Here is a 72,089-nt window from a genome sequence, read left to right as displayed (position 1 = left end):
TTAGGGTGGATAAATCCCACGATGGTGTTCCCTTGGACCCTGTGGGAGGCAAGTGCAGAAATTTCAGGGACCCTAGCAGAGATATTTAAATCATCCTTAGTGACAGGTGAGGCACAGGAGCATTGGAGGACAGCTAATATTGTTCTTCTGTTTAAGACAGGTTCCAAATATAAACCAGGAAATTATAGGCCAGTGAGCCTGACATCAGTAGGCTCACTGGAAAGTTATTGGAAACATAGAAACATAGAAAACCTACAGCACAATTCAGGCCCTTTGGCCTACAAAGCTGTGCCAAACATATCCGTAGCTTGGAAATTACCTAGGTTACCCATAGGCCTCTATTGTTCTGAGCTCCATGTATTTTGATAGAAATGGACTGATTAGGGATAGTCAGACATGATCACGTCTAACAAATCTTATAGAGTTTTTTGAGGATGTTACCATGAAAGCTGATGAAGGCAAGGTAGTGGATGTTGTCTATGTAGACATTAGCAAGGCATTTGACAAGGTCCCTCATGGGAGGTAGGTGAAGGAGGTTTAGTTGCTTGGCATTCAAGATGAGGTAGCAAATTGGATCAGACATTGGCTTTGCGAGAGAAGCCAGACAGTGGTAGTAGAGGGTTGCCTCTTTGATTGGAGGCTTGTGACTAGTGGTATGCCGTAGTGACCGGTGCCGGACCTGTTGTTATTTGTCATGTATGTCAACAATCTGATGATAATGTGGGTAACTGGATCAGCAAATTTGGGGGTGTAGTGGACAGTGAGGAAAGTTATCATGGCTTACAGCAGGATCTGCATCAGCTGGAAAAATGGGCTGAAAAATGGCTGGTGGAATTTAATGCTGACAAGTGCAATGTGTTGCACTTCAGTAGGATCAAACAGCGTCGGTCTTACACAGTGAATGGTAGGGCACTGAGGAGAGTGACAGAACAAAGGAAATACAGGTCCCTAATTCATTGCAAGTGGTGACACAGGTAGGGAGGGTCGTAAAGAAAGCTATTGGCCTTCATAAATCAATGTATTTAATACGGGAGATGGGACGTTATGCTGAAGTTGTATGAGACGTTGGTGAGGCCTAATTTGGAGTATTGTGTGCAGTTCTGGTCACCTATCAACGGGAAAGATGTCAATAAGATTGAAAGAGTACAGAGGAAGTTTACAAGGATGTTGCTGGGACTGGACCTGAGTTATAAGGAACAATTGAATAGTTACTACTTTATTCCCCAGAACATAGAAGAGTGAGGGGAGATTTGATAGAGGTATACAGAATTATGAGGGGTATAGACAGGGTAAATGCCAGCAGGCTTTTGTCACAGAGATTGGGTGGGACTACAACTAGAGGTATTGGGTTAAGGGTTGACAGGTGACACGTTTAAGGGGACTGTAAGTAGAAGCTTCTTCTCTCGGAGGGTTGTGAGAGTGTGGAATGAGCTGCCAGCGCAAGTGGTGCATAAGAGCTCAATCTCAACATTTAAGAGGAGTTTGGATAGATACATGGATGGTAAGGGCATGGAGGGCTATGGTCCCAGTGCAGATCAATGGGACTAGCCAGTTTAAATGGTTTAGCATGGGCTAGATGGGTAGTAGGACCTGTTTCTGTGCTGTACTTTTCTATGGCTCCTTGACCAATAACTTAAATTCTCCGTCTCTCTCCTACTCTGACCTCTCTCTTTGCCTCCTATATTTCACCAGTGTAAGCTCTGCGAAGACCACTTCATCTTTTAGGTATGTTACTGCCCTTGAATCTCTTTGAATTTAAAGTATCATTGTGCACTACTGCACAGAACAGGCCTTTGTCCCATCTAGTTTGCACCAGCCTGATTTTCTGCTTAGACCTGTCCACCAGCACCTGGACCATAGTTCTCCATACCATCCCATCTATATATTTATCCAAACTTATCTTAAGTACAAGAAATATAATGATAAGGAGCTATCTGAGATGGCTGCTCATTTTAAATGAAGGTCTGGGGAATCTCTGACTGAATGGTTCCTCTGCTTGTGGGATGATGGAGGTGCTAGTATAACCTTTTATCCTGAAGAACTAGCAAGGCTAGTCTTAAACCTTGAATTCTCGTATTAATATTGATATTCTCATATTTGGATTATTGTGTTAAGTTTTGGTCACCAAATTACAGGAAGGATATAAATAAGGTTGAAAGAGTGCAGAGAAGGTTTACAGGGATGTTGCAGGGACTTGAGAAACTGAGTTACAGAGAAAGCTTGAATAGGTTAGGACTTTATTCCCTGGAGCGTAGAAGAATGAGGGGAGATTTGATAGAGGTATATAAAATAATGATGGGTATAGATAGAGTGAATGCAAGCAGGCTTTTTCCACTGAGGCAAGGGGAGAAAAAAACCAGAGGACATGGGTTAAGGGTGAGGGGGAAAAAATTTAAAGGGAACATTAGTGGGGGCTTCTTCACACAGAGAGTGGTGGGAGTATGGAATGAGCTGCCAGACGAGGTGGTAAATGCAGGTTCTTTTTTAACATTTAAGAAAAACTTGGACAGGTACGTGGATGAGAGGTGTATGGAAGGACATAGTCCAGGTGCAGGTCAGTGGGACGAGGCAGAAAAATGATTCAGCAAAGCCTGTTTCTGTGCTGTGATGTTCTATGGTTCTAAGCATTACAACTGAACCTTCCACTGGCAGCTTTATGTGCACTTGCTCCACCCTCTGAGCTAGGAAGTTCCCTCTCAGGTTCTTCTTAAATATTTTATTTTTCACCTTAAAGCGATGACCTCTAGTTCTACCCTCACCCAACCTCAGGAGAAAAAGCTCTGTATGAATTCACCCTATATACCCCTCATAACTGTGTATACTTTTATAAGATCTTCCCTCATTCCCCTGCACTCTAGGGAATAAGATCCACACCTATTCAACCTATCCTCAAGTCTCAGCAACATCCATGTAATTTTTTCTGCACTCTCAAGTTTATTACTCTCCTTTCTGTTGGCATGTAAATAGAACTGTGCACAATACTCCAAATTCGGCCTCACCAATGTCTTGTACAAATTCAACATAACTTCTCAACTCCTGTGCTCAGTGCCCTGATTTATGAAGGCAATTGTGCCAAAAGCTTTCTTTGTGACCCTGTCTACCTGTGATGCTGTTTTCAAGGAATTACGGATCTGTAACCCCAGATCCCTTGTTGCACCCACTTTGCCACACTTCTATACACAGCTCAGGACATTTGTTGCACCATGCTCAACCTTGTGATTACTGACTTTGTCTGAGGTCTTACCAATATCTGCCTCCACAATCTCTCCACGAACTGTTCTGGCGATCTGGTTCCCATCCCCCTGCAACTCTAGTCTAAACCCCACCAAGCAAATAAATGCTGCACATGTGTACACACACACACACGAACAGTGACCATGCCAGAGTCAGAAGGGTGGTAATTAGGTAATTATCCTATCAAACAGACTTGAGGAGCTCAGCAAGTCAGGCAGTATCTGTGGAGGGAAATGGACAGTCAAAGTTTCCAGCTGAGACCTTTCATCAGGACTGTAAAGAAAGAGGGGAACACTCACAACACGCTGGAAGAACTCAGCAGGTCGGGCAGCATCCGTGGAAATGATCAGTCAACGTTTTGGGGCCAGAACCCTTGACCTGACAGGGTGTTCCCTCGGACCTTGAAGGAGACTAGTGTTGAAATTGCAGGGGCCCTGGCAGAAATATTTAAAATGTCACTGCCTACAGGTGAGGTGCCGGAGGATTGGAGAGTGGCTCATGTTTTCTCGTTGTTTAAAAAAGGATCAAAAAGTAATCCAGGAAATTATAGGCCAGTAAGTTTAACGTCGGTAGTAGGTAAGTTATTGGAGGGAGTACTAAGAGACAGAATCTACAAGCATTTGGATACACAGGGACTTATTAGGGAGAGTCAACATAGCTTTGTGCGTGGTAGGTCATGTTTGACCAATGTATTGGAGTTTTTCGAGGAGGTTACCAGGAAAGTGGATGAAGGGAAGGCAGTGGATATTGTCTACATGGACTTCAGTAAGGCCTTTGACAAGGTCCCGCATGGGAGGTTAGTTAGGAAAATTCAGTCACTAGGTGTACATGGAGAGGTGGTAAATTGGATTAGACATTGGCTCAATGGAAGAAGCCAAAGAGTGGTAGTAGAGAATTGCTTCTCAGAGTGGAGGCCTGTGACTAGTGGTGTGCCACAGGGATCAGTGCTGGGTCCATTGTTATTTGTCATCTATATCAATGATCTGGATGATAATGTGGTAAATTGGATCAGCAAATTTGCTGATAATATAAAGAGTGGAGGTGTAGTAGACAGTGAGGAAGGTTTTCAGAGCCTGCAGAGGGACTTGGACCAGTTGGAAAAATGGGCTGAAAGATGGCAGATGGAGTTTAATACTGACAAGTGTGAGGTATTGCACGTTGGAAGGACAAACCAAGGTAGAACATACAGGGTTAATGGTAAGGCACTGAGGAGTGCAGTGGAACAGAGGGATCTGGGAATACAGATACAAAATTCCCTAAAAGTAGCATCACAGGTAGATAGGGTCGTAAAGAGAGCTTTTGGTACATTGGCCTTTATTAATCAAAGTATTGAGTATAAGAGCTGGAATGTTATGATGAGGTTGTATAAGGCATTGGTGAGGCTGAATCTGGAGTATTGTGTTCAGTTTTGGTCACCAAATTACAGGAAGGATATTAATAAGGTTGAAAGAGTGCAGAGAAGGTTTACAAGGATGTTGCCGGGTCTTGAGAAACTCAGTTACAGAGAAAGGTTGAATAGGGTAGGACTTTATTCCCTGGAGCGCAGAAGAATGAGGGGAGATTTGATAGAGGTATATAAAATTATGATGGGTATAGATAGAGTGAATGCAAGCAGGCTTTTTCCACTGAGGCAAGGGGAGAAAAAAACCAGAGGACATGGGTTAAGGGTGCGGGGGGAAAAGTTTAAAGGGAACATTAGGGGGAGCTTCTTCTCACAGACAGTGGTGGGAGTATGGAATGAGCTGCCAGATGAGGTGGTAAATGCGGGTTCTTTTTTAACATTTAAGAATAAATTGGACAGATACATGGATGGGAGGTGTATGGAGGGATATGGTCCGTGAGCAGGTCAGTGGGACTAGGCAGAAAATAGTTCGGCACAGCCAAGAAGGGCCAAAGGGCCTGTTTCTGTGCTGTAGTTTCTATGGTTCTATGGTTTTATGTGAGTCTAACCCTCGTTTATCCACCCAAAGTACAACACCTCATTGCAACCTGAGTGCGCATGATGTGGATTCTGTGGCACCGTTTTGATATAGTGACTGAGTCTCTACATCTGGTAAAGATCTCCCATCCTCGGCACATTTGGCCTCTGTTTGAGATTGAGCTAAAGACCACATTAGTGAGAATCATCACAAAAGGAAGTCTGTGGTTACCAACTAGATGACCACCATCTCCTTATGTTATTTCTTCATGATTTAAAAGAAAGCTGATCATTTATATTAGACCAGTTCCAAGATTGCAGTGTGATTCACAGCCAGTGGAGGACTTCTCCAGTGTGGTCAGTGGGTTTTGTAAGAAATGCATTGAACATAGAACCCTTCGGCCCACAATGTTGTGCTGACCATGCAACCTACTCTAGAAACTGCCTAGAATTTCCCTTGAGCATAGCCCTCTATTTTCCTAAGCTCCATGCAACAAAAGCACAATGATGTTTAACAATTATAAAGAATAAGGAATTCTATAAAAAATGCAGCAGCCAATCACCACACAATGAGCTCCAACAATCGGCGGAAAATGTTGAACAGGGGATGACTGATTTCAAGGAGGAAGGATCAACTTTATTTTGCATATATGTTTCCATATAGAATGGATTCCAGTTAACTGGGCCATCAGTTAATTAGGCAACCACTTATTTGGGATAATTCTTAAAGAACAAAAGCCAATGAAGAAAATAGCCAGGGTTCCCCTCATTTATTTGGGGCACTATGCCGCTTAATTGAAAGAAGAGACTGTTACCAGTTTCTAAGTAGCGTCAGTTGCATGAACTTGCGTGGCTGTTAGACATTGCACCATGCTTAGAGTGAACGGTTTTTAAAGAATGTCAGTTGCATGTTTCTCTGTTCAAAAGTTTCTCTGTTTGCTGCATCGTGGCCAATTGGTTAGCACAATGCTTTACAGTACCAGTGACCCAGTTTCAATTCCTCCCGCTGCGGTCACTTTCCCTCTGACCGCTCCAGTTTCCTCCCACAGTCCAAACACCCACCGGTTGGTAGGTTAATTGGTTATTATAAATTGTCCTGTGAGAAGTGTATATTCTCTGGAGTTCGAAAGAATGAGGGGTGAAAGCTACTTAATATTGAAAAGCCTGGATAGAGGATGTTTCCGGGAGTGGAGTAGTATAGGACCAGGGGGCACAGTCTCAGAATACAAGGACATCCGTTTGGAACAGGGGTGAGGAGGAATTTCTTTAGCCAGAGGGCAGTGAATCTATGGAATTCTTTGCCACAGATGGCTGTAGAGGACAAGTCACTGGATATGTTTAAAGCAGAGGTTGCTAGGTTCTTGGTTAGTAAGGATGTCAAAGGTTACAGAGAGAAGAGTAATAATGGGGTTGAGAAGGATAATAAATCAGCCATGATGGAATGGCAAAGCAGACTCGAGGGGCAAAATGGCCTAATTCTGTTCCTATGTCTTATGATGTAATGGCCTTTGCATTCTGTTCCTGCCCACATATTCTTGCAGAGACAATGGACAACACAGACCTTTAGTGGAGCAGGAATTAGGATGAAACTTCGCAGTCTGGGAGATTGTGCAGACAACTTTACCATTCTTAAGGCTCAGGACGGTGAGATGTCCTTTTCCCAGGCGTGTTTCCTGACCCACGCAAAGAGTGAATGTCCAGCTATCTTTCATCTCACACAGCGCCCCCTGGTGACAATACTGTAGGGAGCTTAACCAGACCAGAGCTGTAGACACTCAGCAGGACACATGGCATTAGAGGGGATATAGAGAAATAAACAGAGATAGATAAAAATAGACAGAGATAGAGGGAGATAGAGAGAGAGAATCAACTTCATTCCAATGACTTTCCATTACAAATTACCTACTCATTCCTCCCCACTAATTGATTTCCTGGTGCTTATCCCTGTGGCAGGGCAAGTGCTACATCGCGGCCTGCACCTCCTCCCTCACCACAATTTAGGGCCCCAAACAGTCCTTCCAGATAGACAATAGACAATAGGTGCAGAAGTAGACCATTCGGCCCTTCAAGCCTGCACCGCCATTCTGAGATCATGGCTGATCACCTACTATCAATACCCGGTTCCTGCCTTGTCCCCATAACCCTTGATTCCCCTATCCATAAGATACCTATCTAGCTCCTTCTTGAAAGCATCCAGAGAATTGGCCTCCTCTGCCTTCTGAGGCAGTGCGTTCCACACCTCCACAACTCTCTGGGAGAAGAAGTTCCTCCTCAACTCTGTCCTAAATGACCTACCCCTTATTCTTAAACCATGCCCTCTGGTACTGGACTCTCCCAGCATCTGGAACATATTTCCTGCCTCTATCTTGTCCAATCCCTTAATAATCTTATATGTCTCAATCAGATCCCCCCTCAATCTCCTCAATTGCAGCGTGTACAAGCCCAGTCTCTCTAACCTCTCTGCGTAAGACAGTCGGACATCCCAGGAATTAACCTAGTGAACCTACGCTGCACCTCCTCCACAGCCAGGATGTCCTTCCTTAACCCTGGAGACCAAAACTGCACACAGTACTCCAGGTGTGGTCTCACCAGGGCCCTGTACAAATGCAAAAGGATTTCCTTGCTCTTGTACTCAACTCCCTTTGTAATAAAGGCCAACATTCCATTAGCCTTCTTCACTGCCTGCTGCACTTGCTCATTCACCTTCAGAGACTGATGAACAAGTACTCCTAGATCTCTTTGTATTTCTCCCTTACCTAACTCCGCACCGTTCAGATAATAATCTGCCTTCCTGTTCTTGCTCCCAAAGTGAATAACCTCACACTTATTCACATTAAATGCCACCTGCCAAGTTTCTGCCCACTCACCCAGCCTATCCAAGTCACTTTGAATTCTCCTAACATCCTCATCACATGTCACACTGCCACCCAGCTTAGTATCATCAGCAAACTTGCTGATGTTATTCACAATGCCTTCCTCTAAATCATTGACGTAAATCGTAAACAGCTGTGGTCCCAATACCGAGCCCTGTGGCACCCCACTAGTCACCACCTGCCATTCCGAGAAACACCCATTCACTGCTACCCTTTGCTTTCTATCTGCCAGCCAGTTTTCTATCCATGTCAATATCCTCCCCCCAATGCCATGAGCTCTGAATTTAACCATCAATCTCCTATGTGGTACCTTATCGAATGCCTTCTGAAAGTCAAGGTACACCACATCCACTGGATCTCCCGTGTCTATCTTCCTAGTTACATTCTCGAAAAACTCCAATAGATTAGTCAAGCATGATTTGCCCTTGGTAAATCCATGCTGGCTCGGCCCAATCCTATCACTGCTATCAAGATATGCCGCTATTTCATCTTTAATAATGGACTCTAGCATCTTCCCCACTACTGATGTTAGGCTAACAGGGCGATAGTTCTCTGTTTTCTGCCTCCCTCCTTTCTTAAAAAGTGGGATAACATTAGCCATTCACCAATCCTCAGGAACTGATCCTGAATCTAAGGAACATTGGGAAATGATCACCAATGCATCCACAATTTCCAGAGCCACCTCCTTTAGTACCCTAGGATGCAGATCATCTGGACCTGGGGATTTGTTAGCCTTCAGTCCCATCAGTCTACTCATCACCGTTTCCTTCCTAATGTTAATCTGTTTCAGTTCCTCTGTTACCCTATGTCCTTGGCCCATCCATACATCTGGGAGATTGCTTGTGTCTTCCCTAGTGAAGACAGATCCAAAGTACTTATTAAATTCGTCTGCCATTTCTCTGTTTCCCATAACAATTTCTCCCAATTCATTCTTCAAGGGCCCAACATTGTTCTTAACTATCTTCCTTCTCTTCACATACCTAAAAAAACTTTTGCTATCCTCCTTTATATTCCTAGCTAGCTTGCGTTCATACCTCATTTTTTCTCCCCGTATTGCCTTTTTAGTTAAGTTCTGTTGCTCCTTAAAAATTTCCCAATCATCCGTCTTCCCACTCACCTTAGCTCTGTTATACTTCTTTTTTAATGCTATGCTATCTCTGACTTCCTTTGTCAACCACTGTGGCCACTTTCCCCCCTTTGAATCCTTCCTTCTCCGGGGGATGAACTGATTTTGCACCTTGTGCATTATTCCCAAGAATACCCGCCATTGCTGTTCCACTGTCTTTTCTGCTAGGATATCCGACCAGTCAACTTTGGCCAGCTCCTCCCTCATGGCTCCATAGTCTCCTTTGTACAACTGCAATACTGACACTTCTGATCTGCCCTTATCCCTCTCAACTTGCAGATAAAAACTTATCATATTATGGTCAGTACCTCCTAATAGCTCCTTTACTTCATGATCACTTATCAAATCCTGTTCATTGCACAATACTAAATCCAGAATAGCCTTATCCCTGGTCAACTTTCGTACAAGCTGCTCCAAAAATGCATCCCGTAGGCACTCTACAAACTCCCTATCCTGGGGTCCAGTACCAACCTGATTTTCCCAGTTCACCTGCATGTTGAAATCCCCCATAACTACTGCGACATTTCCTTTGCCACATGCCATTGTTAACTCCCTATTCAACTTGCACCCAATATCCATGCTACTGTTTGGGGGCCTGTAGATAACACCTATTAGGGTGTTTTTGCCCTTACTGTCCACACTGATTCTACTTCTCCTGATTCTATGTCCCCCCTTGCAAGGGACTGAATCTCATTCCGTACCAACAGGGCCACCCCACCCCCTCTGCCCACCTTTCTGTTCCTTCGATAGCACGTATACCCTTGTACATTCAATTCCCAGGTCTGATCCCCCTGCAGCCATGTCTCCGTTATCCCAACAACATCATAGTTACCCATTCGCACCTGAGCTTCAAGCTCATCCGCCTTATTTCTGACACTTCGCGCATTCAGATATAGAGTTTTTAACCCATTTCTCCTCTCTCTGTTTAAATCGCAGCCTATTGTGCATAACCCAGCTCCCCGAACTCTCACCGGGCTATACGCCCCTTGAATTTTGTTGTCCTTCTTAAATTTACTTACTCTTTCTGCGCATTTAACTCCATGCTCCGTCAGACCATCCCTCTGCACATGTATTCTCCTTATCACTCGTTCCGCCTCACCTTTCTCTACTTCACACTTAATATTCCGGAACCGTGTAGTCCCCACCTGTCCTTTATACTTCAACTCGCTGTCCTCTCTCACATTCTGGATCCCTGCCCCCTTGCCCCTGCAAATTTAGTTTAAACCCCCCCCAAGCAGCACTAGCAAACTTTCCTGCAAGAATGACTCGATAGTTAGAGGTGCAGATAGGAGGTTCTGTGGTCATGACAGAGAATCTAGGATGGTTTGTTGCCTCCCGGGTGCCAGGGTCAAGGATGTCTCTGATCACTTGCATGACATTCTGAAGTGGGAGGGTGACCAGCCAGATGTCGTGGTGCACATCGGTACCAATGACATAGCAAGGAAGAGTGAGGAGGTCCTGGAGAGTGAGTATAGAGAGCTTGGTAGGAAGTTGAAAAGCAGGACCTCGAGGGTGGTAATCTCAGGATTGCTACCTGTGCTACGTGCCAGTGAGGGTAAGAGTAGGATGCTCTGGAGGATGAACAAGTGGCTGAGGAACTGGTGTAGGGGGAAGGGTTCAGGATCATTGGGACCTCTTCTGGGGCAGGTGGGACCTGTACCAGAGAGACGGGTTACACTTGAACTACAGGGGGACCAATATCCTTTCAGGGAGGTTTGTTAGTGCTATTGGGGAGGCTTTAAACTAGATTTGCAGGGGGATGGGAACCAGAGTGCCAGAGCTGACAGTGTGGCTGGGGTGAAAATAAATGATGTTAAAAGTTCAAGCAAATCCGCTGATAGAAAGGTTGTGAGTGGCGGTAAAAATCTTCTGAGGTGTATATATTTCAATGCTAGGAGTATTGCGGGGAAGGCAGATGAGTTGAGGGTGTGGATTGACACGTGGAATTATGACGTTATAGCAATCAGTGAAACTTGGCTACAGGAGGGGCAGGACTGGCAGCTTAATATTCCAGGGTTCCGATGTTTCAGATGTGATCAAGGCAGAGGAATGAAAGGTGGGGGAGTAGCATTGCTTGTTAGGGAAAATATTACAGCAGTGCTCAGGCAGGACAGATTAGAGGGCTTGTCTACTGAGTCCTTATGGGTGGAGCTGAGAAACAGGAAAGGTATGGCCACATTAGCGGGATTGTATTACAGACCACCCAATAGTCAACGAGAATTGGAGGAGCAAATCTGCAGAGAGACAGCAGGCAACTGCAGGAAACATAAAGTTGTGGTGGTAGGGGATTTTAATTTTCCATATATTGATTGGGACTCCCATACTGTTAGGGGTCTGGATGGTTTAGAGTTTGCAAAATGTGTTCAGGAAAGTTTTCTAAATCAATATATAGAGGGACCAACTAGAGGAGATGCAATATTGGATCTCCTGTTAGGAAACAAGTTAGGACAAGTGACGGAAGTCTGTGTAGGGGAGCACTTTGGTTCCAGTGATCATAACACCATTAGTTTCAATTTGATCATGGACAAGGGTAGATCTGGTCCTAGGGTTGAGGTTCTGAACTGGAAGAAGGCCAAATTTGAAGAAATGAGAAAGGATCTAAAAAGCGTGGATTGGGACAGGTTGCTCTCTGGTAAAGATGTGATTGGTAGGTGGGAAGCCTTCAAGGGAGAAATTTTGAGAATACAGAGTTTGTATGTTCTTGTCAGGATTAAAGGCAAAGTGAATAGGAATAAGGAACCTTGGTTCTCAAGGGATATTGCAACTCTGATAAGGAAGAAGAGGGAGTTGTATGAAATGTATAGGAAACAGGGAGTAAATCAGCTGCTTGAGGAGTATAAGAAGTGCAAGAAAATACTTAAGAAAGTAATCAGGAGGACTAAAAGAAGACATGAGGTTGCCTTGGCAGTCAAAGTGAAGGAGAATCCAAAGAGCTTTTACAGGTATATTAAGAGCAAAAGGATTGTAAGGGATAAAATTGTAAGGGACCTCTTGAAGATCGGAGTGGTCAGCTATGTGCGGAACCAAAGGAAATGGGGGAGATCTTAAATAGGTTTTTTGCGTCTGTATTTACTATGGAAACTGGCATGAAGTCTATGGAATTAAGGGAATCAAGTAGTGAGATCATGGAAACTGTACAGATTGAAAAGGAGGAGGTGCTTGCTGTCTTGAGGAAAATTAAAATGGATAAATCCCCGGGACCTGACAGGGTGTTCCCTTGGACCTTGAAGGAGACTAGTGTTGAAATTGCGGGGGCCCTGGCAGAAATATTTAAAATGTCGTTGTCTACGGATGAGGTGCCGGAGGATTGGAGAGTGGCTCATGTTGTTCCGTTGTTTAAAAATAGATCAAAAAGTAATCCGGGAAATTATAGGTCGGTGAGTTTAACGTCGGTAGTAGGTAAGTTATTGGAGGGAGTACTAAGAGACAGAATCTACAAGCATTTGGATAGACAGGGACTTATTAGGGAGAGTCAACATGGCTTTGTGCGTGGTAGGTCATGTTTGACCAATCTATTGGAGTTTTTCGAGGAGGTTACCAGGAAAGTGGATGAAGGGAAGGCAGTGGATATTGTCTACATGGATTTCAGTAAGGCCTTTGACAAGGTCCCGCATGGGAGGTTAGTTAGGAAAATTCAGTCGCTAGGTATACATGGAGAGGTGGGAAATTGGATTAGACATTGGCTCAATGGAAGAAGCCAAAGAGTGGTAATAGATAATTGCTTCTCCGAGTGGAGGCCTGTGACTAGTGGTGTGCCACAGGGATCAGTGCTGGGTCCATTGTTATTTGTCATCTATATCAATGATCTGGATGATAATGTGGTAAATTGGATCAGCAAATTTGCTGATGATACGAAGATTGGAGGTGTAGTAGACAGTGAGGAAGGTTTTCAGAGTCTGCAGAGGGACTTGGACCAGCTGGAAAAATGAGCTGAAAAATGGCAGATGGAGTTTAATACTGACAAGTGTGAGGTATTGCACATTGGAAGGACAAACCAAGACAGAACATACAGGGTTAATGGTAAGGCACTGAGGAGTGCAGTAGAACAGAGGGATCTGGGAATACAGATACAAAATTCCCTAAAAGTGGCGTCACAGGTAGATAGGGTCGTAAAGAGAGCTTTTGGTACATTGGCCTTTATTAATCAAAGTATTGAGTATAAGAGCTGGAATGTTATGACGAGGTTGTATAAGGCATTGGTGAGCCCAAATCTGGAGTATTGTGTTCAGTTTTGGTCACCAAATTACAGGAAGGATATAAATAAGGTTGAAAGAGTGCAGAGAAGGTTTACAAGGATGTTGCTGGGACTTGAGAAACTCAGTTACAGAGAAAGGTTGAATAGGTTAGGACTTTATTCCCTGGAGCGTAGAAGAATGAGGGGAGTTTTGATAGAGGTATATAAAATTATGATGGGTATAGATAGAGTGAATGCAAGCAGGCTTTTTCCACTGAGGCAAGGGGAGAAAAAACCCAGAGGACATGGGTTAAGGGTGCGGGGGGAAAAGTTTAAAGGTAACATTGGGGGGGCTTCTTCACACAGAGAGTGGTGGGAGTATGGAATGAGCTGCCCGATGAGGTGGTAAATGCGGGTTCTTTTTTAACATTTAAGAATAAATTGGACAGATACATGGATGGGACGTGTATGGAGGGATATGGTCCGTGTGCAGGTCAGTGGGACTAGGCAGAAAATAGTTCGGCACAGCCAAGAAGGGCCAAAAAACCTGTTTCTGTGCTGTAGTTTCTATGGTTCTATGGTTCTAATGTTAGTACCCCTCCAGTTCAGGTGTAAACCTTCCCGTCGGAACAGATCCCACCTTCCCTGGAACAAAGCCCAATTATCTTAAAACCTGAAGCCCTCCCTCCTGCACCATCCTCTCAGCCACGTATTGATCTGTATAATCTTTCTGTTCCACGCCTCACTCGCATGTGGCACAGGTAGCAATCCTGAGATTGTTACCCTGGAGGTCCTGCCCTTCAGCTTCGCACCTAACTCCCTGAACTCACTACACAGGACCCCCTCACTCTTCCTACCCATGTCGTTGGTCCCTACATGGACCACAACATCTGGATTCTTGCCCTCCCTCTCGAGAATAACCTGCACCCGAACTGAGATGTCCCGGACCCCGGCACCAGGGAGGCAACATACCATCCGAGAATCCCGATCTCCCCACAAAATCTCCTATCTGCCCCCTTGACTATAGAATCCCCTATCACTACCGCTGTCCTCTCTTCCCTCCTCCCGTTCTGAGTCGAGGGTCCAACCTCAGTGCCAGAGACAGGACCACTGGTAGGTCATCCCCACCAACAGTATCCAAAACGGTATACTTATTGTTGATGGGAATGGCCACAGGGGTGCTCTGCTCTCTCTGCCTGCTCCCCCTCCATCTCCTGACAGTCACCCAGTTGCCTACCTCCCGTCACAGATGAGGTGACACTTCACCTGTGAGTCTGCTGGGGACATCTATTGTATTCAGTGCTCCTGGTACAGTCTCCTCTACATCAGTGGGACCCAAATCAGATTAGGGCACTGCTTTGCTGAGTACTTTTGCTCTGTCCACCACAAAACACATGATTTCACTGTGGTTCCCCATTTCAACTCCACTTCCCATTGCCATTCTGACACATCTGCCCACGGTCTCCTCTACTGCCACAATGAGGCCACAATCAGGTTGGAGGAGCAACACATCATATAACCATATAAACATATAACAATTACAGCATGGAAACAGGCCATCTTGGCCCCTCTAGTCTGTGCCGAACTCTTACTCTCACCTAGTCCCACCAACCTGCACTCAGCCCATAACCCTCCATTCCTTTCCTGTCCATATAGCTATCCAATTTAACTTTAAACAACAACATTGAACCTGCCTCAACCACTTCTGCTGGAAGCTCGTTCCACACAGCTACCACTCTCTGAGTAAAGAAGTTCCCCCTCATGTTACCCCTGAACTTTTGTCCTTTAACTCTCAACTCATGTCCTCTTGTTTGAATCTCCCCCACTCTCAATGGAAAAAGCCTATCCACGTCAACTCTATCTATCCCTCCCATAATTTTAAATACCTCTATCAAGTCCCCACTCAGCCTTCTACATTCCAAAGAATAAAGACCCAACTTGTTCAACCTTTCTCTGTAACTCAGGTGAGGAAACCCAGGTAACATTCTAGTAAACCTTCTCTGTACTCTCTCTATTTTCTTGACACCTTTCCTATAATTTGGTGACCAAAACTGTACACAATACTCCAAACTTGGCCTCACCAATGCTTTGTACAATTTCAACATTACATCCCAACTCCTATACTCAATGCTCTGATTTATAAAGGCCAGCATACCAAAAGCTTTCTTCATCACTCTATCTACATGAGATTCCACCTTCAGGAAACTATGCACCATTATTCCTAGATCCCTCTGTTTTACTGCATTCTTCAATGCCCTACCATTTACCATGTATGTCCTATTTTGATTAGTCCTATCAAAATGTAGCACCTCACATTTATCAGCATTAAACCCCATCTGCCATCTTTCAGCCCACTCTTCTAAGTGGCCTAAATCTCTCTGCAGGCTTTGAAAACCTACTTCATTATCCACAACTCCACCTATCTTAGTATCATCTGCATATTTACTCATCTAATTTACCACCCCATCATCCAGATCATTAATGTATATTATAAACAACATTGGACCAAGTACCGATCCCTGAGGTGCATCATATTTCCATTTGGGTAGCTTAAGATGTGGAGTCCACCAGCATCTCTTCAGCCAGTGGAAGTTTGTATCTCTAAAGAGCTGTATCAGATGGGCGGGGAACTGGGTGCTATGGACTGAATGTTTTGAATTAGATTGAAAGACTGCATAAATAGTCTATTGAACAGTTCCCTGGTACAATAAATGGACTCCTAATCTCACAATCTATCTTGTTATGATCGTTCACCTTATTGTTTACCAGCTCCGCACTGTCTCTGTAACTGTTACACTTTATTCTGTACTCTGTTATTGTTTTACCCTGTTCTACTCCAATTCACTATTGTAATGAATTAATCTATATGAACAGTATTGAAGACAAGATTTTCACTGTACCTCAGTACATTTGACAATAATAGAACAATACCAATACTAATCCAGTGTAGTTGTAACTGAGAGAGAGGTAGAGATGTGGAGTGCCTCAGAGATCATCACTGGAAACACACTCCAGTCATCTATAAATGGCTCAGCCATTTTCTGATTCATACCACTGTCAGATTTGTCATATATCATCATTACAATCTCATTTCTGAGGATCTCATGTGGTCCCTGAACTCCTCCATCCTGATCAAAAAGGCGCAACAGTGCCTTTATTTCCTGCGGAGCATCAAGAAAGCTCACCTCTGTCCCAGGATACTGACAGACTTTTACCACTGTACCACTGAGAGCATACTCACCAACTGCAGCTCAGTGTGGTATGGCAATTATACTGTATCGGACTGCAAAGCACTCCAGCGGGTGGTGAAAACTGCCCAGTGGATTATCGGCACCCAATTGCCCACCATTGAGAACATCTACCATAAACGTTGCCTGGGCAGGGCGAAAAGCATTATCAAGGATGCATCTCACCCTAACCATGGACTTTTTACTCTCCTCCCATCCGGTAGGCGCTACAGGAGCCTCCGCTCCCGCACCAACAGGCACGGGAAGAGCTTCTTCCCTGAGGCTGTGACACTGCTGAACCTCACATCACAGTGCTAAGCAGTATTGCATCCGTATTGTACTGTCTCAGTACTTTTATATTTGTGTGCTGTAGCACTTACTTTTTATTCACAGTTATTTTGTAAATAACTCTATTCTTTTGCATTTCTGGTCAGATGCTAATTGCATTTCATTGGCTTTGTATCTGTACTCGGCACAATGACAATAAAGTTGAATCTAATCTAATCTAATCTAATAATAAAGGTAGGTAGAGAAATCCCTAATCTGAATTACATACAACCTGTGCCCAATGTGACACAAAGTAACCCAATGACACTCAGGAGAGTAGTAGATCCTGGAAGAGATTATTCACACATGAGTTGCTATAACCAGGGTTAGTTGAACTTACTGGTATTTGTTGCAAGTGGGAAGCTGGGAAGTGATAGGTGGGAAGGATAAAGAGCTGAAGAAGAAGGAATCAGATAGGAGAAGAGAGTAAGCCACTGGAGAAAGATAAGGAGGAGGGGCACCAGAGGGGCGTGATAGGCAAATGTGGAGAAGAAAAGGGATAAGGGGTGAGCCAGAATGAGAAATGGAAAAAGACTCCCAAATTTGCATTGGTCATACCACATACAGAGCTGTTTACCAATGTGGCGTTAGTACAGAAGTCCATGATTCTGATGCTTGAATCTTTGAATATAAAAGGCTTGCCTTTTTCAGTTCTTACTTTGAGGATTTTTTTCTGAATTCAAAAACAAAATTTCAGACAAGTGCTCCAAGTTTTGATTTTTATAATGATTTGCATCTTAGGAACTCTATACAATGTGTACACATTCCAAGATATTTATTGTGTCCAAAGTTTTTATTCATTGCTTTTTCTCCACCATCTTTCTGCTTTCCTCGCACCCCCATGTCAGTATGTGTCTACCCCTAACTGCTACTGTTGGGCAACATACACGTACTTTGACATATACCTGCCTTTCAACATGTACTGTTGGAGCAACACACACAAAATGCCAGGCTGATGAATGGTCTCCCCAAAATGTCAGCTGTTTACCCCCTCCATAATTGTTCTTCCAGCATTTTGTGTGTGTGTTATTTATGATTTCCAGCAACTGCAGAATCTCCTGTGACACTTTTAGTGGAAATGGCCCAGTTGATATTATAAAATACTTTGAAAAACAGAGGCACCAGAGACTGTAGGTGCTGGAATCTGGAGTAAGGCACAATCTCCTAGAGGAAATCAGTAGGTCAAACACTATCTGTGAGGCACAGGGAAGGAATTTTCAATATTTTAGGTTTAAGCCCCACATTGGGACAGTTTCAATCCAAAACATTGACAATTGTTTCCCCCCCACCACAACCCCCAGGAGAGGCGGATTGAACTGCTGAGTTCTTCCAGCAGATTGTTTGCTACAACAATTGCCTTTTATTATTGTAGAAAAGAGGAAAAGTTCAGGCCCAGTTTGAGGTGTGAGTGAAGGAAACTCCTCCACTGCCAAGACCAATTCATTAAATTCCTGCACATGTGACTGAGACCTGCTTTTAGCTAGGTGAAGTCATCTCCTACAACCCCAGAGATTATCCGCCTTCCTTGGATCTACTAACTGCAGTCCTTCTTTTCTGGAAGGTTTCATTATCCCTAAATTAGGGATGCAAAAATAAACCTTGCTCTTGCTGTTGCTTGAAAGAAAATTCTTATTGGGATGTACAGATGTGGGTATATCCATCAGCACCAGCTGAGATAGTGATGGCTCTCTCAGTCAACCAGCCTGTTAACTCTTGCTACTCACACGGCCCGTCAAAGGAGAACTTTCTGAGCACACATAATTCTCTCCTCCCCCCACCCCCCCGACTGACCACAAAATGGTAACAACAGAGTGGGGAGGGGGAGCAGATCGTTCCAATGTGAATCCATAAGTTGTTCCCTGACAAATCTTTAATCACATCTCCTTGAATAACTGTCATTGATTGTTGATGGTGTACAACAGGTGCTGGGATTTCAGGCAACTTGTCCTTCAGGTCACCCTCAATAAGCAGACTTACAATTGTCAAAATGTACAGCTTATTCATCATTGGTCACGTTGAAACATCACACATCCGAGTAATGGATAGGGCAATCAGTACAGAGTCATTGGGCTCTGAGTTGCCTCTAGGTACATCAACAAGGTAACTGCTCTAGAAGGGCAGGAGTTAGTTAAATCCATCCTTGAATTTGGCTTCTTGATGTCAATGATGTGATTCTGAGTGATCTTTGACCCCAGTACAAATAGGAACAGGCCACCTGCTTGGCCTGGAAGTTTAATGGAAATGCCTCTTCCCCTGCCCTGATCAGGCTGACCCTTTATCATCTCTGAGCCACGGCTGAGACTAGTTTCACTTTGCCTGCCTCTGCCTCTGTTTTTATCAAACACTCCTGGTCATCCTCTTCTTCAGTATTAGGACTCCTGCAGTCGCCGTAGCAACCGGTCGATGGTGACGTTGCGCTGGTGATGGACGACAATTGTCTTCGTACCGCCATTGCTGCCATACCCACCAGGCCCATCTGTTTCTGTGGGGCAGCGAGGGCATCGGAAGGTGAGGCTGCCCCTGTGCTCTGAGGCGCAGTGTCCACCACCGCGACTCCCCCAGCCAAGGGACCACACATCCCATTCCTCTTGGCCGCTGGCCAGCCCTTGTCATCTGGCTGCTGCTGTCTAGTCTGGTCATTGAGAAGCTTCACCAGGAAGTTGATGTATTTCATGGCCAGGCGCAAGATCTCATTCTTACTGAGCTTCTTGTCTGGAGGGTGAGTGGGGATGAGTTTGCGAAGATCCGAGAAGGCCCCGTTCACGTTTTGCTGTCTCCATCGCTCCCGGCTGTTGGTGAACATTCTCCGGACAACCTTCTGAGGAGGACCTGAAAATAAAGGCAGACAAAAGTCCTCGTCACAAACCTGCCGGATACCCAACCGTACACAGTAAGGCCCACATGGAGATCCATGGTCTATAGTTGCACAAGATGTCACTAAGGCCATATTTGGAGTTTGTTTTGTGTGCAGTTTGCGTGGCCAGCTACAGGAGGGATTAAGATGTAAGATTCATATTTAAGATTACAATTAGCTTTATATGATACATGCACATCAAAACATACAGTGAAATGTGTTATTTGTATCAAATCAGATCAATGAGGATTGTGCTGGGGGCATCCTGAAAGTGTTGCTGTACTTCTGGCAGAAACAGCACACCCACAACTCACTAACCCCAACCCGTGCGTCTTTGGAATGTGGGAGGCTACTGGAACGTACAGAGGAAACCTACACAGTCGTGAGGAGAATGTATGCACCTCTTACAGACAGTGGCTTGGATCAATCCTTGATCTTACAGATTAAACTGGAGAAGGTGCAAAAAGAAATATTGACAAGGATATTACCAAGACTGGAGGATTTGGCGCAGAAGAAGAGACTGGGTAGGCTGGGAAGGCTGGGAGTGTTTTCCCTGGAAGAGGCTGAGAGGTGACCCTAGAGAGGTTTCTAAAAATAATGATAGAGGTGGCACTGTAGTGTAGTGGTTAGCAGAATGCCGTCACAGCACCAGTGACCTGGGTTCATTTCCACCACACTGGCTTTGGCCATGGCAGCCCGGGGGAAAATGGTGCCCCCTACAATGAAGATAAATAGTCGCAGAGAACATGGGGAGGGAGGCATGTGATTGAGTGGAGGGTGGAAAACATTTCCCTTTTTACTAAGCCCCTTATCATTTATTCATAAAACCATAAGACATAGGAACAGAATTAGACCATTTGGCCCATCGTGTCTATTCTGCCATTTGATCATGGCTGATTTATTTTCCCTCTCAACCCCATTCTCCTGCCTTCTCTCCATAATGTTTGATGCCCTGACTAATCAAGATCCTATCAACTTCCACTTTAATATAGCCTAAGTCTTGGGCTCCATCACCATTTGTGGCAATAAATTTCACAGATCCACCACCCTCTTGCTAGAGAAACTCCTCCTCGCCTCTTTTCTAAAGGGATGTCCTTCAATTCTGAAGCTGTGTCATCTGGTCCTAGACTCTCCCACTGCCCCCATCATGTCTCTACTCTACACCAACTTTTCCATTTGACCTCCCCTTCCTGTGTTTGCATCCTGAAATTTATTCAATTCTATACTCTTCTGATGAAGGCTATTGACTTGTCCATCAATTCTGCCCAATCTGCTGAGTACTTTCAACAATTTCCTACTTTTATTCCCATTGGGAAGATCCTGAAACAAGGAAGAGCTCTGTGGGAGAGGTGTTGATTCCAAATATCCATGTACTGGACGTAGGGCCAATAGCCAAGATGGGATCCACCGACCTTCATGCATCTCCATTTCGTAATGGCTTGACGATCTCCTTTTGACCCTGCTGCTTGGAAATATACTGAACGTGCTTGTAGCTCCAATATAGGCACTAGAATAGGAGCAGAACAAGTTATCAGTGTTTGCTGATCACGAAACAATGGACTTACAAATTAGTAACATCTCTTTATTCATCTCTGGAGCAAAGGCGACCCTGCCTCTACCAACAGTTAGTTACCCCTATTGTTACTAGGCCACCAAAGAGTCAAACAACGGTAGTCCTACAACACAGAAACAGACCCTTTGGCCCAACTTGCCCATGGTGTCTAATCTAGAAGACTGTTTAACTTGATTTGAGGAGATTTGGTATGTCACCAAAGACTGGCAAATTTCTACTGTTTTACCTTGGAGAGCATTCTGACTGGTTGCATCACTGTCCTAATACACAGGACTGGAAAAATCTGCAGAGGGCTGTAGACACAGCCAGATCTGTCTTGGGTACATCCTTTCCCATCATCGAGGACATCTTCAAAAGGCAATGCCTCAGAAAGGTGGCATCCATCAGTAAGCATGAATCCCCATCCCCACGTGCCTTCTTTCTCATTACTACCAATAGGGAAGAGGTACTGGAGCCTGAAGACATGCACTCAACATTTTAGGAACAGCTTCTTCAAAGAGACCACAGTAGAGCAGCAATCATAAACGTAGATCTGCCTGTCCAAAAGAAGTTCAAATCGTCTCTTCGACAGGAGATCAGGGAGACCCTCTCTTACTGCTCCCTCTCTGTGATCTCTGCTGCTCTCAACTCTTCCAGCTTGTATTCTTTCTCCTCCCCCCAACTTATTCTGGCTCCTACCCCCTTCCTTTCCAGTCCTGATGAAGGGTTTCAGCCTGAGACATTAACTGTTTCTCCCCTCCACAGATGGTGCCTAACCTGCTGAGTTCCTCCAGCATTTTGTGTGTGTTGGTCTTTCTAATAGGATGTGCCATGCTATCTTGAAGCTATAACCCTCGATCTCCATGTTTTTGAAGGTTTATCTAATTCCCTTTTGAAAGCCTCACCACCTCTTCAGCTGGCCCATTCCTTGTCCAAACAACTTGACACATTAAAATGGCCATCGCCCTTCCCTCCTCTGCTGTATTCAAATGGATATTTGTCAATGCTCCGTCAATTGAATGAGGTACCAGTTCGATAAGCTACCTCGAACATCCATAAACAAGGCCCTGCACTGAGCTGGTTCCTTTAGAAGCTGTGTGGGGGAAATCCCCAGAGTTGGCTGTGATGTCTGTCACAGTGTCCTTAGTCCCAGCAGCCTGTCAGTGAAAGCACAACGCCAAAATTCCACAGGACTGGATTGACATCAAATTACATTTGTTTGAAGCCCTGCAGTTAACAAAACAGTCCATGCCACAGCACGTATTTGAAACAATTAATACCATTACAAATAAAATCTTCTCAGTCTTCCTAGTTCCACACACATTTCAAATTAAAGTGATATCCAGTACCCTGATGGAAAAAGGTGTGGTATGATTCTTCTGAGGTTAAACTGGGGTTAAGCAGTGATACAAATAAGTTTAAATTGTATTTTTCCTATGCCATTTCAGTTTTATTCCTTTCTCAGTCCATTCTCTTTTTCATTTTTCGTTTTCTTTCTAGCTCCCTTTTCTCAGTCTGCCCTTCAGGTTCTACAGTCTTCCTATCTTTGTGTTTCTCCACCGTCTTTTCCCTGCCGTCTCCCCCTGAAATTGAGGCCTAATGGTCAAAGCCCTGAGACTGCATGCCTGCTGGCCTCCTGGGGAAGCTGAGAGTCCAGTGGAAGCCGGAGGCCCAGGGGTGGCCTGTTCAGGGACTGGAGGACAGGGAGGGCGAGTGGATGTGTACATGGGTGGGCCAGTTTTGTTGCTGTTGTTCTGCTGAACATGGCGGGCCTGCTCTGTTGGTGCTGGGAAGTGTGGAGACATTCGTGGGCTGACAGCCTCCATTTGTCTCTTAGCATTGTAATCAGCCTTCTTGAGTGCAGCCTGATAGTGTCGTAGAGCCTTACGGCATGAAAACAGGCCCTTCGGCCCAACTGGTCCATGCTGACCAAGTTTCCCATCTGGTGTTATTTGCCCACTTTTGGCCCATATTCCTCAAAAGTTCAGGAGTTCCCGACCTTTTTTATGCCATGGACCAATACCATTAAGCAAGGGGTCCATGGACCCTCGACTGGGAACCCCTGCTCTAAACCTTTCCTTGTCCAAATAGCTTATAAATGACCCCCACCATCCAGGCCATACTCTCATCTTGCCATCAGGAAGGAAGTACGGGAGCCTTAGGTCCCACAGCACCAGGTTAACACCCTTCAGCCATCAGGCTCTTGAACCAATGAGAATACCCTCAACCTTGAACTGATTCCACAACTTATGGATTCACTTTCCAGGACTCTACATCCCACGTTCTCAGTGTATTTTATTTACTTATTATTGTTATATTTGCGCAGTTAGTCTTCTTTGGCACATTGGTTGCCTAGCAGTCTTTGTGTCTAGTTTTTCATTGATTTTATTGTATTTCTTTGTTCTACTGTGAATGCCTGCAAGAAAATGAATCTCAGGATAGTATATGGTGACATACACATACTTTGATAATCAATTTACTTTAAACTTTTACTTTCATATGCCTCAACCACTTTCTCTGGCAGCTCGTCCACCTACTGTCCATAAGACCACAAGACCACGTGAATACCTTCCATCCTATTGGACAACTTAGGCTTGTGTCTTTGGGCTAGTGTCAAGAATCATAGACCACTACAGTACAGAATCAGGCCCTTCGACCTATCCAGTCAGTACTGGCCTGGTCTTCTGCCCATTTCCACAGAGATCATACCTGCACACAGATCATATCCCTCCATATCCCTTTCCAAACTTCTCTTAAATGTTAAAATTGAACCTGCTTCTACCACTTTTGATGGCAATTTGTTCCACATTCGCACCATCCTGAGATTAAGAAGTTCACTCTCGAGTTCCCCTTAAATATTTCGCTTTTCACCCTAACCTATGACAAGGTTTAATCTTCTACCAAATACTGTAAATCTCTATTCCCTGGTTTTAAGGGCCAAAACCCAGCAGAGATTTAAAGATAAGGATTTGAAGATTAGCTTTACTTCTCACATGTACATTGAAACATCGAAACACACTGTATCATTTGTGTCAAAGCCCAACACAGTCAGAGGATGTGCTGGGGGCAGATCGCAAATGTCACCATGCTTCCAGCACCAACAAAGCATGCCTACGACTTATAAATTGCAACCCATATGCCCTCGGAATGTGGAAAGAAACTGGAGTACGCGGAGGAAGCGCACATGGTGACGAGGAGCAAGTACAAACTCCTTATAGACAGCAGGGTGGGAAGTCAACCCGAACGCCTGCACTGTGAAATATCACGTTAACCACTAAGCTACCGTGCCACCTACAAAAGTATTTGATAAAAGATTAGAGGGGAGGTGAAGGAATAATGCTATTACCCAGAAACAGGTTGAAGGTCAGGGGACAAAAAAAATCAAATCAGAACTACATGGTTGCGTGCTTGACAAGCTGTGAGCTGCAGGGTGGCCCGCTGCTGTAAGGTGGGAGAAGCTGGGTGGTTCTTTTGACTGTCACGGACATGATAGACTGAATGGCCTTCTTCCTGTCATTAGTGATTTTTCAGTTAAGGCCACCAATTGACACCGTTTAGATAAAGTTCCCCTAAAGTCTAAAATAGACAAAAATTCACCATGCATGACGCTACAGAAAACAACAGCCCAGAACTTCATGGTCACTGGAGGAAATCAATGCTTCTGGGAACTTTGAAAAAGGGTGAGTAATGATGTAGTGATGCAGGACAGCGAGATTCTAATGCCCACAGTGTCCTTGGTCTGTGTGACACCTCACAACAGCTCCCAACTCGACCTACAGATGATATGACACTGTATGTAGCGGTTAGCGTAACGCTTTACAAGCACCAACTGTAAGATTCCTGTTCAATTCCTGCCACTCTCTGTAGGAATTTGTACATTCCCCATGATTGCATGTGTTTCCTCTGGTGCTGCTGTTTTATCCACTTTCTAAATATGTACAAGTTAATAAGTTGTGGGTATCCTATGTTGGCGGTGGAAGCATAGCGACATTTGAGGCTGCCCTGTGACAGCCTTGGACTGTGTAGGCTGTTGATGCAAATCACATATTCCACGCTCCCGTACACTCTGTGTAAAAGTTACACCCTCTAACACACCCCCCGCCCATACTTGCTTACAAATACCTTAAAATTATGCCCCCTCATATTAGCCATTTCCATCCTGGCTATTCAGTGGTTTTATAACGTTTATCATCTTGTACATCACTATCAAGTCATCTCTCATGAAATTGAAGTCAAGAGAATTGTGACCATGTGCTAAGAGTTAAAAATTCAACAAATACCACGACACTCTGTGCTTGTGTTTGCTGCACTGTCTGACTGAGTTTTATCATAGTTTAACGAGCCAGTTATAAAGCCCAGTTACACACACAAAATACTGGAGGAACTCAGCGGGCCAGGCAGCATCTAGAATAAGAGTACAGTTGACATTTCAGTACCCTTATCCTAGATGCTACCTGGCCTGCTGAGCTCCTCCAGTATTTTGTGTGTGTTGCTCAGATTTCCAGCATCTGCCGATTTTCTCTTGTTTGTGATAAAACCCAGTTAGTCTCACTTGGAGAATTGAGAGCAGTCTTGGGTCCCCTATTTAAGAAAGGATGTGTTGATATTGGAGAGGGTTCAGAGGAGACTGCAGACTTGGTGTTCTGAGTGTAAATAGAAAATGCTGAGCAAAGACAGTGTCTGTGGAGAGAGAAACCTCACCTCACCACTGCTACTCTCATTTACTTGTGCTTTTTCTCTTGTTCTCTCTCTCTTTCTTTCTTGTTGTCTCTCTTGTTCTCTCTCTCTCTCTAATTCTCTCATTTTCTTTCTTTTGTTCCCTTTCACTCTCATTCTCATTTTCTCATTCTCTCTTTCTCTATTTCTCTCTAATTCTCTTTCTCTCTCTCTGCTCATTAACGATCAATCAGACAGCTTCATCAGTGACTGGTCACCCTACAGCACCCCAGCGAGATATTCCTATTGTTTCATTCGGTCCTTCTCCATCTCTCTATAGTTTTAAACTTTTTCTTTATTTTTCCAGTTGTGGTAAAGGGTCTCAAATGTGAACTGTGATACCTGTTTTCCTTTGCACAGATGCTCTCTGACCTGCTCAGTTTTTTGTACAGTTTCTATTTTCTGGTAGGCTGGAGTTATTCCTTAAAGATGTCATCAGAGCAGAAATGCACTGGTTTAGATCATATGACATATGGGCAGAATTAGGCCATCCAGCCCATCAAGTCTGCTCTGCTATTCCATCATAGCTAAAATAATATCCATCTCTGTTGCAGTCTGACCAATGCCTTATAAAGCCACAGCATTACATCCTTGCTTTGAAATTATAATCCTTTCGAAATGAATGCCAACATTGAATTTACCTTCCTTACCAACAACTCAATCAGCAAGCTAACTTTAGGGAATCTTGCACAAGGACTCCCAAGTCTCTCTCAGCCCAATTTTCTGTTTAGTAAGCTGAGCAGGGCTAAAGAAAATCTAACACATGCACGTGCGCACGCGCGCACACACACAGACATAAACAGACACACACACACACGACAGACCTGTTGATCAAGGGATGTGCACGATACTGTGAGCCAATGAGAGGACTCTGCATTGGGAGTGGTGACATGGAGTGGTGTGAAAGATGCACCATCCTGCTGTCCGAGCCTGGGATGAGAGGTAGGATGGGGCACAGGGCAGTCAGTTCGGTGGTCTGTATGGTCCTAACCCCTCCATTGATCTGGTGGCCGTCGTTCACTGTGTGGATCTTGCTGTGTCCCAGGCTGATCACTGGCACCTCCAACGGGAGGCCTTCCGAAGAGCTCAGAGGGGTTTCCATGGAAACCGGTTCTGGTGCATCCTGTTTGTTTGATTGAGTGACATCCCTGATGGTAGATCCCAAAGCTGGGGTTGTGACGTCCACACTCTCTCCCTCATTAGTGGGGGAGTCAATAATTTGCCCTGGCTCAACCTTCATGGGGCTGTGAGAATCTCCAGTGGCAGGAGGAGACTGATTCTCGGCCTTCTCCATCATCTTCTGCCGTCAGCCTGGGTACCGTTCATCAGTCTGAAGTGTGCTACACGGGCAATCTAATGCTCTGAAAATCCACTGTGACTTACCTGCAGCAAAGAAAGAGACAGACAAATGATAATATGGTAAAAAAAAATTGCTTAGAACTCAAAACTATGTTCATTTCATTGCAGTGATAAGGTCTGCAGTCTAACAAATTAATGCAACAAGAGTTGGCTATTCAGCCCTTCTAACCTGTTCTATTAAGTAAATCAGGGTTGACATGCACACAGTGGCTACTTTATTATGTACACCTCTATACATACCTGTTAATGCAAATATCTATTCAGCCAATCATGTGGCTGCAGCATTAAAAGCAATGCACAAAAGAATGCAGACATGGCAAAGAGGTTCAGTTGTTCAGACCATATATCAGAATGGGGAAGAAATGTGATCTAAGCGACTTTGACTGTGTAGTGATTATTAGTGCCAAATGGAGTGGTTTGATTATCTCAGAAAATGCTGATCTCCTGGGATTTTCACATACAACAGTCTCTGGAGTTTACAGAAAATGGTGTGAAAAAAGAAAAAAATCCAGTGAGCAGCAACTCTGTGAGCAAAAATGCCTTGTGAGTGAGAGAGTTCAGTGGAGAATGGCCAGAATGGCTTAAGCTGACAGGAAGGCGACAGTAACTGAATTATCCATGCATTACAACAGTGGTGGGCAGAAGACCATCTCTGAATGCACAACATGTCAAACCTTGAAGTGTATGGGTTACAGCAGTGAAAACCACACTGGCCACCGAGTGTAGTTCCACTCCATTTCCATCCTGAACACTACATACTTTGATTAACCTACAAAATGCTGGACACTCTGATTTCCAAACTTTGTGTAAGTTTGAGAGGGTAAGAAACTCCAACCTTGTTGATTCATTGTGTGAAAGTATCCTGGCTGGTTATATCATGTCTCGTATGACAATTCGGAAGTACAGAAACAGAACCAGTTTCAGTGTAGTGGACTCAGTTCAATACATCATGGGCACATCCCTCCCCACCATCAGTAGTACCTTCAGGAGGCAGCATCAATTATCAAAGATCTTCACCATCTCCTCACAGCTACTATTGGGCAGGATGTACAGAAACCAGACGTCCCACACCTCTAGGTTCAAGAACAACTACTTCCCTTCAGTGGTCTTGAACCAACCGACACAACCCTAATCACTACAGCTTAGCAACACTATAACCACTTTGATCATTTCTGAAATGTTTTCTTTGTTTGAATTGTGTTTACTTGTAAAAATTGTGTAATGCTGCTCATCCGATGCTATGAGTCTGTGATGCTGCTGCAAGTGAGCTTTTCATTGAACCTGTGCACACGTGTAACTTGTGCCTATGACAATAAACCTGACCTCAAACTTGAATAATAGTGTTGTCTGACTGCACTGCACTTTCTCTCTAATTCTGCACTACACTGGAGAACAATTTTTTTGAAGTGTTGCTATCCCAGAAATTATTTTTGTTTATGATTAACTGCTTGAAGCTGAATACAAATATAATTTCAGACTATTTGTATCACATAGGAATTTGGACAAACAAAAAATTAACTTTTATTGAATATAATGCATTTAATTGCATAACAGCTTTGCAGTAATTAAACAAAGCTAAAAATGTTTTGTTGATGATTTTCATTTGTACTCAGTGCCTGAGGCTTCTGGCTTAAGTGTCCAACAATAATCAGACAGTATTGATGGATTCCAGTTGCCCTGATATCGGTTCTCCATGACTACAATGTCCTGATAAAACCTTTCACCATACTCGACACTGACGGTGCCAAGATCTTCAGGAAGAAGTCTAAACGGGAATGCAAAACATTAATCTTTAGTGACATATTGCACTTCATGGTTTTGTATGCTTGAAGCATGGTGTCAACCAGCTGCATGAAGTTTGGTGCTCTATAGTTGCCAAGAAAAGTTTCAACAACATGCGACTTTCTATGGTCCCACTAGAAGTTCTTTGAATTGCCTGATGACCTGTTTGAATCGTAGACCAATAAAAATTTCTCCCCAAATCTTGGCATCAGTTATTCTGACTTGAATTATGAATTGAGATAACAAATATAGGTGATTTCAAAAGCATGGTTTGTGACAGGGAAATTTCATGGGATTTTAATGATCAGCAGCCCAAAATCTATAAGTATTCAGGAAAAAAAATCTTTGTAGTCCAGTGTAATTGAGGGACCACTTCATTGAGCAGATTCACTCTACCTGCCACAAAAAGCGAGACTTCTGCGTGGCCAACTATTTTAATTTGACTTCTCATTCCAATTCCGACATACATGTCCATTGCCTCCTCTATTGCAATGATGGTGCCATTCTCAGGTTGGTGGAGCAACACCTCATATTCTGTATGGTAGCCTCTAACCTGACAGCATGAACTTTGAATTCTCTAACTTCTGGTAATTTCTCCCCTCCCCCTTCTCTCTTTATCTATTCCCCATCCTGGCTCCCCTCTTAACCCATCTTTTCTCCTCACCTGCCTATCCCTTCCATCTAGTGCCCCTGCTATTTTCCTTTCTCCTCTTCTATCAGATTCCATCTTCTTCAGCCCTTTACTTCTTCTACATATCACCTTCCAGCCTTTTACTTCATTCCCTTTCCCACACACACCCACTATTCCCCTCACCTGGCTTTATTTATCACCTTCTAGCACCTTCTAGCTTGTACTTCTTCCCCTCCTTCCACCTTCTCATTCTGGCTTCTTCCCCCTTCCTTTCCAGGATCGAAGTAAGCTGCAGAGAGTAGTAAAATCAGACAGCTTCACCTTAGGTTCTGGTCTTGAGACATCTTCAAGGAGCGGTGCCTCAGAAAAGCAGCTTCCATCATCAAGGACCCCTACCTCCCAGTACATGCCCTCTTCTCATTGTTACCATCAGGAAGGAGGTACAGGAGCCTGAAGGCACACACTCAGTGATTCAGGAACAGCTTCTCCCCCTCTGACTGGACATTGAACCCTTGGACATTACCTCAACACTTCTTTGAAAAAAATCTGCTTTTGCACTACTTATCTTAATTTAAATTACTGTAATTGTTTTTTTCCCTATATTTATCACGTACCACTGTCGCAAAGTTAACAGATCTTACGACATATGCCAGTGACGTTAAATGTGATTCTGATGAAAGGTCTTGGGCTAAAATGTCAGCTGTTTATTCCCCTCCATAGATGTTGCCTGATGTGCTGAGTTCTTCAAGCATTTTGTACGTGTTACCCCATGTTCTGCACTGTGTTCTTGTGTTTCCTTTTGTGCTACGATGATGAACTTGTTTTGAAATGATCTGCATGGAAATAATCCAAAATAATCTCGGTACACGTGACAATGAAAAAGCAATTCCAATACCAAAAATGTTTCCTGATTTCATTTCAGATAAATAATTAATATTTATCTTTGGAACGTTTATTTAGCACCTATTGTAGCTGCAGAACGTCACCAAACACTTGACAATAACTTTAATGTGTTTTACAACCTTTTGAACTGAACACTGCGGTCATCAGTTTCAGATGATTAGAATTTCCAGAGAACATTTCCACAGTTTTCTCTGGAAGTTGAATGTTCCTGCTTCCCGTATTTAAATCTCTGTCAAATGTCCAAACTTGTGCTTCTCGCCTGTCTCACTATTATCCTGACTCACCCTCTCACCCCCTCCATCCGGCCCCCATTTCACTGCATCTTAATATACATTCAGTGACCACTTTATTAGATACACCTGTACACCTGCTCATTAATGTAAATATCTAATCAACCAATCACGTGGCAGTAACACAATGCATAAAAGCATGCAGACATGGTCTAGAGGTTCAATTGTTATTCAGACCAAACAACAGAATGGGGGAGAAATGGAAGAAATGTGATCTAAGTGACTTTGACCTTAGAATGATTGTTGGTGCCAGATGGGGCGGTTTGAGTATCTCAGAAACTGCTGATCTCTTGGGATGTTCATGCACAAAATTCTCTAGGGTTTGAAGAGAGTGGTGTGAAACAAAAAAAAAACTGGTTCAAGCTGACAGTAACTCAAATAACCACGTTTTACAACAGAGGTGTGCAGTAGAGCATCTCTGAACACACAACACATAGAACCTTGATGTGGATAGGCGTAGCAGAAAATCACAAACACAAGTTGCCTGTACCTAATAAAGTGGCCACTGTGTGTATGTTAGCACTTCTCAGTTCTGATGGTAAGTTATAAACCTGAAAACTCAACTGGATCACCTCTTAATGGTTGACTGGTGTGTTGAGCATTTAACACCTTCTGTCTTTATACAAAATAGTTTTGAACAATAGTTGATGCTCTCTAGTCCAGCACCTTTAGGATCTTCCTAACTTTCACCTCTCACCAGGATTTACCTATCGCTCGCCAGTTCAGTTATCCTTTTATTCTGGCTCCTGCCCTCTTTTTTTTTTCCAATCCTGATGAAAGGTGTTGGCCTGAAATGTTGACTGTTCTTTTCCCTCCACAGATGCTGTTGGACCTACTGAGTACTGATTTGCATGTTTTATTTTCCAACATCTGTTTTGTCTGTCTAGTTGTTGTCGATGTGGGTCTCTGGAGTCATCTGACGTACACATGTTGGCTTTTATTTCTCTTATCGCTAGAAGGACGCTCTTGCTTAAATGGAAAGATGCGGCCCCTCCTACTCGCTCAATGGTAACATGATGTGATGTCATGTTTAAATTTAGAGAAGATTCGATGTGCAATCTTTGAATCTAGCCAAGACTTTCAAACATTGTGGAGACCCTTTTCTGAATTATTTTCAAAACCTTTGATTTGCCGTTAAAGCACAGATGATGATTAATTTTTTTTTCCTTTTTTTCTTCACTAATCAGCTTCGGTCTTGGTAGTGGGTTAGAATTTTTTTATATAATCAAATTACTATATTTCAATGTTACGAATTAATTAATCTGTATGAATATAGGGTAAGGAGTCTTTATATGCGATTTAGTATAATGTATTGATATATATTGTTTTCTTGTACTCTGTATTTTTATATGTAAAATTAATAATAAAAATATTGGGAAGAGTCCATATGGGTCTCACAGAAGAAGCCAGAGAGTGGTAGTAGATGTGGTCTCTCTGACTGGTGGCCTGTGACTGGCAGTGTGCTGCTGGGTTTGGTACTGGGTCTCATTGTTGTTTGTCATCTATATCACCAATCTGGATGATATTGTGGTAGACTGGATCAGCAGGTTTGTAGATGAGAGTGACATCTTGGAGGTGAGTAACTCATACAAAATGCTGGAGGAACCTAGCAGGTCAGGCAGATCTATGGAGAGGAATAAACAGTCAACATTTTGGGCTGAGATCCTTCATCAGGACATGTATAAGCAGTACATTGTGACTGTTTAGCACAATGGGCCAGAATTTCAGCTTCCACAAAGCATTTAATGAGATTTCTTTGTTTCCTGTGATTGAAGGTACCATCTTAAGTCTTAAAATGGAGGTTCATGCTTGAGCCTGGATGGCACCTACAAATTTGCATAAGTTTTTCCTTTAAAGTATAAGCTGATTGCAAGAAGGTGATATGTGTTCTGGTGCTACTAATTGTCTTTCAAATGACAGTGTGGTTGGCACTTTGGTGACTTTTCACCACAACTCTGTGAAACCACTGTTCCACAGTGAAGGCTTCAGTCGGATATTGGGGCTGATATCTTAACACTGATGACAAGATAATTCTATTCAAAGTGCACATCAGATAATAATACTGCACTTTAGGAAATCTTGGCCACATGAAGGAGGATTGGTTAGCTTACATACAGTCAGTGGCCAATTTAATAGGTACACATGTGCACCTGCTCATTAATGTAAATATCTAATCAGCAACTTAATGCATAAAATTATGCGCACATTCCTCGTATTTGCGTTTTTAAAGGCATGATTTAGTTGAGGTTCAGAAAAAAAAACATTATATTGGGGAAGAAGTGTGGTCTAAGTGACTTGGATCATGGAAGAATTGTTGGTGCCAGACGAGGTGGTTTGAGTATATCAGGAATTGTTGATCTGGAATTTTCACGCACAACATCTCTAGAGTTTACAGAGACTGTCATGAAAAATAAAAAAAAAAGTTCTGTGGGTGAAAACAACTTGTTAATGAGAGAAGTCAGAGAAAGGCAGACCGGTTCAAGGTGATTGGCAGGCAACAATAACGCAAATAACCACGCATTACAACAGTGGTGTGCAGACGAGCATCTCTGAATGCACAACCCATCAAACCTTGAAGTGGATGGGCTACAACAGCAGAAAACCACAAACATACACTCAGTGGCCACTTTAGTAGGTACAGGAGGTATCTATAATAAAGTGGCCACTGAGTGTATGCACTGAAAACACAGTGGTTAAATTGTAAATTTAGAAAGCTATCACCAGGTAACTAGAAGGTATGGAATTTCATTCTTCATGTCAACTGGGTTCCCAGTTCAAAACCAAACCAGAAACTGCTGGAAACACTCAAAAGGTCAGGTAGCATCTGTGGAGTTGACATTCTAGCTTTTTGAAATTTCATCAGGAAAGTAAGGCTTTGAACTGAAATGTTCTTACTCCCTGGATGCTGCCTGACCTCCTGAGTATGCATAATTCAACACATACAAAATCTAAATCTGGACTATAGAAGGAAAAGAAAGAACAAGCTTTTCATGAAAACTTACACTAAAAATTACTTCAAAACCTATTGAGAGTGTGTGAGTGGTGTGGAGGGAGAACAGATCACCCTACACCCTCGGAATGATTATCTCAAACAGTTGTTATTAACAGGTGTGCATGTGTGCCTCTCTCAAAGCTGACAAATTTAAATCCCTGTACAGGTCCCTGGAGAATAGACTTCTTAATTGTAGTGCAGAAAATATGGTTGCTGATTTGTTTGCAACAAGATCCATGAATAGCAATGAAGATATGAACACCAGAATGGCAAAGAAAGCTGATAGTTGGTACCTTTTCCAGTGTCAAAATGTGTAATGCTAAAGGGCAGTCTCAATCTCCCTGCCTTTCCCTGTTGAAAGCATATCTCACTCACTTTGAATGTTTTTCCCTGACTGAAGGATTAACTTAGGTCTTTCTCTATTTAAGCTAGCCCCACATGTTATTTGTAATTTCATTTTAGCTAAGGCAAACACACAGTCTTATCTTCACACAACAACTTTTGGAGAATTGAGTCACCAAGATCACTGTACAACCAGAGTCAAAGTAAAAGTACATTTATTATCAAAGTATGTGCAGTATATGTCATCATATACCACCTTCAGATTCATTTTCCTTCAGGAATTTACAGGAAAATAAAAAAATGCAATCAAAATTTATGAAAAAACTATACATATATGAGGATGTGACTAAACACATTGATGAAGGTAGAGCAGTAGATGTAGTGTTTATTGATTTCAGCAAGGCATTTGAAAGGTACCCCATACAAGGTTTATTGAGAAAGTAAGGAGGCATGGGATCCAAGGGGACCTTGCTTTGTGGAGCCAGAATTGGCTTGCTCACAGAAGGCAAAGAGTGGTTGTAGACGGGTCATATTCTGCATGGATGTTGGTGACCAGTGGTGTGCCTCAGGGATCTGTTCTCTTGGTGATTTTTATAAATGACCCTGGATGAAGAAGTGGAGGGATAGGTTAAGAAATTTGCTGATGACACAAAGGTTGGGGGTGTTGTGGATAGTGTGGAGAGCTGTCAGAGGTCACAGTGGGACATTGATAGGATGCAAAACTGGGCTGAGAGGTGGCAGATGGAGTTCAACCCAGATAAGTGTGAGGTAACACACATAAAAGTTGCTGGTGAACGCAGCAGGCCAGGCAGCATCTCTAGGAAGAGGTGCAGTTGACGTTTTAGGCCAAGACCCTTCGTCAGGACTAACTGAAGGAAGAGTGAATAAGGGATTTGAAAGTTGGAGGGGGAGGGGGAGATCCAAAATGATAGGAGAAGACAGGAGGGGGAGGGATGGAGCCAAGAGCTGGACAGGTGATGAGATAAGTGTGAGGTAGTTCATTTTGGTTGGTCAAATATGATGACAGAATATAGCATTAATGGTAAGAGTCTTGTCAGTGTGGAGGATCAGAGGGATCTTGGGGTCTGAGTCCATAGGACACTCAAAGCTGCTGCACAAGTTGACTCTGTGGTTAAGAAGGGATACGGTGCATTGGCCTTCATCAACTGTGGAACTGAGTTTAAGAGCTGAGAGGTAATGTTACAGCTATATAGGACCCTGGTCAGACTCCACTTGTAGTACTGTGCTCAGTTCTGATCACCTCACTACAGGAAGGATGTGGACACTATGGAAAGGGTGCAAAGGAGATTTACAAGGATTGGGGAGCATGCCTTATGAGAATAGGTTGAGTGAACTTGGCCTTTTCTCCTTTGAACAGCAGAGAATGAGAGGTGACCTGATAGAGGTGTATAAGATGATGAGAGTCATTAATCATGTGAATAGTCAGAAACTTTTTCCCTGGGTTGAAATGGCTAACACGAGAGGACACAGTTTTAAGGTGCTTGGAAGTAGGTACAGAGGATATGTCAGAGGTAAGTTTTTTATTCAGAGAGTGGTGAGTGCGTGGAATGGGCTGCCAGCAATGGTGGTGGAGGCAGATACGATAGGGTCTGCTAAGAGACTCCGACATAGGTACATAGAGCTTAGAAAAATAGAGGGCTATGGGTAACCCTAGGTAATTTCTGAAGTAAGTACATGTTCGGCACAACTTTGTGGGCTGAAGGGCCTGTATTGTGCCATAGATTTTCTATGTTTCCATGTTTCTAAACCAAGACTGACAAACAACCAATGTGCACAATGAATTATGCACATTAGTTCAGGAACCTGATGGTTGTAGGGTAATAATTGTTCCTGAACCTGGTGGGGTGGGATCTCCTGCCCAGTGGTAATAGTGAGAAAAGAGCATGACCTGGTTGGTAGGGGTCCTTGATGATAGATGCCGCTATCTTGTGGCAGCACTCCATGCTAGTGTGCTCAGTGATGGTGTAATCGGTAAGAGGAATACCGTCCTTGATGTACAGAGGGTTCTTGGGGTCCCAGTCCATAGCCCCCCAAAAGTGACTGCGCAGGCTGATAGGGTGGTAAAGAATGCATGTGGCATGCTTGCCTTTATTTAAGAATCAGGAAGTGACGTCGCAGTGTTATGAAGCTCTAGTTAGGCCCCAGCTGGAGTACTACATTGAGCTCTGGTCACCCCATAACAAGAAGGATGTGGGGACTGTGGAAAGGCTACAGAAGATGCTTGCCAGGATGCTGCCTGGAACTGCGGGCACGTGCTATGAGGAGAGCTTGGAAAAACTTGGGATTTTTTTTTTCCCCTGGAGCAGAGGGGACTGAGGGCAAACCTGAAAGAACTACATACATGATGTATTTTTTAATTATGAAAGGCATAGCATTGAGAGCCAGTATCTTTTCCCAGGGTTGAATTGTTTAATACTGGAGGGCATACATTTTAGGTTCAAAGGAGATGTGTGGGGCAAGGTATTTTTTATTCTCAGAGTAGTGATTGCCTGGAACGCTGTGTGAGAGGTGATGGTGGGAAAATATATTAGTGGTGTTTAAGAGGACCTTAGAAAGACACAAGAAGGTGCATAACACAGAAGGGAAGGGGGAGATGGACGGAAGGAGTGAGTCTAGTTAGGCATTTAATTACTGATTTAACTGGGCATAACATTGTGGTTGAATGGTCTGTTACTGTATTATACACACCAGGTACCCACCCACTCTCTGTGTAAAATAAACCTACCCATTACTGTATTGTACATACCAGGTACGCAGGCACTCTCTGTGGAAAATAAACCTATCCTGTACATTTCCCCTTGACCTTGACCCCTCTGACCTCAAATTCATGCCTGCTAGCATTGGATATTTCAAACCAGGACAAAAGATACTGGCTTGAAATTCCTGTTCAAGGCACCAGTGCTGTCTCCCATGTGGATGAAAAGTGTGAGGCCTTTCACTGCTACCTGAAAGGACAGACAAGGCTTTGTTCAGAATATGGTACCTCAGGCAGTACTGCACTCTTACAGTGTGGCACAGCTCAAACTGTGTGCCCAACCATCTGCTATGAGATGAATGAGGAATCTTTCGCCACACCGAAGGCAAATTCACTACATTTAAAGTTATTTAATGGTGGAATAGATTCGAAGGGCTGAATAGCCTACTAACTTTTTATGGTCGTATAATATAATCTGAAATAATGAGAGAAAATGCTAAAAGTACTCAGCAGGTCAGGCAGCGTCTGTGGAGACAGGAACTGAACTGGACTCTGTGGTGAGCATTAAACACTGTATGAGCTAACACTATCTCAGCTCTGTACATCGCTGTCAGTAATCCAGGATCAGAATCGGGTTTGTTATCGCTGACCTATGCAGTGAAATGGGGTGTTAAAGGTAACAGCCAGTATCTTTGACCCAGTGTTGCAGAAAAAAGTGACAATGAGGAATATGTAAAATTATATAAGTAATGAAAAAGAATGAGATGGTGTTCACAGACCGTGCAGAAATCTGATAGTGGAGGGGAGGAAGCTGTTCTTCAAATGTTGAGTGTGTGCCTTCAGACTAGTAGTGTTATTACTAGTAGTGAAGCACACATACTTTTAAATTGTAAATAGTGAAATTAAAACACAAAGCGACCTTAGCAGGTCAGACGGCATCTGTGGAGAGACAAAGGGAATTAACGTCAAAGACCCTTCCTTAGAACTATTGAGGATTTTCTGGCAATGAAGGACCTCAGTCCTGAAATACCAGTGGCTTCTAAAGTTCACAAAGTGTTTCAGGCATTTTCTGTGTTTTGTGAAATTTCGTATTCCCAGCATCTACAGATCTTATTTTTAGTTTCTGCAAATGGTGAAATAATATAATGTCCTTTGTGAACAGACTCTGTAACTATTTTGCGATGGTGTCAGCCCTGTTCAGTCCAGGCACACTCAACATGTGACTGCTTTGCAAATGCGCCTGATGCCCCTGAAACTTTGCATTATATCTTCTGCCAAATTCATAAAGGGACATTACAGTGAGGTCCTCACCCCCTCCCGATACCAGGGGCAATCAGTATCCTATGTAGAACGTGGACCGTAAGGTTAGAGAGGAGACTTACGAGTCTGGAGCAACACACAATTTGCTGAAGGAACTCAACGGGGCGAGCAGCATTTGTGCGGGACCGGGACAGCCCTGGTGCAGGGTTTCGACCCAAAACCGTGACAATTCCTTTCCTTCCACGAACGCTGCTCGATCCGACTTGTTCCTCTATCAGGCTGTTTTCTGTTTTATGGTGAGTTATCTATCTTGTCCCAACTATTCTACACAGTTTATTGTCACATCCGAGAGACTTCCTGGCTGTTTAAATTAAAATAATAAATGTTAAAATTACATAATTTATAAAATTATAAATTTCAAATTAAAATCATATATTTTAAAAACAGCGATATTATATCTAGAATACAATGAAAAATATTCTTCCTAAGCCACTTCAAGTGCCGTATTCAGTCCGCTGTTCCATTCTGCAAGTCACTCTGTCAAATTTTTCTTCATTATTTGTTGGGTAAAAATCCCGCTTTAAAATATGCCCTCGGCGCCTTAGCATTTCCCACGACTAACAGGTGCAGTAACTGGTAACACATAATACAAAATGCTGGAGGAACCCAGCAGGTCAGGCAGCATCTATGGAAAAGAATAACACAGCATCTACAAACGTTTCTATACAGCAACTGGTACTTACGCACTCGGGGTAAATGCCGCAAGGTCTGTAATTTCCAGCCAGAACACATTGGTTCACATGAAAACTATCTACACATGAAATACGGTCTTAAGTCCCTTTTGCAAAATTCCATTTCATTTCGTTCAAATGCCTTCGAATCCCTCTTTAGCACCAGGCACTCGGCTCTATATTATAAATGCTATTAACACCACCGTTTAAAGATTAATTGAAGTTATGGCGATTCTGTTCCCCAGACTTTGTAAACTTCAAGCGTTTGAATGTTTGCCCGTTTTTTAAAATATGTTCTCAAAGCAAACATGATCAATCCGAAAGCAAAACTGTTATGCTGTCTCTTAACACCTATTTCTGTAATTCTGTTCTTAAATGTTAGTATAATTACCGTAGAATCGTTTAGCTGGCGGATTTTCTAAATTACCATTGCTGTCAAACCTGAGAAATTGATCCAATTTGGTTGAGACGCATCCTAATGGGATTTCATTTCAAATAATAAAGACTCCGGACCGCCTAAACCTCAAGAGTTTCGGATTTTTGATTTAAGCACGGGTTGAAGAATAACACGCACACTCAAAATGCTGGAGGAACTCAGCAGGCCAGGCAGCATCTATATATGGGAATAAACAGTCGACATTTCGGGCCGAGACCTTTGTGTTTGTGCATTTCTATCTTCCTTAAAGTAACAGCTTGTTACGTTCTGTTAATAACTGACATAAATTGCCCAGTAAAACAATTGCTCTCATAAACAAAACAAAAACTGAACGGATTGGAAAATAAATCTCTTAAATATACGTTTGTGTGTGTGTAGCCGTCCGGAGCAGTGTCCACGTTGCCCACGTTGCAAATTTACTTGAGTTATATTCGAATATCATCGGCTCAAAGCACCCAACGGTAATTTGCAACCAAAAAAAAACACGTCAACAAATTGTCTAACGAAGATATATTACTCTAATTTATTACACTGGAATACGTAAATAAAAGATGAAAGGTATTGGCAAATACTTCGACCAATTTTGTTCATCTTGATTCCTATCTTGCTACGAAAAAATATATACGCTTTCTGGTCTATTTTCCTTTTTTTTTCCAAAAGTTTCATTTATTTTAAGCCGGGTTTATGGGTTACTTCCTGGTCGAATGCCCCCGACTGCAACTAAAAGCCGCTCCGTTACGCTGTGCTTGGATCCCCATCAATTGTCCTATCTGCCGGGTATGAAGGTAATTCTGCGCTTACCCGCCGTGTGCTGGGAAGATCTGGACGGAGCCATTTTCTACAGCCTCCATTTGTGGCCGTTGTGCTTTTAAAGTTTTTTTTTTCCCGAGTGCCTGGTCGGTACAGATTTCCTTTTTAAGTCGGAAAGGATGCAAGGTGCAGCCCCGGATAAGAGCTTAAAGAAGTCTGCGAAACCCTGATAAGGAAGCCGCAACTCAGACCCAGCCAACCCTGCCTAGTTGGCCTTCTATTGAACATTAGAGGAAACGATTACATAGGAATAGCTTTGCCGCCCAAAGATTTTTTTTCTCTTTCTCTTTCTCTCTCTAAAAAAGCTCATTAAGTACATGAGATCGTGGCTTTCTCTGGCCCAGGTTTCCAAGTCTCAATATTTATAGATTTTTATTGTTCTGTGAAAAGACCTTAATCAACTTAGAAATTGAGAAAGTGAAAGGCCATTTCTGTAACGCAATTTTCTCCACGTTTCAGATTAAATTCTAAATTTAAACCCCATCAAATGCAATATTTTTATTTCCATGAGACAGGGTGGCCGCAGAAGAAATTGGGATACTGTACATGTAATTTCTTTTTGTATAATTTTTGGAAACACAAAATGAAAATGCTGGAAACACTTACAGTGTTAACATTAACTGTTTCCCTTTCTCTCATTGCAACATGACCTATTATCATCTTCTGTTCTTATTTCAAAATGACCAGCACCTGCAGGTTTTAAAAAATTCCTTATTAAACCATTGCAGTTTTTGATTGTGTTCAGTTTGCCCTGGTAGTGTCATCACTTGAGTCCTGAATGATGTTCTCTCCAGGACATTTTCCCTTAATGGACAACACCTGTGCATGACTTTCTTTAATGTGGGGAGATTAATGCATGGGCAGCCACAACACCATCCGTGTCAGATCCAGATCGTGGTCCAGTGGCATGAAGTACAAGATGGCTGGAGACTCTTCACGGCTGCAGCCTTCTTCCACCTTCACTGCTCCTGTGATGTGTCGTCATCTTCCACCAGCTCTGCTGTTGAGGTCTTGGTTGGATCGCACTTTGCCTGGAATCTTCCCCTTGGCCTTACTGCCATGGTGACCTTACCAGGAGCTAAGCATGAAATGGCATTGGGACCTGAGGAACTCACAACCTCTCCATTGCTAACACAGCCTGCATCATAACGAGCTGTATTAATGTTTCTTTGTTGTTTACAGTGAGTTGGGTAGTCACAGGGAAGTGTTGCCCTCACTGCAGTTCCCCACAGAAATCACCACCACATCTCTCTGCACAGACACAATATTGTGGTCCACAGCCACCAAAACTGTTCTCCTCATTGAGTTAACTCTCCCATGGGAGGAAGGAGTTTAGAATTCATTTTGAGAGGGTTATCCACACTAGTTTAATAGCCTCAAAAGGGATCTAGCAATGTAGATTGGTAGAGGTTGTTTTCGGGTGAAGATGTGCTTGGTAAGTGGGAGGCGTTCAAAACTGAAACTTTAAGAGTACAGAGTTTGTCTGTTCCTGACAAGGCCAGCAGGTTTAGGGAACTTTAGTTTTCGAGAGATATTGAGGCCCTGGTTAAGAAGAAGGAACTGCTTAGCATGTATAGGCATCAAGGAACAAATGAAATGCTGGAGGAACTCGGCAGGTCAGGAAGCATCTTTGGAAATTAAAAACAGTTGCCATTTTGGGGAAATTAGGTACTTGAGGAGTATAAGAAGTGCAAGAGAACACTTAAAAAGGGGAATCAGGAAGGCTAAAAGAAAGCATGAGGTTGCCCTCATAGACCAGGTCAAGGAGAATGCCAAGGGCTTCTACAAATACATTAAGAGCCAAAGAACACTAAGAGACAAAATTGGTCCTCTGGAAGGTCGCCATAGTTATTGATGCGTGACTCTTTGACTCCATAAGCATTTGCCTCCGTGAGTCATAGAGCACATAAAGAGGCCCTTCAGCCCATCTGGTCTAGGTCAAACTGTTATTCTGCCTAGTCACATTGACTCACACCTGGACCGTAATTTCTATACCCATTCCATCTACGTATGTACTTACCCAAACTTCTCTTAATTGTTACAATTGATCCTGCATCCATCACATCCACTGGCAGCTCATTCCAAACTCACACCACCCTCTGAGGGGAGTAGCTCCCCAAAATACTTCCCTTAAATATTGCACCTTTCACCCCAAACTGATGACCTCTAGTTGTAACTGAAAAGGAGTAATATCTCAAAGACATAGAGTCTTTAATATTTGCAAACTGAACTCCAAATGTACAAAGAGTAAATACTCATATTTGAAGTAGTTAACTGAGGTGCCTAAAATCTTGAGGGGCACAGAGGAGATAATTCAGAATGTCCAATAGGCAGCACAGAGGTGCAGCTAATAGAGATGATACCTCACCATCTCAGGAATACTAGTTCAATCCCAGCCTCTGGTACTGTCTATGTGGAATTTGTAACTTCTCCCTGTGGCCACATGGATTCTCCCAGGGTGAACTGTAGAACTATAGAACACTACAGCACAGAAAACAGGCCATTCGGCCCTTCTAGTCTGTGCCAAAACATTATTCCACTGGTCCCATTGACCTGCATCCAGTCCATAACCCTCCAGGCCTCTCTGATCCATGTACCTATCCAATTTATTCTTAAAACTTAAAAGTGAGCCCGCATTTACCACGTCAGATGGCAGCTCGTTCCATACTCCCACCACTCTCTGAGTGAAGAAGTTCCCCCTAATGTTCCTCCCACATCCCGAAGGTGCATAGGCTGGCAGGTCAATAGGCCACTGTGAATTGCCCCTACGTGTGTGGGTAAGGGATGGAATCTGAGAGAATTGATAGGAATATTGGGAGGATGAAATTGTATTAGTGGAAGGGGGTGCTTGATGGCCAGTATAGCCTGGGGTGCCAAAGGACTTGTGCTATCCTTGATGACTTAGTTTCCTTTAATCAAAATATGGTGGGGTGGATGCCTGGATACAAAGTGGAAGGACGGGAAGAAAGGAAAGGAGGTTTGGAACTCACTGCTTGGAAGGATGGAAATGGACAAACTTGCATCACAGTTAAAGATGCCCTACCAAGATGCCCATCTTTGAGGTCCCATTTTCCTGCATTAGGGCTGTATCTTGTTAAAGCTTTCCTATCCATGTACCTGTCCAGTAGTCTTTTAATTGTTGTTAATGTGCCTGCCTCAACAACTTCCTCTGGCAGCTTGTTCCATGTACTGGCCACCCTCTCCGGGTGAAAAGGTTGCCTCTCAACTTAATCTCTCAACTTAAACTTATGCCCTTTAGTTCCTGATTCTGCAACCCTGGGAAAAAGATTGAGCACATTAATCCTAACTATTTATGCTCCTCTATAAAATCACCCCCTTATCCTCCTAGTTCCAAGCTGCTCAAACTTTCTCCATAACTCAGTCCCTCAAGTGCCAGTAACATCCTTGTAAATGTCCTTTGCACGCCCAGGATCCTGGGAAAGAAAGGGTTAATGTATGAGGAGTGTTTGATGGCTCTGGGCCTGTGCTTGCCGGAGTTTAAAAGAATGTGGGCCCTACATAGCCCTTCATTTATCTTCTATCATCTATGTGCTTATCTACAAGTGTCTTATATCTCACTAATATATCTGCTTCTACTACCATTCCAGGCAGGGCATCCATGCACCTGCCACTCTCTGTGTAAAGAATCTACCTCTGACATCCCCTCATACTTTCCTCCAATCACCTTAAAATTTATGCTCCCTTGTATTATTCATTTCAACCCTAGGAAAAAGACTCCAGCTGTGCACTTGTTCCATGTTTCTTAACATCTTGTAGACCTCTATCAGGTCATCTCTCATCCTCCTTGATCTCGCTCAGCCTATCCTCATAAAACATACTCTCTAACCCAGGCAGCATTCTGGTAAATCTACTCTGCACCCTCTCTAAACTTTCTGCATCCTTCTTTTAATGAGGCGACCAGGACTGATGACAAGTATGGTCTAACTAGGGTTGTACAGAGCTTGAAAGGCAAAGGGTTATAAATTTCTGACTCTAGCATCGAATGAGCCAACACAACATGACAATTCTCTGTTTATTCCTTTTGATGTTTGAACTGTGACAGATGGTTGTATTTTAATGTATCTGTAATTTTGTAAAAATAGTTGTTGCATGTTAACACACTCCTTGTGCAATCCTTCCATGCTGCACATCAGTATGAAGGGGAATTGGAATTTTGGTTGATAAAAATAAGCAAAAAGCATCCCTAAAACATTCACTTGTAAATATATTTTTGTTTTGTTTCATCAATAGATCATAAATGTCAACAAATCTCTGATTCCAGTGCGTCCATCGGTGCCTGTGCGACTGCTTGCTCAGTCACAGGCAGTGGTGGGAAGGGTTCATAGGGCCAAAGCACGGTAGACCTGGGCTGATGTTTAGTTCTGTGTGAGTGTGCGTGTGTGAGTGTGAGTGTGTGTGTGTGTGAGTGTGAGTGTGTGTGTGTGAGTGTGTGTGTGTGTGTGTGTGTGTGTGTGTGTGTGTGTGTGTGTGAGAGAGAGAGAGAGAGATTAAGCATTTGGACTTCAGGATGTTAGCCCAAAGGCCATGTGAAGATTTTGTGAATAGTCTGCTGCATTCATTGTGTTAGTCTGCGGATTCACCTTTGGGGTCTCTGAAGGTCGTGTTCTCAGGATTGTTTATTTTTGTCATTACTTGCACACTTTGTGCTCTTTTGCCCATTGGATATTTGTTGGTTTCTGGTGTCTGTATTTTTTTGTTTTCCTGTAGGGATCTGCAAGAAAGTAAATCTCAAGGTTGTGTAATGGTATACATACTTAGATAATAAATTTACTTTTGAACTTTGAACTTCACAGTGAATCAAAGTTTTGTACAGCCAGGAAACAGGCCCTTCAGCCCATTGAGTCCATGCTGACCCTTTATTTATTGATATTTTTATTTTATTTTGTTTTAGAGATACAGCACAGTAACAGGCCATTCAGCCCAACGAGCCCCTTACACCAATGTGACCAATTAACCTACTAACCCATAGATCTTTGGAATGTGGGAGGAAACTGGAGCACTTGGAGGAATCCCATGCAGAAAATCCTTACAGGTAGCTGCAGAATTGAACCTGGGTCACTGGTGCTAAATTAACATTACATTAACCACTAGGCTACTATACCACCAATGCCTGAACTACAAATTTATATTAATGCTGTGCTAATTCTAGTTTTATTCTCCCCTCATTCCCATCGACCCCAGATTCTATGCCTCAACGATACAACTAGGGGCAATTTGTGGCATCACTTAACCAACCGACCTGCATATCTTTGGCAAGGGGAAGGAGCCAGAGGATGCAGAGGAAACTCCACAGTCGTAAGTGCAAACTCCGCAGAGGGACCAATGGAGGCTGCGCTCAACCCCAGGGCTGCCGAGATTGCAGGGCAGAAGCTCGATGAGCTGTGACCAACCAAGTATCAGAATCAAAATCAGGTTTAATATGTTATGAGGTGTGCTGGTTTGCAACGGCAGTACATTGCAATGCATAATAAAAAATAGCTATAAATATATATATACATATGTAGAAATTAAATTAAATGAGTAATGCAAAAAGAGAGCAAGAAAGGAAGAACAAAATAGTGACGTAGTGTATATGAGATAATAGTCCATGCAGAAACCTGATGGTGATGGGGATGAAGCTGTTTCTAAAACGTTGAGTGCGTGTCTTCAGGCTCCTGTAACTCCTCGCTGTTGGAGCGATGCAAAGGCGGGGGGGGTGACTTTGGTGATGGGGGTCATTAATGACCATGTCACCTTTCTGAGGCATTGCCTTTTGAAGATGTCCTCGATGCTGGGGAGGCCAGTGCCCATCATGGAGGTGGTTGAGTTTGCAATTTTCTGCAGTTTTTTCCAATCCTGTCTAGTAGGTGGTGATGCAGTCAGAGTTCTATCCATGATTCATCTGTAAAAATTTGCAAGTCTTTCATGTCATACCAAGTCTTCTCTTACCCTGAAGAAATATAGCAGCTGTCATGCCTTCTTTGTAATTGCGTCAGTATTTTGGGCCCAGGACAGATCTTCAGAGAATCTGACATCCAAGAACTTGAAACTGCCCACTCTTTCCACTGAAGATCCCTCAATGAGGACTGATCCCTCGACTTCCCCCTCCTGAAGTCTACAGTCTCACTGATGTTGAATGCAAAGTTGTCATTGTGACACCACACAACCAGCTGATCTATATTACTCCTGCACGTCTCCTTGTCACCATCTGAAATTCTGCCAACAATAGTTGTGTCATCACCAAATTTGTAGATCACTCTTGAACAGTACCTAGGCACACAATCGTGGGGGTAGAGAGAGTGGGTAAAGCATGCATTCTTAAGGTGCACCAGTGTTGATTGTCAGCGAGGATGAGATGCTTTTTCCGATCTGCACTGACTGTAGTCTCCTGGTGAAGAAGTCAAGGCATCACTTGCAGATGGAAGTATAGGAGCTTAGGTTTTGGAGCTTGTTGATAGGACTGAGGGTAAGATGGTGCTGAATGCTGAGTTGTGATCAATAAAGCGCAGCCTGACATAGGTGTCCAGGTAATTCAAGGCCTTGAGGCCTATGGAGCAGCCTCCAGAAATTCAAGCCAACTTAACAGGATTGCTTTTGGTTCTAAAGCCACTTACTGGAGATTGCACCAAAGGGCTGCATCACCTCCTTTGTACATATGAATAAAGTATAAGCAACAGGCTCTACTCACCGTTTAAACAAAGCAGAATTAGACCAGCTTTTTATCATTTCATCCAACAAGTGGCAGAGTGTATCATGGATCATTCAGACTGGAGTGTGACCCCCAGTTTTCAGGGTCCTGGCATCAGGGAGTCCAGTGTTTGAGGCCTAGTGTCCAGTGATCGATCTGTGCTGGGATCAATGCCGAGGATTGAGGCCCAAGGGTCAAATTAGAGGCCTGGATGTCAAGCCCAATGGCCAAAGCCAAGTCTAAAAATCTCATCAAAGCCCAGTGCCTGCAAGACTGAGTCTGTGTCCGCTGGCAGCTGGAGACCTCTCCAGGCTTTAAAGGATTGTATATATGTGTGTGTGGAAGGGAGGAATGGGCTTGTTTTTGTTGTTGTTGTTGTTTTCTTGCTTGTTATGTTTGTGTTGTTCCGTCGAGCATTGTGGGCATACTATATGTTGGCGTTGGAGTGTGTGGTGACATTTGCAAGTCACCCCTAGCACCACGCTCTCAGGTGTGTTGAAGGCAAACAATAACTTTCACTGTATCTTTCAATAGAAATGTGATGATAAACTTGAACCTTGAGTGTATTCCCTCTAAAATCAGGAATAGGAGATTTCAATTAATGGAACAGGTTCAAAGTGAGCTTGGAGGTCCTGACGAAGGGTCTCGGCCTGAAACGTCGACTGCGCCTCTTCCTATAGATGCTGCTTGGCCTGCTGCGTTCACCAGCAACTTTGATGTATGTTGTTGGAGGTATCTTTGCTCTTTTTAGAAAAAAACAAATAACCACAGATACTGGAAATCCAAAATCAAAACAGAAAGGCTAGAAACACTCAGCAGGGCAGGAGAGTTGATGTTTCAGGTCAGTGACTTTTCATCCGAGTTCATAAGCAACTTCTGATGAGCTATCTTGATCAGAACATCTGATGAAAGGTCAGCTTCCTCGAACATTGACTGTTTCTCTTTCCATGGATGCAGAGAGACTGCTGGGTGTATCCTGCAGATAGTTAACATCTGTTTCTGATTATGTAATATTTTTACATTGATAGCAGAACCTTTGCTGCAATAAATGCTTTGGTATATTAGAGTTAAAAAAGGAAGACAAATTCACTTATGTTACTGATAGCTTTGAGCTTTTCTCTCTCTAATACAAAGTGAATATTAACCTCATTGCTTGGAAATAACAGGGTTTAACTATGAGTTCATGAGTTTCTGCAGACGCTGGAAATTTTGAGCATCACACACAAAATGCTGGAGGAACTCATCGTGTTGGGCAGCACCTGTGGAGGGAAGTACACAGTCAAGGTTTCAGCTGAGGCTCTCCATCAAGACACGGCTTAAACATGGCTGATTGTCAGGGGGTGAATTCGTTTGCATTCAATTCAGGTCACCCCATAACAGGAAAAACGTGAGGGCTTCGGAGAGAGTGCAGAAGGGGTTTATCAGGATGCTACCTGGATTAGAGAGCATGCACTATGAGGAGCGGGAGGACAATCCTGGGTTGCTCTCTTTGGATCAATGGAGGCTGACAGGAGACCCAGAAGTTTATAAAATTATGAGAGTCATACATCAAGTGAACAGACAATATCTTTTTACCGGTATTTAATACAAGAAGGCATGCATTCAAGGTGAGAGGGGGTGTGCAAGACAAGATGTTTTATGCACAAAGTCGCGGGTGTCTGGAATGCACTGCCAGGGGCGGTGGTGGACCCAGATATGAAAGAGGCATTTAAGAGGATTGTAGGCACATGAATATGCAGAGAAAGAAAGGATTCATTTAGCTAGGCTTTAATGAATATTTTAATTAGTTCGACACTACATCGTGAGCCAAAGAGCCCATTCCTGTTCTATGTTTTATGTAATATGCATTTCATTAGTGAAATGATTGGAGAATCGAGAGCGGGAGCATTCTCAGATTTACCTAATCTTGGAGAAAACTTTACAATGCATTTTAGAGTCAGGGTCATTTTGCATGAAAATAGGCCCTTCAGCCCACCTGGTCCGTGCTATCTGAGGTGTCCTGTGCTTGGTCCATGTCCCTTTAAACGTTCCTATCCATGCACCTTCCTGAATAGCATAAACATTGTAACCATACCCACCTCTGCAGCTTCAGCTGACAGTTTGTTCCCACTCCAGAAGCCCTGAGGGAGTTTGGGTCTGCTGGCGCTGAGGACAAAGACCAGCAAATCCCGTTGTCGTGGACCAAGGTCAGCGAGCTAAAAGAGAAGCACCAGTGGTCAGAGGTCCGTGTGGGACAGGTCCAGATGTGGGATGTGGGACTCCAGTAATCCTTAAGGATGGAAGTCAGGTCAACAGACGCTACGAATGAGGTCAGCAGGTCCAGAGGTAAAGGGCCATAGTTGCTGGGACTTGAGAATGAGGGCCAGTGACCCCCTGCCCCAAGCACGTCTTCAGATTCAAAGTTCCAAGTAATTTTATTATCAAAGTACATTATACTTCACCATATGCAATCCTGAGATTCATTTTCTTGTGGGCATACTTCGTAAATCCATAATAGAATCAATGAAACACCACACCAACAATGGCGTTCAACTAAGACAACAAACTGTTCAAATACAAAAAGAAAGAAATAATAGCAATAAATAAATATGAAATAAATATTGAGAACATGAGATGAAAAGTCCATAGGTTGTGGGAACATTTCAATGATGGGGCAAGTGAAATCGAGGGAGGTTATCCCTTTTGGTTCAAGAGCCTGATGGTTGAAGGGTACTAACTGTTCCTGAACCTGGTGATGTGAGTTCTGAGGCTCCTGTACCTTCTCCCTGATGGCAGCAGTGAGAAGAGAGCTAGTCCTGGGTGGTGGGGCTCCCTGATGATGGATATTGCTCTCCTGTGACAATATTTTGTGTAGATGCGCTCAGTGGCGGGGAGGACATTACCCGTGATGGACTAGGTCATATCCACTACTTTTTGTAAGATTTTCTGTTGAAGAGTGTTGGTGTTTCCATACCAGGCTGTGATGCAATTGGACAATATACTCTCTACTACATATCTATAGAACTTTGTCAAAGTTTTAGACGTCCCACCGAATCTTTGCAAACTCCTAAGGAAGTAGAGGCTCTGCTGTGCTTTGCATGGTAGGTCCAGGACAAATCCTCTGAAATACTAACACCGAGGAATTTAAAGTTGCTGATTCTCTCCACCTCTGATCCTCTAATGAGGACTGACTCCTGGACCTCCATGAGTAAGAGGTTGTTGTTATGGCAACAGTCAGCTAGATTTTCAATCTCCCTCCTACGTGCTGATCCATCATTGCCTTTGGTTCTGCCTATGACAGTGGTGTCAACAGCAAACTTGAATATGGCATTGGAGCTGTGTTTAGCCACACAGTCACAAGTGTAAACTGAATAGAACAGAAGGCTAATCACACAGTCTTGTGGTGCACCCATGCTGATAGAGATCGTGGAGGAGATGTTGCTGCCAATCTGAACTGACTGGGGTCTGCAAGTGAAGACATTGAGGATTTAGTTCCACAAGGAGGTTTTGGAGCTTATTAATTATTTTTGAGGGGATGATAATATTGAATGTCAAGCTGTAGTTGATAAAGAGCTTGCTGATGTAAGCACCTTTGCTGTTCAAATGTTCCAGGGTTGAGTGAAGAGCCAATGAGATGGCATCTGCTGTGGACCTGTTGCTCCAGTAGGCAAACTGGAGCGGATCCAAGTCATCTCTCAGGCAGAAGTGGATGTGTTTAATCACCAACCTCTCACAACACTTCATCGCTGTGGATGTAAGTGCTACTGGACGATAGTCATTGAGGCAAGGTTAACACATTCTCGTTAGGCACCAGTATACGTGAAGTCTGCTTGAAGTAGATGGGTACCTCAGAAAACCTCTCAGAAGTGAGAGCTTAATGACCTCAGTGAACATGCCAGCCCGTCGATCAGCACAGGTAGTTGGCCAGATAGCCCGTCTGGGTTGGATGATTTTCATGGGTTCACCCCCCTGAAGGCTGCTCACACATCAGCCTCAGAGACTGAAATCACAAGACCACTGGGGACTGTGGGAGTTTGTGATGGTTTGTCCATGTTCTAATGGTCAAAGCGAAGATAGAAGGCATGGAACTCATCTGGAAGTGAAGCCCTGTTGTTGTCTATGTCGCTCGATTTAACTCTATAAGAGATGATAGTATTCAAGCCCTGTCGTAACTGCTGTGCATCCTTCGATGATTCAAGTTTAGTCCAGAATTACCACTTCGCTGTGAGATGGTTTTTCAGAGATCGTACCCGGGCCTCTTGGTCACCAGACTTGAATGCATCTGATCTGTGTTAGTTGTTAATGGAAGTGACACTTTTCACTGCATGTTTCAATTTACATGTGATTAATAAATCTAATCAAATCATAAATCCACCACCCTCTGCATCAAAAAGTTGCCTTTTTCCCTTAACATCTTTCCCCCTCGCATTAAAGCTGTGCCTCCCCCCCTCCCCCCACCCCCGTCGTGTCTTAGAGTCCTCTATCCTGGGGAAAAGACTGAGACCATCCGTAGTAACACACACAAAATGGTGGAGCAACTCAGCAGGTCAGGCAGCGTCCATTTCACCTATGCCCCATATTCCAGCTAAATAAATCATTTTTAAAGTGTCACAAAGCAGTAAAGATTTTGTTTGTGTGTGTGTGTGTGTGTGTGTGTGTGTGTGTGTGTATGAGTGTGTGTGTATGTTTATGTGTGTGTGAGTGTGTGTGTGTGTGTGTGTGTGTGTGTGTGTGTAAAACCTATCCTGGGGTTGGAGGACTGTCTGTGTCGGGGGGAGGAAAGGAGGAAAGAGACTTGTTTATTGTTATTATTTTGTTGTTGTGTTCTGCGTTATTCTGCTGAGCCTTGTAGCCACACAACATTGATTCCAGAGCGTGGGGCCACATTGGCAATTGCCCCAGCACATTCTTAAGTGCCAGATAATTAATATAAACAGCGTAGTTCACTCTATGCTTCAATGTACATGTGATAAATTAATCTGAAACATGGTGCTCAAATACCAATCTGATTATGGCTTGGTAACTGTTTCTAGTGACAAGGTGTTAAACAGTGTGCTGGTCAGCGTGGAGATCTCCCTGAACAAATCCAAGAAGCATCATAAGGTGGGTGAGATCGAGTGGAGGAGGTCAGTGGGGTTTCAGATGCAGGACAAAGTATCTGTCAAATGTGCGACGAGCAGAAGGCAGAGAAGATGACCAACTTTCTCTGAAATGTGGACTTCCTATTTCTTGTTTTCCTTGCAGCTTTAGTGTAATTCACAAACTTGGCTCTTCCTCTTATGGCGATGAAGTAATTTTTCTAAGAATACTTAAGTTTCTTTATATCACAGTTTAAAACCTTATGTAATGTTTTCTAAATATGTACCATGCAGCAGGAGTGTAAAGAACTGAATTTTCTGCAACGGCCCCTGAATTCTGTAAGTCCTCTCAGACTTCCTGCTCCTGTGTTTGCCACATTGTCACCCTCCTCTCATCATCGATCATACTCCATTACAGCACAGTTGCATACCAGTCCATGCAATTGCTTTACAGCACTGGCAACCCAGGTTCAATTCCTGCTGCTGTTTGTATGTTCTCCATGTGACTGTGTGGGTCTCCCCCCACGTTACAAAGACATACAGGTTAGGGTTAGTAAGTTGTGGGCTTGCTATGTTGGCACTGGAAGTGTGGCGACAATTGCAGGCTGCCTCCAGCAGATCCTTGGTCTGTGTTGATTGTTGATGCAAACCTTACATTCCATTGTGTGTTCCAATGTCTTGATATACATGTGACAAATAAAGCTGATTTTTATAATCTTATTTTGTGAGAAGGCTACCTGCACAGGCAGGCACCTCCCACTTTCCACCCAGCTATCAGCAATCACCCGCCTTCAGTTACCTTGTTGACTGCGGTGTGTAGTACCTGTACTTTCTTGTTTCCTGTCCACCCATGACTTATTATTTTACTGTTTATTATTAAAATTATTGCTCACTGCCAAAATGTCTTGCCTGGTCTGCTTTTGGGTCAAGCCTTCTCCATATTTCATGACATGCACTCTGGAAATTACCTGACTGTTTAACATATGGGGAAGATGGGCCCTCCTGCCTTGTAAATTGCCTGTATCCACTCCTATCTTGGTGTACCAACAGCCTAATCTGAACACATGCCTGCGGGGAATACATCAGCATTGAACCGCTCCTGGTTGACCACCGAGAACAGGAAGTTGTAACTTGCGGAAGGACCAGCATTTTCAAGTCCCTCTTGGCCCAAAGCCAGCTCTGCCCTAAAAAAGAAATTCCGTTAACTACTTCCTACATTCTCTCCTTGGTTCTCCTCTCCAAGCAGATAGGAGCCCTGGGGTATATTGAACCACTGGGGTGGGTAACAATTAATTACCATGATTAACCTCAAGACCACATTGGCTGGAGAGTATTGCCAATATTGGAAAAGGTGTTATGCAAATCATGGTCAAACTCAAAGTAAGTTTATTATCGAAGTACGTATATGTCATCACATACCACCTTGTGATTCATTTTCTTGCAGACATTTACAGGAAAGTAAAGAAATACAGAAGATTTTCTTAAAAAAAACAACTATATATAAAGACTGACAAACAACCAATGTGCAAAAGAAGACAAAATGTACAAATAAAAATAATACAAGTTGTAGAGACCTTGAAAGGGATTCTAATTCTATAGGTTGTGGAATCAGTTCAGAGGGAGATAGAACAGGCTTTTAAAAATGGCAATGTTCCGATAGTCATGGGAAATTTTAATATGCAAGTGGGTAGGGAAAATTAGGTAGGTGCTGGGTGCCCAGAAAGAAAATTTGTAGAATACTAATGAGATAGCTTTGCAGAGCAGTTTAAAATTGAGTCCACTAGGGGAAAAACAGTTCTGGATTGGGTATTGTGTAACGAACCAGATTTAATTAGGGAGCTTAAGGTAAAATAACCCTTAGGAGGCAGTAGTCATAATATGATAGAATTTACCCTGCAGTTTGAGTGGAATAAGCTAAAGTCAGATGTATGATGTACAGTGAAGTAAAGGGACATGAGTTGAGAGTTAAAGGGCAAAGGTTTAGGGGTAACATGAGGGGGAACTTCTTTACTCAGAGAGTGGTAGCTGTGTGGAACGAGCTTCCAGCAGAAGTGGCTGAGGCAGGTTCGATGTTGTCGTTTAAAGTTAATTTGGATAGATATACGGACAGGAAAGGAATGGAGGGTTATGGACCGAGTGCAGGTCGATGGGACTAGGTGAGAGTAGGCGTTCAGCATGGACTAGAAGGGCCGAGATGGCCTGTTTCCGTGCTGTAATTGTTAAATGGTTATATGGTTATAAAGGGAATTACGGAAGCATGAGAGAGGAGCTGGCCAAAGTTGGTTGGAAGTGTGCACGAGCAGGGATGGCTGCAGAACAGCAATGGCTGGAGCTTCTGGGGGCAATTTGAAAGGATAGATACATCACAATGATGAAGAAAGGAGGATGACATAACCATGGCTGACAAAGGAAGTCAAAAACAACATAAAAGTCAGAGAGGCCAAATAATATAGCAAAAATTAGAGGGCATTTAGAGGATTGGGATGCTTTTAAAAACAAACAGAAGGCAACTAAAAAAGATATAAAGAGAGAAAAGATGAAGTATAAAAGTAGACTACCCAATAATTAAAAAAGAGGATACCAAAAATATTATTTCAAAGATGTATAAAGAGTAAAAGGAAGATGAGAGTGGATATCGGACCGCTGGAAAATGATGCTGAAGGGATAGTAATGAGGACAAAGCAATGGCAGATTAACTCAAGTATTTTGCATCAGTCTTCACTGTGGAAGACACCAGCAGAATGCCAGAAATACAAGACTGTCAAGGGGCAGAAGTGAGTGCTGTTACTATTACTAAGGAGAAGGTGCTTGGAATGCTGAAAACTCTAAAAGTAGATAAGTCAGCTAGACCAGATAGACTAAATTCCAGTGGACTGGAAAATAACAAATGTCGCTCCATTCTTTTAGAAGGGAGGGAAGCAGAAGAAAGGAAATTATAGGCCAGTTAGCCTAACTTAAGCGGTTGGAAAGATGTTGGAATCTGTTGAAGAATTCTTTAAGGAAATAACAGGCAGGATAGACAAAGGTGAGTCCGTGGATGTTGTTTATTTGGATTTTCAGAAGGCCTTTGAGAAGTTGCTGCACATGAGGCAGCTTAACAAGCCCATAGAATTACTAGGAATCTACTAGCACGGATAAACGATTGGCTGTTTGGCAGTAGGCAAAGAGTGGGAATAAAGGGGACCTTTTCTGGTTAGCTGCTGGTGGCTAGTGGTGTGTCACAGGGTTTGGAGTTGAGACCTCTTCTTTTGACCTCGTATGTGAGTGACTTAGATGAAGGAATTGATGCCTTTGTGGCAAAGTCTGTAGGTGATATGAAGATTGGTTGTAGTGTTGAGGAAGCAAGGTGTCTGCAGAAGGACTTAGACAGATTCAGGGAATGGCCAAAGAAGTGGCAGATGGAATATAGTATAGGGAAGTGTATGGCCATGCACTTTAGCAGAAGAAATAAAGCTATGAACTATTTTGTAATTGTAGAGAATATGCAAAGTCAGAGGTGCAAGGGGACTTGAGAATCCTTGTGCAGGATTCACTAAAGGCTAACTTGCAGGTTGAGTCCTTGTAAGGAAGGCAAATGTAATGTTAACATTAATTTCAGGAGGACTAGTATACCAAAGCAAGGATGTAATTCTGAGGTTTTATAAAGCATTGGTCAGACCACACTTGGAGTACTGCGAACATGGGCCCTTATGTAAGAAAAGATGTATTGGCATTGGAAGGGTCCAGAGGAGGTTCATAAAAATGATCCCTGGAATGAAATTGTTAACGTATGAAGAGCATTTGATGACTCTGTGTCTGTACTCACTGCAGTTTTAAGGAAGATCGGAGTTCTCATTTGAAACCTAACAAATATTGAAAGGCCTAAATACAGTGGATTTGGAGAGGATGTTTTCTATAGCGCGTAAGTCTAGGACCAGAGGACACAGCCTCAGAATGAAGGGACTCCAATTAGAACAGAGATTAAGAGGATTTTCTTTATCTAGAGGGTGGAGAATCTATGGAATCTGTGGCGGCCAAGTCACTGGGTATATTTAAGGCAGAGATCGGCAGGCTCTTGATCAGTCAGGGTGTCAAATGTTATGAGGAGTAGGCAGAAGGATAGAGTTTAGAGGGATAATAAATCAGCCAATCTGGAATGGCAGAACTGATTCAATGGGCCAAATGGCCTAACTCTGGTCCTATGTCTCGTTGTCTATGGTCTAAGCTATCCACACTGGTTCAGGAGTCTGTTGCTGAATCTGGAGTTGTGGGAACTCTATCGGCTACCTTATGGTCATAAGCATGGCCTGGATGGTGGGATCCTTGATGATGGATGTTGCTTTCTTGGGGCAGTGCTCCTTGTAAATGCACTCACTGGTGGGGAGAGCTTTTCCTGTGATGGACTGGTTGTATCCACCATTCCTGTAGACTTTTCCATTCCTGGGCATTGGTGTGATGCAACCAGTTAGGGTATTCTCCAGTGTTCATCCATAGAAGTTTGTCAGAAGGTGCATGCCGAATCTGTGGAAACTTCTAAGAAAGTAGAGGCACTGCCATGCCTTCTTTGTGATGGCACATGTGGTGGTCCTAAGATGCATTGTCTGATACGAATACACCAAGAAATTTTACTTTACTGAACCCCTTCTCCTCCGATCGCCCAATAAGGTCTGGCACTTGGATCTCTGACTTCTCCAGGTAGTCGATAATCAACTCAAGTTTTAAATGAAATGGAAGACATAAGTCTAGTCACAATTAAACATTAAGCACAAGGCTTGAGTGGGATGCACAATCAGAGTTCTTGGACAACTGATCTGAGGAATCAAGAGAAAACACGTTTGAATAATCCAAAGCACACGCTCATCTCCACAACCTCACGACCCTCCAGATCTTTCAGTTGCACCACAAGAAGTATCACAGTGAGCTCTGGCTTGGTCCGTGTACCTTTGCTTCTAACAGAAGAACTAATGTGTGAACACCAAGAATCTTCCTCCCAGACCGCGAAGGTTGAGGTTTGCAGCACAGCTTTGATCCAGTCCTCCCATCCGTCCCACCATTTCTTTGACCCCCCCACCATTAGGCAGGGAGTACTATAGCAGTAGGACAAGGCCTGTCTGGATGGGAAACAGCTTTTTCCCCCGGGCTGCAAGATTATTGAACTCCCTGCCCCCACCCAGCTCTCATAACTTATGAAGCACCAGTAGCATTATACATTTTAGTTTTTGATTTGTGTCATAAATGCATCTTATGCTAAGTATCAACCTTCTGGAATATATTTTAATATTTGTTTATTTATGGCAATATTACTTTATGTGGTATGTATGAGTTACATGTGCTGTGTTGTGTATTGTGGTCTGGAGGAATGTTGTTTAGTTTGGCACTATACATGTGTACTGTTGAACAACAATAAGCTTGAATATAATGTAGCTTGAAAACCATTCACAATCGACACCTGCTTTTGGATATGGACCAAGTGCTGGTGAATGGGATTAGATTGAGGAGATACTTCATGGTTGATGTGGACACGGGGTGGGGGTGAGTCTGTCTCTTTGTTCTCTAGCTCTTCAAGCATTGCATGAGTGAATCAGTATCAATACAGAAGAATTGGAGGGTTCTGGCAGGGAAGATATACTGGCGTTGTTCATAAGACCATAAGATATAGGAGCAAGATTAGGCCATTTGGCCCATTGAGTCTGCTCTGCTATTTCATCTTTGCTGATCCATTTCCCTCTCAGCCCCAGTCTCCTGCCTTCTTCCCATATCCCTTCATGCCCTGACTAATAAGACCATAAGAAATAGGAGCAAGATTAGGCCATTTGGCCCATTAAGTAGCGAGTTTAAATTATATCCATTCTTTACTCATTTATATTGCCTATGAGTGTCTAATCCAACTTCTAACTTTTAGTAAGTGTCAGGCAACAGACCACCGTCCCACTTGTGCTGGGGTTCTAGCCTCCTTACGGAGGGAAGCCGTGAATGCAGTATCAACGACCTTCTCTGAGATCTTGGCTGGGTTTACATGAACAGTGCTCAGTGGTCAGTCAAGAGTCCTTCCATATGAAGCACATTGTTCTCAAGAGACACATTCTGAGATCAAACCTTTGGAACACTGCAGCACCTTTTGACCGCACACACACTGCATGAACTATATTTCCAATGTCCCTGATTGGAATACCTTAAGGCTTTTCTGATTTTTTTTTAATGTTTGAGTGTGAGAAATTGATCAAAATGATTAAGTAGATGAATTATTTTCACTGTCATTTTCTCTACTCAGTGAAGAGCAGGAAGTCCTTGTATATGTGATGTTTTCATTACAGTTAGTATATTAAATAAACTGTTAGGTATGTGTATTATGTAGTAATATTAGTGGAAGATATCCTCTTTATTACTTATAATGATATCATTATAATGATATCATTAAATCACAGATTTTCTTTTACGCAGGGCAAAGGTATTCCATTCCCACTGCTGTCAGTAAGGAGTTTGTTCGTTCTCCCCGTGACCACATGGGCTTCTTCCGGGTGCTCCACTTTCTTCCCAGAATCAAAAGATGTACCATTTGGTCGGCTAACTGGTCATTGTAAATTGTCCCATGATTAGGCTAGGAATAAATGGTGAGATTGCTGGGCAGTGTGGCATAAAGGGCCAGAAAGGCCGATTCTGCGCTGTATCTCAATAAAGAAATAAAATGTGGGCTAAGCTGTAGCAAGTTTACGGAACATATCTGTCTACGTCTTACGACTCAAACCACAATACAAAAGTCATAGCATAATATGGAGTGGCATGGTAACATAACAATTAGTGCAGCACTAATTTTTATCATAAAGAAGGTAATATTTTACAAACCAATCAGAATGTAGCTCATAATGTGGTGAGTTAACTATATTTTACAAATCAGATCTTGGCACTACACAATGAGATTCATTTCCTCAGGTCTGACACACTCAGGCAGGAAGATATAAAGCAACCATGTAAAGACTGGCTCTGATATCAGGATATAGTTTATGTGCTCCTGTACAGTAAGAGACCATTTCCTTTTGAAAACTTCCAACTATTCCTCCTCTCTCCCATCAGCTCATTTTTCTCTTTTGATCTGTCCTTTGTCTCGAACCTGAAACAATAGCATGGAAACATTAATGGCCTTGAGCAGGCCTCTTACTAATTAAACTAGCACCCAAAGGCAGGTTTAGCATTATAACATTCCGGTTCTAGGGGCAAAGTTTAAAAGGATATTAGCTGTTCTGGGAACACAAAGTGAATTTGGGGAAATGAATGAATTCAGTCTGGAATGACTTTGCAGATATTTACAAATGTTTGAATAGATATTGTATTGACTGGGGAGTTTAAAGCAATTCAGAACCGGACAAGGGGTTAACTAATGAGGACATCACAATGAGCGTCACCAGTGTAGCTCTGTAGTCCCATCTTCTATCATCATCTGAGATTTAGGATTGAGTTTTAATTAAGTGGTGAAGGGACAAGGGTCACCTGATACAAGTTTATAAAATTATAGTTGGCATAGATAAGCCCATAAAACAAAGGAGCAGAATTAGGCCATTCGGCCCATCGAGTCTGCTCCACCATTCCATCATGGCCGATCTATAATCTCTCTCAACCCATTCTCCTGACTTCTACCCATAATTGATGCCCTGATTAATGAAGAACCTATTAACCTCTGCCTTAAATATACCCAATGACTTGGCCTTCATGCAATCTGTGGCAATGAATTCCATTGATTCATCACTCTCTGGACAAATAATTGTTGTTAAATAGACATCCCTCAATTCTGAGGCTGTGCCCTATGGTCAAAGACTCCACCACTATAGAACCACCCTCTCCACATCAACTTTATATACTTCCAATATTTGATACGTTCCCCCCCCACCCCGATTTGTCTAAATTCCAGTGAATACAGACCCATAGCCGTTAAATGCTCCTCATATGTTAACCCTTTCATTCCGGGGATCATTCTTATGAAACTCCTCTCAACCCTCTTCAAAGCCAATACATCTTTTCTTACATAAGGAGCCCAAAACTGATCATAATACTCCAGTTGTGGTCTGACCAATGCTTTATAAAGCCTCAGAATTACATCCTTGCTTTTGTATTCTAGTTCTCTTGAAATTAATGCTAACATTGCATTTGCCTTCCTTACAATGGACTCAACCTGCAAGTTAGCCTTTAGTGAGTCTTGTACAAGGACTCTCAAGTCCCCTTGCACCTCTGACTTTGCATATTCTCTACAATTAGAAAACAGTCCATGCTTTTATTCCTTCTGCCGAAGTGCATGGCCATACACTTCCCTATACTATATTCCATCTGCCACTTCTTTGCCCATTCCCTGAATCTGTCTAAGTCCTTCTGCAGACACCCTGCTTCCTCAACACTACAACCAATCTTCATATCACCTACAGACTTTGCCACAAAGGCGTTAATTCCTTCATCCAAATCACTTGCATACGAGGTCAAAAGAAGAGGTCCCAACTCCAAACCCTGTGACACACCACTAGCCACCAGCAGCTAACCAGAAAAGGTCCCCTTTATTCCCACTCTTTGCCTACTGCCAGACAGCCAATCGTTTATCCGTGCTAGTAGATTCCTAGTAATTCTATGGGTTTGTTAAGCTGCCTCATGTGCAGCAACTTCTCAAAGGCCTTCTGAAAATCCAAATAAACAACATCCACGAACTCACCTTTGTCTATCCTGCCTGTTATTTCCTTAAAGAATTCCTCAACAGACTCTAACATTTTTCCAACCTCTGAAGTCAGGCTAACTGGCCTGTAATTTCCTTTCTTCTGCTTCCCTCCCTTCTAAAAGAATGGAGTGACATTTGTCATTTTCCAGTCCGCTGGAATTTAGTCTATCTGGTCTCGCTGACTTATCTACTTCTAGAGTTTTCGGCATCCCAAGCACCTTCTCCTTAGAAATAGTAACAACACTCACTTCTGCTCCCCCACAGTCTTGTATTTCTGGCATTCTGCTGGTGTCTTCCACAGTGAAGACTGATGCAAAATATCTATTATGTTTATCCACCACTTCTTTATCCCCCATTATGACCTCTCCAGCACCATTTTCCAGTAGTCAATATGCACTCTCTTCTCTCTTTTACTCTTTATATATCTGATAAAGCTTTTGCTATTCTCTTTAAATTATTGGTTCTCTTACCTTCGTGTTTCATCTTTCTCACTTTCTGGCTTTGTAGTTGTCTTCTGTTGGATTTAAAAGCTCCCAATTCTCTATCTTCCCACTAATTTTTGCTATGGCATATGGTCTCCCTTTTATTTTTATATTGCCTTTGGCTTCCCCTGTCAGCCACTGTTGCCTCATATCTCTTTAGAAAACTTATTTACTCGTATTTCTCCGGAGCCTTCTGAATTTCTCCCAGAACCTCCAGCAATTGCTGCTCTGCTGTCTTCCCTGCTGGAGTCCCCTTCCGATTAACTTTGGACCGGCACATGGGACAGGCAGCAACCCAGAGATTACTACCCTGGAGGTCCTGCTTTTCAGCTTTCTGTCTAACCCCTTATCGTCTCTCTTCAGAGCACTTGCTATGTATTAACAGAACAAAAAACTTGCTTAGAGTCTGTACCTGCGCTTACCCAAGCCAGGACCATTCTAACACACAATAGATAAAGGAGACAGCCAGTGTACTTTATCACGGAGTGGAAGTGTCAAAACTAGAAAGCATACATTTAAGGCAAGAGGGGGTAAGTTCACAGCAGATCTACAGGGCAATAGTTTTTTTCTTTTTTTTTTAGAGATACAGCACAGTAATAGGCCCTCTCAGTACAACGTGCTTGTGCTGACAATTGGCTACATTTTTTTAGCTGGAGAGTAGTGAATCTGTGGGATATTCTGCCACAGGCTGCGGTGGAGGCCGTCCGTGGGTGTATTTAAAGTGGAAGTTGATAGTTTCATGATCAGTCAGGGCATCAAAGGGTATGGCCAGAAGGCAGCCGCATGAGGTTGAGTGGGATCTGATGGAATGGCAGAGCAGACTCCATAGGCTGAATGGGCTAATTCTGCTCCTATGTCTTATAGTCTTATCACACCCGTGTGACCAATTAACCTACCAATCCGTATGTCTTTGGAATGTGGGAGGAAACCAGAGCACCTGGAGGAAACCTATGTATTCACGGGGATGATTGTATAAGTACTTTACAGACAATGGTGGGAATTAAACCCAGGTCACTGGCACTGTAATAGCAGCATGCTAACTACTAGGCTGTCTCTGTGCTGTCCACTACACTACGCCATCTGGAATGCACTGCCAGCAGTGGTAGTGGAGGCAGATATGACAGAGGCATTTAAGGTGCTCTTAGACAGGGATGCGAATAGGCAGAGAATGGAGGGATATGGACTGTGTGCAGGCAGAAGGAATTGGTTTAATTTGGGAATCATCACCTTAAGTAGTTTAGCACAACATAGTGGGCCGAAGGGCATGTTTCAGGTTTGCATTTTTCTATGTTATGTGAGGACATTAAGTCCAAGCCAGCGCTCAGTGGAGTGGCAGAGCGGAATGGCGGCCACGCCAGCTGTAAACTCAGGGCTCAATTCCTGGCTCTATCTGTCAGGAGTTTCCGTGTTCTCTCTGTGACCACATGGGTTTCCTCCAGATGCTCTGGTTTCCTCCCACATTCCTAAAATATACGGATTATGGTGAGTGAGTAATGATCATGCTATGCTGGTTCCAGATGCATGGCAACACTTGTGGGCTGCCCCCAGCACATCCTTAGGACCTTTTGAACCTAATAAAGTGTCCAGTGAGTGTATGTTTGTGGTCTTCTGCTGCTGTAGCCCATCTCCTTCAAAGTTCAATGTGATGTGCATTCAGGGATACGTTTCTGCACACCACTGCTGTAACGTGTGGTGATTTAAGTCATTGTTGTCTTCCTGTCAGTTGAGGCAGTCTGATCATTTTTCTCTGATCTGTCTCCCAAAATGCAGCTCACTGGGCATATTATTGTTTCAGACACCTTTCTCTATAAAGAGACTGTTGTGCATGAAAATCCCAGAAGATCAGCAGTTACTGAGATACTCAAATCACCAAAGTCACTAAAATCCATGGCCAAGATCACTTGGATCACATTTCTTCCCCATTCTGATGTTTGGTCTTAACAACAACTGAACCTCTTGACCATGTCTGCATGCTTTAATTCATTGTGTTGCTACCACATGATTGCCTATTAGATATTTGCATTAACAAGCAGGTGTACCTAATAAAGTGGCCACTGAGTATATGTCAGTGATTCTGACAATTAGCCTGAGTTCCCTCTCAGATCTATATGTGACTGGTTTTGTCAACACCAACCTCCCTTCCCCTTCCAGCACCCAGCACTTCTCTCTCCATGGTTACAAAACCTTCTTTTAAATCTGATAGAAGAGCCTGTCAGCCTCTACTGGTTGGAAAAGAGACCCCAAGTTGTCTATTCAAGTCTGCTGATGTCTGGAAGGTACCTTGCCCCCTGGGTATCTTTCACAGGGCGATGATGCCACGTGGAACTGTAGGAGCAGGTGGCCTGCTAAAAATGGGCAAGGCAGCTTCCTGTTTTTGAGATAAGTTTATCTTCAGGGTAGAACTGAACAAACATGGTCTCTAATTTGCAAACGGCAGTGTGTTTAGGTTGCAAGAAGGGCTCGAAGTGAATGTTACGTTGCGATACCCTAGCATCAGGCAGAGGTGAAAGAAAGACTGTATGGGATGAGTAATGTACCCGCGAGAAAGCAGAGACAAGAAACTACAGACATCGTACCAGTGAGAAGCTGTCAGGCACAATTAGTACAAATGTATTACATCAGCAACATTCATGATGTGTTTATGCCAGTTGAAAGCTTTAATTAATTTCACCTGGAGCATAGGGGTGGTAGATTGTCTGTCCGTCATGTCTGACAATGACAGAAACCTATGTGGGAGTGTTTTTAAAGTGTAAAATCCATTGCTCGGGGCAGTTCCACTCTCTCGACCTTGGAAGTCCAGGTCCAGTGATACAAGTAGTCATCACAACTGGGGTCTTCCTTGTTTAAAATGACTTCTTTTGTACCTTGTCATGCCCTTTACTGTCCATGAAGAGCTGTAGAACCAGTTCCTGGCTGTTAGATCTCAGCGTCCCAGTCTGTCAGAGCTGACTTTGCCTGCCAGGACAGGCATGTCTCTATCTCACTCACCTATGAGGCCTGGTGGCTACTCACACCTGGTTTGCCTGCCTGTTGAAGCAGTCTACTTGGGCAAGACTGCTGTTGCATGCATAAAGCCACTTAGAGCCACAGGTGAGAGCTGAGTGAGCAATGATTTAGGTGCAGATCAAAGGGACTAAGTAAATAACAGATTTGTATGAGGTAGACGGGCCAAAGGGCCTGTTCCTTTGCTCTAGTGCTGTTTGACTATAATCAGCAATTTGATCACTTGTTTTCTAATTACCTCCTACCTAAGCAAAAACTTGGACCCACTGCAATTTGCCTTCCGCCACAGTAGGTCTACAGCACGTACAATCTCACTTGCTTTCTCACTCAGCACTGGATCACCTGGGCGGTAGCAATACCTACATCAGGCTGTTGTTTATTGACTACAGCTCAGCCTTCAACACCATCATACCCTTAATTTAATCAACAAGCTCCAAAACCTAGGCCTCTGTACTTCCCTTTGCATCTGGATCCTTGACTTCCTATCGGGAGACCACAGTCAGCATGGATTGGAAATAAATCTCCTTCTTGCTGACAGTCAACACTGGCACACCTCAGGGGTGCGTGCTTACCCACGGCTCTACTCCCTCTACACCCATGACTATGTGGCTAGGCACAGCTCAAAGGCCATCTATAAATTTGCCAGTGCCACAACTGTATTGCCAGAATTTCGGAAGGTGATGAGGAGGTGTCCAGCAACAAGATGGATTGCTGATTGGGTGGTGTTGTCACAGTAACATTGCACTCGATGTCAGTAAGACAAAGAAATTGATAGTGGACTTCAATTAAGGGAAGTTAAGGGAGCAGACGTAAGTCCTCATCAAGGGATCAGCGGTGGGAAAGGTGAGCAGTTTCAAGTTCCTCCATGTCAACGTCTTTGAAGATGTATTCTGGGCCCAACATATTGATGCAATTACAAAGAAGTTATATTTCATGGGAGTTTCAGGAGACTTGGTATGTCATCAAAGAATTGAGAAAATTTCTACGGATGCACCATTCTAACTGTTCTAGCATGGAGAGGATTGGAAAAAGCTGCAGACTGTTTCAAGATTAGCCAGCTCGGTCATGAGTACCAGCCTCTTCAGCATCAGGGACATTTTCAAAAGGTGATGCCTCAAAAAGGCTGTGTCCACCATTAAGGACCCCCATCACCCAGGGCATGCCCTTTTCTCATTGCTACGGGAGGTGCTGGAGCCTGAAGGTACACAGGTAATTTGTTTTAGGAACAGCTTCTTCGCCTCCGCTATCAGCTTTCTGAATGGACAATGTACACCATCTCACTACTTACTTTCTTATTTTTCACTCTTTTTGTGCTATTTTAATTTAAAATTATACACCTAGGCCTTTGAATATTCAGTAGGTTTCAGTGAGATCCCCACCCCACTACGTTATTCTAAGCTCCAGCAAGTACAGGCACAGAGCCTTCAAATGCTCCTCATACGTTGACCATTTCATTCCTGATATCATTTCCATGAACCTGACCTTCATCTCATGTCCGCATCACAGACCTTCAAGCGCAGAGCAGGGGCCTAGGCTCCAGATGGCCTCCATCCCCATGTTCACATCATGGGCCTTTGAGCATGAAGCAGGGGCCTAGGCTTCAGATGCCCTGCATCATCCTTCCACATCACTGGCCTTTGAATGGTGAGCAGAAGCCTAGATTCCTAGCCGATAATATAGTCTGCATCTTTATTTTGCTGATTCCCAACCAATCTAACCTTTCCTTGTGAGACTACCTCCTCCCCTATTTGGCCTCATTCTTCTGATGCTTCTCTGAAAGATCAGTGGAGCCAGCATCCAACAAGCAACAGAGCTTTACTCCAACCTTTGCTGAGTAGCAGATTAAAAAGGGATTTGAAAAGGTGTTTAAAATCAGGAAGTGTTTTAACAAAGTAAATAAAGAGAAACCGTCTCCACAGGCAGGAAGCTCAGTGTCCCAAGGGCACAAATTTAAGGTTATTGCCAAAGGAACCAGAGGGGAGATGAGGAAGTAAAATTCTGTGCATATTATTATAATCAAGCAATTTCTGTCTTTGAAATCATAGGATGGTGACGTAAGACTTGGAGGCCATTCAGCCCTCTGAGCCCATTCCAGCCCTCTGCAGCTATTCTACTCGCCTGACCTTTCTATGAAAGCCTACAATTCCTTTCTTTCCAATTGTAGCTTAATAAAATTCTGATTAGACCACGCTTGGAATATTGTGTTCAATGCAGTTCAGTTGCATCATTGTAGGAAGGATGTGGCAGCTTTAGAGAGGGTGCAGCGGAGATTCACCAGGATGCTGCCTGAGTTAGAGAACATGTCTTATGAGGACAGGATGAGAGAGCTGGGGTTTTATCTTTGGCATTAAGGAGTGTGAGAGCTGACTTGATAGAGGTGTACAAGATGATAAAAGGCGTGGATTGAGAGAACAGCCAAAGACTTTGCTCCAGAACACAAATGGCTGATATGAGAGGGCATAGCTTTAGGGTGAAAGGAGGAAAGTATTGGGGGGATTTCAGAGGTAGGGAGTGGTTGGTGTATCCAATGTGCTGCCAGGGGTGGTGGTAGAGGCAGATAATTAGGGAAATTTAAGGGACTCTTAGTCAGCACATGGATAATAGGAAATGGAAGGCTATGTGAGAGGGAAGAGTTGGATTGATTTTGGGGTAGATTAAAAGATTGGGACAACATCCTGGGTTAAAGAGCTTGTACTGTGCTGTACAGTAGTAAAGGCGGTTAGGTAATTCTTTACAATGCCAGTGGCCCAGGCTCAATCCTATCTGTGAGGAGTTTGTACGTTCTCCCCGCGACCGTGTGGATTCCGACTGGGTGCTCCAGTTTTCTCTCACGTTCCAAAGACATACTGTATGAGCCCGGGTTAGTAACTTGTGAGCATACTATTTTGGTGCCAGAAGCATGGCGACCCTCGCAGGCTTCTCACAGCTCAATCCTCAGACTGTGTTGGTCATTGAGGCAAACGATGCTGTTCACCGTAGGTTGCGATGATTCAATGTGAATGTGACAAAGCTAATCTTTATCTTTATGTCCTACGTTCTATGTCAGGAAACCAAAATTTTAACAAGAGATTTGGATAAGTACGTAGAAAGCAAAATACAGTGTGTACTAGAAATATAAAATGTTAACAAGGAATACTGTAAATACTTTGCACATCAGGCAGCGCCTATGGAGGGAAATGGACAATCAACATTTCAGGTCCCCACCCTTCATCTGGAATGAAGGATAAGGGGAATGCAGTGCGAAGAGGTGGAGTGAAGGGATGGAGCAAGAGCTGGCAAGCTCCTCACATCCTAATTCTGACTATCCCCCCCCCTGTATCAATCCAGATCTAAAATTTGACTGTCCATCGATGCTACCTGACATGCTGAGTTCCTGCGGCAGCTTGTTTACATGCTCCATAAGAGCCTGGAGACCCACGTTCAACGATTCAGAAACAGCTCCTTCCTCTCCACCATCAGATTTCTGAACGGTCCATCAACTCATGAACGTTACCTCATTATTCCTTTGTTTGCAGTACTGTACTTTTATTTTACAATATATTGTCATTTGCTCCACGCTGCTGCTGCAAAACCAATTTCATGTTATATAAGTAAATGATAATCAAGCTAATTCTGATGCAGTTTAACCCAAGTTGAGTCTAGAGGATTCATTGACACTGTTCCCCACAGTCTGGTGTGAGTAGGGCTTTGGGGATCAAAGCTTCATGTGCTGGGACCCTCCCCTTTCAGTTACCAGTGTTTCGGTTAAGTGTCAACCGAACAGAGTGTGACAGATAGATGCAGACTCCCTGAGAGCTGGTTAAAGGAAACGGATGTCTACATCAAGAAGAATGACCAGTGCACCACGGAAAAGCTCAGCTGGGTCGGAAGCCAAGGCTACTGGTGTGGAACGAACCCACGTACCAGTGAGGAGAAACTGTCTGCACATCTCACAGTTTCATAGTCATTGAACATTGAACATGGAAAGGTACTGCACAGTACAGGCCCTTCAGCCCATGGTGTTGTGCTGACCACCATCTATTTATTTAATCACAAGATCACAAGACAAAGGAGCAGAAGTAGGCCATTTGGCCCATCAAGTCTGCTCCGCAGCTCCCCCATGAGCTAAACTATTCTCCCATCTAGTTCCAATTTCCGGCTTTTTCCCCATATCCCTTGATACCCTGACTAATTAGATACCTATCAATCCCCTCCTTAAACACTCTCAGTGATTGGGCCTCCACAGCCATATGTGGCAACGAGTTCCATAAATCCATGACCCTCTGGCTAAAAAATTTCTCCTCATCTCTGTTTTAATTGGGTACCCTCTAATTCTAAGACTGTGGCCTCTTGTCCTGGACTCACCCACCAAGGCAAACAGCCTTTCCACATCTACTCTGTCCAACCCTTTCAACATTCGAAATGTTTCTATGAGATCCCCTCTCATTCTTCTATACTCTAATGAATACAGTCCAAGAGCCGACAAACGCTCCTCATATGTTGGCCCCTGCATTCCAGGAATCATCCTCGTAAATCTTCTCTGAACTCTCTCCAACATCAGTACATCCCTTCTAAGATAGGGGGCCCAAAACTGCACGCAGTATTCCAAATGAGGTCTCACCAGTGCCCCATAGAGCCTCATCAACACCTCCTTACTCTTATACACTATTCCTCTTGAAATGAATGCCAACATAGCATTCGCTTTCCTTACTGCCGATCCAACCTGGTGGTTAACCTTTAGGGTATCCTGCATGAGAACCCCCAAGTCTCTTTGAACTTCCGATTTCTGAATTTTCTCCCCATCTAAATAATAATCTGCCCGATTATTTCTTCTTCCAAAATGTACAACCGTACATTTCTCAACATTGTATCTCATCTGCCATTTCTTTGCCTACTCCTCTAAACTGGCCAAGTCTCTCTGCAACTTTTCCGTTTCTTCAACACTTCCTGCTCCTCCACCTATCTTGGTGTCATCCGCAAACTTAGCCACAAAACTATTTAATCCATAATCTAAATCATCGATGTACATTGTAAAAAGAAGCGGCCCCAACACCGACCCCTGCGGAACACCAGTAGTAACGGACAACCAATCAGAATAGTATCCCTTTATTCCCACCCTTTGCTTTCTGCCTATCAGCCAATGCTCCACCCATTCCAATATCTTTCCCGTAATTCCATGGGCTCGCATCTTATTAAGCAGCCTCTTATGCGGCATCTTTTGAAAATCCAAATACACAACATCCACAGCTTCTCCCTTGTCAATCTTATTTGAGATTATCTCAAAAAATTCCAGTAGGCTGGTGAGGCAGGATCTTCCCTTCATGAAACCATGCTGACTTGGGCCTATCTTGTCATGCACCTCGAGGTATTTCATAACCTCATCCTTGAGGATCGACTCCAATAGCTTTCCAACTACCGATGTCAGGCTAATAGGCCTGTAACACACAGAAAAATTGCTGGTGAACGCAGCAGGCCAGGCTGCATCTATAGGAAGAGGTACAGTCGACGTTTTGGGCTGGGACCCTTCGTCAGGACTAGCTGAAAGAAGAGGTAGTAAGAGATTTGAAAGTGGGAGGGGGAGGGGGTGATCCGAAATGATAGGTGAAGATAGGAGGGGGAGGGATGGAGCCAAGAGCTGGAAAGGTGATTAGCAAAAGGGATATGAGAGGATCATAGGACGGATGGGAGGCCTAGGGAGAAAGAAAGGGGGGGGAAGGGAGGATGGGCAAGGAATGAGAGGGACAGAGGGAGAGAAAGGAGAGAGAGAGAAAAAATAAACAATTTTTTAAATAATAAAAGATAAATAAATAACGGATGGGGTATGAAGGGGAGGTGGGGCATTAACGGAAGTTAGAGTCTGTAATTTTCTTTTTGCTGCCTCCCTCCTTTCTTAAACAGTGGAACTACATTTGTGACCTTCCAGTCCTCCGGAACCATGCCAGAGTCTATTGATTCCTGGAAGATCATTTCCAATGCCTCCACAATCTCCAAAGCCACCTCCTTCAGAACCCGTGGGTGCACCTCATCCAGTCCGGGAGACTTATCTATTCTTCGTCCACTTAGCTTCCTAAGCACTTTCTCTCTAGTAACCTTGACTGTACCTAATTCTATTCCCTGAGACCTCTGGCTATCAGGTATGTTGCTAATGTCTTCCACTATGAAGACCGATGCAAAATACTCATTTCGTTCCTCTGCCATCTCTTTGTTATCCATTATAATTTCTCCAGCATCATTTTCAAATGGTCCTATATCTACCCGTGTCACTCTTTTACTCTTCATTTATTCTTTAACTAGTAGAGTGGATAGGGGAGAACCAGTGGATGTGGTATATTTGGATTTTCAAAAGGCTTTTGACAAGGTCCCACACAGGAGATTAGTGTGCAAACTTAAAGCACACGGTATTGGGGGTAAGGTATTGGTGTGGATGGAGAATTGGTTAGCAGACAGGAAGCAAAGAGTGGGAATAAACGGGACCTTTTCAGAATGGCAGGCGGTGACTAGTGGGGTACCGCAAGGCTCAGTGCTGGGACCCCAGTTGTTTACAATATATATTAATGACTTGGATGAGGGAATTAAATGCAGCATCTCCAAGTTTGCAGATGACACGAAGCTGGGTGGCAGTGTTAGCTGTGAGGAGGATGCTAAGAGGATGCAGGGTGACTTGGATAGGTTGGGTGAGTGGGCAGATGCAGTTTAATGTGGATAAATGTGAAGTTATCCACTTTGGTGGCAAAAATAGGAAAACAGATTATTATCTGAATGGTGACCGATTAGGGAAAGGGGAGGTGCAACGAGACCTGGGTGTCATTATACACCAGTCATTGAAAGTGGGCATGCAGGTACAGCAGGCGGTGAAAAAGGCGAATGGTATGCTGGCATTTATAGCGAGAGGATTCGAGTAACAGGAGCAGGGAGGTACTACTGCAGTTGTACAAGGCCTTGGTGAGACCACACCTGGAGTATTGTGTGCAGTTTTGGTCCCCTAATCTGAGGAAAGACATCCTTGCCATAGAGGGAGTACAAAGAAGGTTCACCAGATTGATTCCTGGGATGGCAGGACTTTCATATGAAGAAAGACTGGATGAACTGGGCTTGTACTCGTTGGAATTTAGAAGATTGAGGGGGGATCTGATTGAAACGTATAAAATCCTAAAGGGATTGGACAGGCTAGATGCAGGAAGATTGTTCCCGATGTTGGGGAAGTCCAGAACGAGGGGCCACAGTTTGAGGATAGAGGGGAAGCCTTTTAGGACCGAGATTAGGAGAAACTTCTTCACACAGAGAGTGGTGAATCTGTGGAATTCTCTGCCACAGGAAACAGTTGAGGCCAGTTCATTGGCTGTATTTAAGAGGGTGTTAGATATGGCCCTTGTGGCTACGGGGGTCAGGGGGTATGGAGGGAAGGCTGGGGCGGGGTTCTGAGTTGGAGGATCAGCCATGATCATAATAAATGGTGGACAGGCTTGAAGGACCGAATGGCCTACTCCTGCACCTATTTTCTATGTTTCTATGTTTCTATGTTTCATATATCTAAAAAAACTCTTAGTATCCTTTTTTATGTTAATTGCCAACTTCCTTTCTTAATTCATCTTTTCTTTCCTAATGACTTCCTTAGTTTCCTTCTGGAAGTTTTTAAAAGTTGTCCGGTCCTCAGTTTTCCCACTAATTTTTGCTTCCTTGTACGCCATCTCTTTTGCTTTTATTTTAGCCTTAACCTCTCTCGTTAGCCACATTTGTGCCATTTTTCCACTCATGATTTTCTTTTCTCTTGGAATATATTTTTCCTGCACTTTCCTTATTTCTTGTAGGAATTTCACCCAATTCTGCACTACCGTCCCTCCATCTAGCTTACTTTTCCAATTGACTTGGGCCAGTTCCTCGCTCATACCACTGTAATTTCCTTTGTTCCACTGAAATATCGATACACTTGATACCAGCTTCTCCTTATCAAATTTG

The 72,089-nt window shown here is 43.4% G+C and overlaps 1 protein-coding gene across 4 annotated transcripts; it reads right to left on the bottom strand.

Annotated features, from left to right (window-relative positions):
- Positions 1–17,590: 17,590 nt before the first annotated feature.
- LOC134339492 (T-cell acute lymphocytic leukemia protein 1 homolog) lies at positions 17,591–40,331 on the bottom strand. Of its 4 annotated transcripts, none has more exons than XM_063036050.1 (4): positions 40,245–40,331; positions 26,826–27,384; positions 21,032–21,240; positions 17,591–19,708 (listed from the first exon to the last, which is right to left on the bottom strand). In XM_063036050.1, the coding sequence occupies exons 2-4, from the start codon at positions 27,296–27,298 to the stop codon at positions 19,158–19,160; spliced, it is 1,233 nt and encodes a 410-aa protein (XP_062892120.1). In that variant the 5' UTR covers positions 27,299–27,384; positions 40,245–40,331; the 3' UTR covers positions 17,591–19,157. The 4 variants fall into 4 exon arrangements, with proteins under 4 accessions (XP_062892120.1, XP_062892123.1, XP_062892122.1 ...); XM_063036053.1 differs by having other exon boundaries at positions 21,146–21,240; XM_063036052.1 differs by lacking the exon at positions 40,245–40,331 and adding an exon at positions 38,399–38,419.
- Positions 40,332–72,089: the final 31,758 nt, after the last annotated feature.

This window comes from Mobula hypostoma, chromosome 29 (assembly GCF_963921235.1).
Source record: "Mobula hypostoma chromosome 29, sMobHyp1.1, whole genome shotgun sequence".
Lineage (NCBI taxonomy): Eukaryota > Metazoa > Chordata > Chondrichthyes > Myliobatiformes > Myliobatidae > Mobula > Mobula hypostoma.
This window is presented reverse-complemented; position numbering and strand designations above follow the sequence as displayed.

What these genes read in the sequence shown, in the direction of transcription:
- LOC134339492 (XM_063036050.1), bottom strand. Translation starts at nt 27,298, where the DNA reads ATGATGGAGAAGGCCGAGAATCAGTCTCCTCCTGCCACTGGAGATTCT. An exon ending in GCACATCCCTTGATCAACAG is followed by an intron (nt 21,241 to 26,825) that starts GTCTGTCGTGTG and finishes CTCCTATTCTAG; the next exon opens with TGCCTATATTGGAGCTACAA. An exon ending in TCTTCCCAATGGGAATAAAA is followed by an intron (nt 19,709 to 21,031) that starts GTAGGAAATTGT and finishes CTTTATTTTCAG; the next exon opens with GTCCTCCTCAGAAGGTTGTC.